Source organism: Ceratotherium simum, chromosome 40 (assembly GCF_057802395.1).
Source record: "Ceratotherium simum simum isolate JZ-2026a chromosome 40, ASM5780239v1, whole genome shotgun sequence".
NCBI classification, from domain to species: Eukaryota; Metazoa; Chordata; class Mammalia; order Perissodactyla; family Rhinocerotidae; genus Ceratotherium; species Ceratotherium simum.
Window position 1 is genome coordinate 14,668,336 of NC_141939.1, and position 72,089 is coordinate 14,740,424.

The following is a 72,089-nucleotide window of genomic DNA, read 5'->3' on the forward strand; positions in this document are numbered from 1 at the left end:
CCTATGACAAAGAGGAAAAGGAAGTAAGGGGACCCAGGCCCAAGCAACAGCCCTAGGAAGTCATCAGAAGATTGAGTATTAGCCTGAAGCAAACAAAATATTACTCTATTTACTGAACAAAGAAGAAAAATTGATTAAAGTTGTGAAAACCAGAAAGAAGAGCATTAAAATAGTTCCTGGAGTGATGTCAGCATCATGGTAGAGTGAGATGTTCCCTTTGTCTCTCCCATCTAAGTTACAACTAAATGGACATTCATTAACCAACCAAGGATTCACTACCCAGCACAACAGGAAACCTGAGAGATCCAAGCAGCCATATATCTGAAGGTGGGTGGATTGGATTCCCAGGAAGCAGTAGAACTAGGTGAGTGGACCCCACCCCCTCCCCAGCAGCAGCAATCCAGGTCACAGATCCTCACACAGCAACCAGTGCAACGGTGAGAGGTGATGGAAGTGGCCTGGTCCACCTGCGATCTCTTTCAGAGTGGTAGCTCAGCCTGCGGGAGCACCCACTGTGTCGAGGCAGCCCTACCTTTGGGAATGCTCCTCACTGAGTAGCAGCAGCTCAGCCCCTGCAAAGGCACCCCACCCACTAAGTGCAGTAACTCAGCCAAACCACCTGCAAGCACAGCACCAAACCACACAAAAGAAAGCACCCCTCCTGCCTAGCACAGCAGCTCAGCACAGAGCTCAGCACAGAGCACAGAGACCCCACCCACACATGTGTGACCTGCCTGCCAAGCACAGAGGCCTGGCCTGTGTGTGCACAACCCGCCTGCTGAGTGTAGAGGCCCCACCCCCATGAGTGCAGCCTGCTGAGTGCTTACAGCCAGCCCATGCAAATGCAGAGCAACCATATTAGCACAACTACCAGCAGAAAGGGCAGGATCAGAAAACACAGCTCCTGCTCTCCCCACCAGCTGTGGCAGGTGGAACTTGATACTATTCATCACATACCATGAAGAACTTCAGTAACACTTCAGAGCAGAAGGAAAATGATAAATCTCTAGAAACCAATCCTGAAGTCACAGAAGTTTACAATCTAAATGACAGAGAATTCAAAATAGTTGTCATAAAGAAATTCAAAGAGTTAGGAGAAAAATCAGAAATACAGTCCAATGACCTCAGGAATAAAGTTAATGAGCAGAAGGAATACTTCACCAAAGAGATTGAAGCCCTTAAAAAAAACCATACAGAAATTCTGGATATAAAGAACAAAATTAATGAGATAAAAAAATAGTCTAGAAATGAAAAAAAAATACAGCTGATCTTAGGGAGGACAGAATTAGTGACTTAGAGGAGAGAAATATAGAAATGCTTCAGGTGGAGGAGGAAAGAGAACTAAGATTTTTAAAAAATGAAAAAATTCTTTGAGAAATATCCAACTCAATTACGAAAAGCAACATAAAGATTATAGGTATTCCAGAAGAAGAAGAGAGGGAGAAAGGAGCAGAGAGCTTGTTCAAAGAAATAATAGCTTGGGAAGGAACCCCCACCCAGGGAAGGAACTGGAATTACAAGTACAGGAAGCCAATAGAACTCCTAATTACATCAATGCAAAAAGACCTTCTCCAAGGAATATAATATTAAAACTGGCAAAAGTCAATGACAAAGAAAAGATATTAAGAGCAGCAAGGCAGAGGAAAATAACCAACAAAGGAACCTTTATCAGGCTTTTAGCAGATATCTTAGCAGAAACTTTACAGGCTAGGAGAGAGTAGAATGATATATTCAAAATTCTGAAAGACAAAAACTTTCAGCCAAGAATAGTCTATCCAGCAAAAATATCCTTCAGATATGATGGAGAAATAAAAACATTCCCAGATAAACAAAAGCTGAGGGAGTTCATTGCCACTAGACCTGCTTTACAAGAAATGATGAAGGAAGCCCTCATACCTGAAACAAAAAAGGCAAAGGTTTACAAAGATTTACAAAATTTCAAGCTAGGAGATAAATAGACAGAATCAGAAAATTGCAGCTCTCTATCAGAACAGGTTAGCAAACACTTAATTATACCATAAAAGATAAAGGGAAGGAAAACATCAAAAATAACTATAAACACTTCAATTTAGTCACAAACTCACAACATAAAAAATAATAATTTGTGACAATAACTCAGAAGGGGAAGAGGAAAGGGATGGAATATGTTTAGGCTAATGGAGATAAGAGGCTATCAGAAAATAAACTATCTCATCTATGAGATCTTTTATACAAACCTCATGGTAACTGCTAAACAAAAAATCAGAGCAGAGCCACAAATCATAAATAATGAGAAAACCATCACAGTAAACCACCAAATTGAAATGGCAGTCAGAAATAAAAGGGAAAAGAAACAATGAGAATATAGAACAACCAGAAAACAAGAGATAAAATGGCAGTATTAAGCGCTCAATATCAATAATCACTCTAAATGTAAATGGATTGAATTCACCAATCAAAAGACACAGAGTGGATGGATGGATTAAAAAACAAGACCCAACCATACGCTGCCTCCAGGAAACACATCTCAGCTCTAAAGACAAAGATAGGCTCAGAGTGAAGGGATGGAAGATGATATTCCAAGCAAATGGCAAGCAAAGAAAGCAGGTGTTGCTATACTTATATCAGACAAAGCAGACATCAAGATAAAAAACACAGTGAGAGACAAAGAGGGGCAGTATATAATGATAAAAGAGACATTCCACCAAGAGAACATAACACTTATTAATATATAGGCACCTAACACAGGAACACCAAAGTGTATAAAGCAACTACTGACAGACCTAAAGGGAGAAACTGACAGCAACACAATAATAGCAGGGGACCTCAACATCCCACTTACATCAATGGATAGATCATCCAGACAGAATCAACAAGGAGACAGTGGCCTTAAATAAAACACTAGGCCAGATGGACTTGATAAATATATAGAGAACATTCCATCCAAAAACAGCAGATTATACATTCTTCTCAAGTGCACATGGAATATTCTCAAAGATAGACCATACCTCGGGAAACAATGCAAGCCTCGATAAATTTAAGAAGATTGAAATTATATGAAGCACCTTTTCTGACCACAATGCTATGAAACTAGTAATCAACTACAAGAAAAAAGCTTGGAAAGGCACAAATATGTGAAAACTAAGCAACATGCTACTGAACAACGATAAGATCAATGAAGAAATCAAAAGAGAAATCAAAAAATACCTGAAGACAAATGAAAATGAAAACAAAACATACCGACTCTTAGGAAATGCAGCAAAAGCAGTATTAAGAGGGAAATTTATAGCAATACAGGCCTACCTCAACAAACAAGAAAAATCTCAAATGAGTAATCTTAAACTAGACCAGACAGAACTAGAAAAAGAAGAACAAACAAAGGAGAAAGTCATCAGAAGGAGGGAAATAATAAAAATTACAGCAGAAATAAATGAAATAGAGACTAAAAAAACAATAGAAAGGATCAATGAAACTAAGAGCTAGTTCTTTGAGAAACAAACAAAATTGACAAATCTTAAGCCAGACTCACTAAGAAAAAAAGAAAGAAGGCACAAATAAATAAAATTAAAAATGAAAGAGGAGAAATTATAACAGATACCACAGAAATGCAAAATATTAAAGAGAATGCTATGAAAAACTATATGCCAACAAATTGGACAAGCTAGAAGAAATGGATAAATTCTTAGATTCACACAACCTCCCAAAACTGAATCAAGAAGAAATAGAGAATCTGAATAAACCAATCACAAGTAAAGAAATTGAAAGAGTAATCAAAAACATCCCAAAAAACAAAAGTCCAGGACCAGATGGCTTCTCTGTTTGAGATATCAAACATTCAAAGAAGAGTTAATATCTATCCTCAAACTATCCCAAAAAATCAAAGAAGATGGAAGGCTTTCTAACTGATTCTATAAGGTCAACATTACCCTGATACCAAAACCAGACATGGACAACACAGAGAAGGAAAATTACGGGCCAATATTGTTGATGAACATAGATGTAAAAATCCTCAACAAAATATTGGCCAATTGAATACAGCAATACATTAAAAGGATCATATACCATGATCAAGTGGGATTTATTCCAGAGATGCAGGGATGGTTCAACATGTGCAAATAAATCAACGTGATACACCACGTTAACAAAATGAAGAATAAAAATCACATGATCACCTAAATAGATGCAGAGAAAGCATCTGACAAGATCCAACATCCGTTGATGATAAAAACTCTGAATAAAATGGATATAGAAGGAAAGTGCCTCAACATAATAAAGGCCATATATGACAAACACACAGACAAAATCATACTTAATGGTGAAAAACTGAAAGTCACCCCTCTGAGAACAGGAACAAGACAATGGTGCCCACTGTCACCACTCTTATTCAACAGAGTACTGGAGGTTTTGGCCAGAGCAATTAGGCAAGACAAAGAAATAAAAGGAATCCAAATTGGAAAGGAAGAAATAAAACTCACTCTTTGTGGATGACATGATTCTAAATATAGGAAGCCCTAATCCACCAGAAAACTATTAGAAATAATCAACAACTACAGCAAAGTTACAGGATACGAAATCAACCCACAAATATCAGTTGCATCTCTATACACTCAAAACAAACTAGCAGAAAAAGTCAAGAATACACTCCCATTTACAATCATAACAAAAGGAATAAATATCTAGGAATAAATTTAATCAAGGAGGTAAAATACCTATACAATGAAAACTATAAGACATTGTTGAAAGAAGTGGGAGAAGACATAAAGAAATGGAAAGATAGTCCATACACATGGATTGGAAGAATAAACATAGGTAAAATATCCATATTACCTAAAGCAATCTACAGATTCAATACAATTCCTATCAAAGCACCAATGACACTAGAAATAGAACAAAGAATCCTAAAATTTATATGGAACAAAAAAAGACCCCAAAGAGCAAAAACAATCCTGAGAAAAAAGAACATAGCTGGAGGCCACATAATCCCTGACTCCAAAACATACTACAAAGCTATAGTAATAAAAACAGCATGGTACTGGGACAAAAGCAGACACACAGATAACGGAACAGAATTGAAAGCCCAGAAATAAGCCACACATCTATGGACAGCTAATTTTTGACAAAGGAACCAAGAACATACAATGGAGAAGGGAAAGTCTCTTCAATAATTGGTGTTGGGGAAACTGGACAGCCACATGCAAAAGAATGATAGTAGACCATTATTTTACTCCATACACAAAAATTAACTCAAAATGGATTAAAGACTTGAATGTAAGACCTGAAACCATAAAACTTCTAGAAGAAAATACAGGCAGTCTGCTCTTTGACATCAGTCTTAGCAGCATCTTCTCAAATACCATGTCTACTCAAGCAAGAGAAACAAAAGAAAAAATAAACAAAATGGGACTACATCAGACTAAAAAACTTCTGCAAGGCAAAGGAAACCATGAACAAAATGAAAAGACAACCCACTAACTGAGAGAAAACATTTGCAAATCATATATCCTACATTGGGTTAATTTCCAAAATATATAAAGAACTCAACAACAAAAATACAAACAACTTGATTAAAAAATGGGCAGAGGATATGAAGAGACATTTTTCCAAAGAAGATATACAGATGGCCAATAGACACACAAAAAGATGTTCAACATCACTAATTACTACGGAAATGCAAATCAAAACTACAATGAGGTATTACCTCACACACATCAGAATGGCTATAATTAACAAGACAAGAAATAACAGGTGTTGGAGAGGATGTGGGGAAAAGGGAGCCCTCATACACTGCTGGTGTGAATGCAAACTGATGCAGCCACTATGGAAAACAATATGAAGATTTCTCAAAAAATTAAAAATAGAAATACCATATGATCCAGCTATCCCACTACTGGGTATTTATCCAAAGAACATGACATAAACAATACAAAGATATTTATGCACCCCCGTGTTCACTGTGTCGGGGGAAGTGGGAGAATCTTCCTCTGCCCTTTTCCTTAAGGTTCTTATGGCTGGCCAAGTAATTAACAAGACAGGTTAGCAGGAGAAAATAATACCAAGTTTAATAACATGTGTACATGGGAGAAAGCAGGGACACTGCGTTTCTCAACACAATAGCAGAAATTTTCATCTTAAATACCATGTTCAACCACCGACAAAGGAGGATGTTGGGGGTAGGAGGAGTCAGTTACAGGAGATTACCACTAAAGCACAGTAAACAAGAGTAAGGTTATTATGCAGATTTAAGGCCTCACCTTCCACATTGATAAGTCTCTAGAAATGAGGCCATCCCCCCTCTTCCCAAAACAGAGAGGGAGATACCTTTACAAGTGGAGATTTCCCTTATAAATGTAAATGTTTGTCTGGCATGTCCTTGCAGGGCCATCCAGAGAGTGTGGCCAGAGAGACAGAACTTGGATAAGATGGGCTTGTTGGTGCCTTTCCTACTGTAACATTTATCCTACATTATCTTTACAGCCATCATGATAGAAGATCTGTTCCAGGAAGGAGCCACCATGTCAAATTCTTTAGGCAGTTAGTGGGGGAGGTCAAATGTCCATCAGAGAAAACAATCAAGGTAAGGAGAGATTTCAGGGTGGCCAAATCTTGATCTCCCACAACTGCATCTTTATTCACCATAGCCAAGATGTGGAAGCAACCCAAGTGTCCATCAACTGATGAATGGGTAAAGAAGATGTGGTATACATACACAATGGAATACTACCCCCCCCAATAAAAAAAGACAATATCGTCCCATTTGCAATAACATAGATGGATCTTGAAGGTATGATGTTAAGCGAAATAAGCCAGACAGAGAAAGACAAACATCATACAGTTTCACTCATATATGGAAGATAAACACATGGATAAGGAGAAGAGATTAGTGGTTACCTGAGGGGAAGGGAGTGGGGTCTGGGCAAACAGGGTAAAGGGGCACATATATATGGTGACAGATAAAAACTAAACTATTGGTGGCGAGCATGATGCAGTCTATAAAGAAACTGATATATAATAATGTACACCTGAAATTATACAATGTTATAAACCAATATGACCTTAATCAAATAATTTTTAAAAAATAAAAGATAAAACAAAATATTTCCTGAACCGAGTTGCTCCTTGAATTCTGCTAGAGGCCTTATGCATTCAGAGCTCCCTGTGGGCACATTCTTTCATTTGCAGACTACTGATGACAATACAAATAATATTTTCTTTCTCTCACCCCAGTTTCACCCACTATTTTAGACAATCTCTGTGGCAAAGACACCACGGTGTCCTACTGTTACTTCCACAGGTTAACCATGTCCCTGTGACCATGCCGCCTCCAGATCATGGAATCAGTACTCTGAAGCATCTGTGAAGGGGAGGGTGAGTGGATCCCAAGGGGTCCTATGAAGCCTTAATAATGTCTACTCTACAGTGAGAGGAAAGGAGACAAGAACAACCTAGCTCCAAAGCCAACTTCACCAAACACCTCCCTTTGAAACCTCAGCCGCAGCTTAGGGAGCCTTCATATACCAGCTCTTAGGCAAGTCAGCCCACTCCCCCATTCTCTTTCTTTCAATGTGCATGGGTTCCTGGTATAACCATGTAAAAGGATGATGGAAGAAGAAAAACAAGCTTGCATCAAATTCTCTACTTCTTCTACAAGGAAATGAAGGAAAGTAGACAATGCACCTCCTCATCCACTACATACTTATTAGCAAAGCAAGGAAACTTTCAGGATAAAATATCCACATGCACTGCCTTGTGTCACGGGGCAGGAACCAGAGAAGGACTCCTGGACCCTTAGGGCTGGGAGAGCTGATTGAACCATGATGGCCCGTGGAAGTCCAAGATGAACACTTTTCTCTCCCTATCTGAGAGGTTCTTGGAGGCAAGAATTATGCAACCAGCCTCTATATCCTCTTTGGCTCTCAGATTGCCTTTACTTTCACTTTGTTCACAGAGACGATTTGCTTCTTGCTTTTTCAGATCCATGTAAGGTTATGACCTCAAAGTACCTGCCAATCACATAAAACAGTTTTTTCTCCAACTGGTGTTCTACTTGGCCCAAAAGCCACTAGTTGATTTGTTCAGTTTCCTGGGGAAACATTCCGTCAATCTTTGGTACAAATAAATATTGCCTAAGAATTGGATTATCCATACTTGGATTATAAAAAATACCTACCTAGATGATCTCACTGCTTTATTTCCTCCAATTTCAAAAATTCAGAAACAGATGTCATCTTCCTCTACGGTTTATATTATTCATAGCATTCACCCTTCTTAGAAGCTAAAATAAATATGCAAGGACATACCCATAAGCTAAGAGAATATTCCAGGTGGGGTTAGTTGAATATCTTTCTGATGAATGGGCATCTAGTACAGATTCGAGGATGAAAAAAATTCTGCAGCTAAGAGAAAAATGTAGGGTTGGGGAAGGTCAGAGCAGGAGCTGGCCAGTGAAACTACAAGGAAAAGAATTAGGGTCTGTGTCTGGGGCAGGGACTAGGGATGGGGTAATAGAGCAGAGACAGGGGCCTGTCAGAGTAGACGAGAGAGGGATTGGGTGAAAACTGCAGATACTGGAAGTCATCATATGTTTCTGAAAGGAAAGTTACAATGAAGACGGTTGACTGGTGAGAAAGGCAGAAGAAACAGAGAGAGAGAAATCAAGAGAATGTAATACCCTGAAGTTAAAGATACAGAACACCTGTCTTCTTCAAGTGAGCAAGACCAACAATATCACAAATACTGAGATGGAATAAATTGAAAGAATTTCACCCAGATTTTGTTTCCTTGCTTTTCTTGATTCTCTCACCAAAATCCCCTAAGGATTACTTGTAGTCCTAGCCCCCCACCCCCACCCCCCCGACAGAACCCAGAACAAGAAATTCAAAAGGTAATAGAAGTTTTGGGTAAGAAGCTAGATGAAGAGACTGTCAAAGATCGTTCAGCACACTTCATTTGAAAGAAATCCAATGACAAGCTACACAATGCTGTCTTCTGATGTCATGGACCACTCCATCCACCCATTTATGAGAAAAGGTACTTTCCAGCCATCGCAAACTTCAGTAAGAACAATACTCCCTCATAGCCAGTATTTTTAAAAAGAATATTAATATGGTCATTTAATTTTTAACTATCACTATACTACCAATAATTCTAAAGTTTTCTCAAAATATTACTCTTTGAAAGAAAATAGATGGTGATATGTATTTGTAATAAAAATTAGCACTTTTTATTTATTTCTAAAATTTCACTTCAAGGAGAAAGCTTTTAGAATAGACTTCCCACCCAATCTCTCAAGTATGACTTCGTTGTCTTTCAGGGACTGTGGGAGACTGAAAGAATTACCTCAAAGTGCACAGAATAAGAGATTCAATGAAGACTATAGTAGGAAAATGGCTGACACTTCTCTGACCTTCCACACAGAACCCTACAGAGAGGGAATTAAAAATCTAGGCCACATAGGGACAATTTTATTACCTTATCTTATAGTTTTTATTTTATTTATCACTGCTTTTCCATTAGAAATGACTTTCTGAACTTGCTCAAATTGTTCAGGCAAGAAATAGAAATTATGTACATTTTTCCTTTCTACATGCACCTGGAAAATAAAATCATTTTGTTAACTAGTCTTGCAGGTCTTCAAGTATAGACTGCATGGTTGTAACAGGAACTGTGGAACTTAGGAGACTGGTGGTCAGGGCTCTAAATCAAGGTACAAAGGTCCTGAGGTCAGCTGGCCAACTTCTTCTGCCCCTTCACCTGGCCCTGGACTTCCCAATAGGAGTATTTTCTCTAACGGGTGACTTTGGCTCAAGAATTCCTCAGAACTGGACCACAGTCTAAGACTTTTCCTACCCAGCCTTCCTTCTCCCCTACTCTCCTGCATAGGGGTTGGTCCTGCACCATGCTCTGACAGCCGCCTCCTCATTTTTCCTTCATAAGCATTGTTTCCAATAAATCTCTTATGTGCCAAGTGTCTGCTTCTCACTAAAAAAGAGAACATTATTCTCCTTTTGTTAGAGTGACCATTATATTTATGATGTACTATTAAATTCAGATAAGCAAGTAAGTATTAGGTTGAATCATCTGTAATTGGCAAAAAAAGAAAAAAAAGAAAGAAAAAACATTCAAGTATCACAAAGGCAACAACTTCAGAATGACTGAAATTACTTAAAAGCTGGGAGGAGAGGTGCCTGGAGCAGAAACTCCAGGCTCTGGGGAGGGAGCACTGCTGGGCCGGGCTGGTGTCTCTGAGGTCATGAGGAGGCTGTTTCTGCAAGTGTGAGAAAACTGTAAACTGTGTTCAGCTGTTGCTGCAGAAAGGAACGGCCACTGTGGAGGGAAGAAACATCTCTGGGGTCCCGCTCACAGAAGGGAACAAATCCGTGTTCTCACTCTCGTCTCTTACTCTCCCTATGGGCAGAGACACAGAGGGGCCAGCTGGCCAAGCAGAAACACGGACTGCAGAGTTCCAGCCCCCACATCTGAAAGGAAACCACAGAGCAGTGGACTTGGACCTGAAAGTCAGTAACTTAACAAGTGGGCCAGCCAGTATCTGACATTTTTAAATCCCAAAAATGGCAATTTCAGATGGTTCAAACTAATATATATATCGCATGTAAAAAAAAAAAAACTGGGAAAAGATCTAGACTTATCGAAAAAAAGAAGCAATCAACTATAATATAGTTAGCAAACTCTCCCTCTCTGCCTTCTACCCCAGGATCCCAAGTGGCAAGTCTTCTCCGAAGATCCTGCAACACATGTGAGGGCTGTCAGGGAAACAGCGGTAGTAACAGACGCTGAGGTAGAGAAACAACTGTTTCCCAGATGACGTTTATAATGGTTTGTTTGAAATTTGTGATTAATGCCAACACTCAACATGCCAGAGGACACAGGACACATACTAGAACATAGATGAACAGTACGGACTCTAAAATCCCTTTAAGGTGACAGAGAGAAGAATCTTCTCACTTGGGTTGGTCAATCTTGAGACAGAGAAATTCTGGTAGAAGTGACTCCTGGAGAAGCCTGACTCTCTGAGTGACACAGAGTGACACAGGGACAATGCTGGATTCACTTCAAAGTGAGTGAAACGTACAGTCCTACAGGGCAGATACCCACCTGAGCCAGCAACTAAGGGAGATGAATAAAAGGTTGCCATTCTTGCCACAGTACTGGAAAGAAAGAATCTCAGAAGTAGAAGAAGATTTTGGAAGTCATTCAGACAGATGGTAAGGTGGCTCTTTTGACATCATTAAGCTGTGTCCTTATCTATGTATTGGGAAACTGTTTGGCAGTTTCTACTCAAGTTAAACATATCTATGACTCAGCAGTTCAGATCCTAGGCTTACACCCAAGATAAATGAGTACATATGTCCACAAAAAAAGAAAAAGTACAAAAATCTCATAGAAGCTTTATTCATAATCACCAGAAACTGGAATCAGCCCATATGTCTACCAAAAGAAGAGTAGACACACAAATTGTATATTCATTTAGTGATCTAGTACACAGCAATAGAAATAAAGGAACTACTCACACTTGCAACCATATCGATGAATTTCGAAAACACCATGTTGAAAGAAGGAAGCCAGACATGAAGAATACATAATGCATGATGCCGTTACTATGAAGTTCAAGAAGAAGAAATACTTTTCCATGATGATAAAAGTCAGAACAGTGCTTGTCTTGGGCATGGGTTGGTAGTGAGACATTGACTGGGAAGCGGCAGGAGGGAACTTGAAGAGGTGATGGAAGTGTTCTATATCTTGATGTAGGTCGTAGTTACACGGGTGTAGGTACAAGTAAAAACACATCAAGATGTAAACTTAAGGTTTGTGCATTTTACTGTATGTTAATTATGCTTGATTTTAAAAGCTCTGTCTGGTAATAGTCCTCAAATAGTACAGTCTAACCTCACATGTACAGAAAAGAACAGAGCCTTGAGAATTAAGCAACTTTCTAATTCAGCCTTGGAAATTGGGATGGAATTCCAAGCTGAATTGTCCCCACTGGCAACATCAACACGTGCCTCTAACACATGACACATTAACAGAAGCTCAGTTCTGCTCAGTCTGGGGGAGATGCTTCTCTAAATCTCCTTGGATGACCAAGGCCAGAACACAGAATCACTAACTGTAGGAGAAGAAAGGGAGGAAGGAAGGTGGTTTCCTGGAGACTTGCTCCAGACATCCCTTCAGTGACCCCTCACAAGTCCCCATCTTAGTGGGCATCCACAGGACCAGGAAATGACCTTCTGGACTTGGACAGTCCCCTTAGCTGAGCTGCCTTCCCACTATACTTCCTTTTGGCAGCATCAAGGTGGGGCCCCACCAGAGTCTTGCCTTAAGGAAGGCATATTCTGGCACAATGTTAAGGATTTTGTTCCAGTTACTCAGGATGTACAAAGCCATGGAAATTACCTCTCTTTGTTTGTCTGAACACACATACCTGTAACAGATGACTAGAGCTCTGTGCCCAAAGCACTGAGTATATAAACCTGTGTGAATCCTAACTTTCATTTACTTTTCACTTTCCCCCACTGGTGCCCAAGACCAAGATGGAGAGAATGGCTAAGGATAAGGTGGAAGAGACAGGGGAGTTAGAATGGGCCTTGCTACCCCGAGGAGAAATTTCCCAAGTAGAAGGGATTTTTCTAGAAAAGAATACATGCAACATCTGGGATAAAATCTGGAACTTCCAAGCCAAGCCGGATGACCTGGTCATTGCTTCCTATCCCAAAGCAGGTATGTAAATAGACATGAGAAGGGGGAACGGAAGTCAGAGCATGTGTCAGCTCTTTTTAGGACAATATGGTAAAGTTTAAGAGTGGAGGAAAGCAATGTCCTTGCCTATAAATTAGATAGAATGGCAAAGAATCTGAAATTTTTCTATAAAACTATAAAGTTTTTTTTAGAGATAGAGTAGTTTATTTATTAAAAATACATAACTAGCCAAAGCAGATTCCTCAGGTCAAAACATTTATGCTAACCATTTTTTTCTTTCATTCAACAATTTACCAAGAATCTTCTAAATACCAGAGACTAGCACTAGGCATAGTGATAGACAAAATGTTCATTATCTTCACCCTGCTGGCATTTACAATCCAGTCTGGAGAAGAACATTAAGCCATTAAACAAACAATTACACAGATCTTTATTACAACTTGTGTTAAGGGCTAAGAAGGAAACATAGAGGGTATAATGAGAGAATATTGGTGGGTCCTAATTTAGATCAAGGAAAGTATATTAGTCCCCCCGTATCCATGGGGGATACACTCCAAGACCCCCAGTGGATGCCTGAAACTGTGAATAGTACCAAACTCTATATATACAATGTTTTTTCCTATACATCCATACCTATAATAATGTTTAATTTATAAATGAGGCAAGTAAGAGATTAACAAAAATAACAATAAAATAGAACAATTATAACAATATACTGTAGTAAAAGTTACCATAGATCTTAGCAACCTCAGCATATGATTTTTTTCTTTCCTTATTAAGTGGAAAACTTGCACCTTTTCACTTAAAGGCGGCACTTTGCAGCTTCTCTTTGGCATATCCCAATTGCCAGCATCACTATTCTTGTGCTTTGGAGCCATTATTAAGTAAAATAAGGGTAACTTGAGCACAAGCACTGCGATGCCCCAACAGTCGATCTGATAACTGAGATGGCTACTAAGTGACTAATGGGCAGGTGGTGTATACAGAGTAGACACGATGGACAAAGGGATAATTAACATCCCAGGCAAGACAGAGCAGGATGGCGTGAAATTCCATCATTGTTACTCAAAGCATCATGCAATTTAAAACTTATGAATTGTTTATTTCTGGAATTTCCCATTTAAGATTTTCAGACCAGGATTGAGCGTGGGTAACTAAAACCGCAAAAAGTCAAACCACAGATGAGGGGGAACTACTGTACAGTGAAGAAACTCGGAACCACTGTGATTATTATGAAGGCAGTGTATGAGTTTGCTAGGGTTACTGTAACAAAGTTCCACAAACTGGGTAGCTTAAACAACAGAAATTTATTGTATCCCAGTTTTGGAGGCTGGAATTCAGAAATCAAGGGTCAGCAGGGCTGGTTGCCTTCTGAGGGCTTGTGAGGAAGGATCTGCTCCAGGCCTCTCTATGTGGTTTGCAGATGGCCGTCTTCATGTTCACATGGTGTTCTCCCTGTAGGCATGCCTATCTCCAAATTTCCCCTTTTAATAAGGACACCAGTCATATCGGATTACAGCCCACCCTAATGACATCATTTTAACTTTATTACTTCTGTAAATATCTCAACTCCAAACAAGGTCACATAAGGCTCCCATCTGCTACTTACTAGCTTACCTAAGTCAGCCTGTCATAATCCTAAATCACTCCCAAATCAGCCTCTTTTCTGTCCATGTCATAGGTCAGGTGCCCTGGGAGGCAGACTCTGAATCAGAAATAAGTGTGTGGAATGTTTAATAGGGAGTGCTCTTGGGATCACTGGGGAATGGAAGAGAAGGAAGAGGGATTTGGCAGAGGGAGGAGTTGAGATTCAACTCAGTCCCCAAAAAAGCCTCATCCAACCCCATGGGATGCTCTGAAGCTGAGGTGGCCCTTCAGAGTTGGTGTTATCCCAGTTGGGGTGAGAGGAACGCTGTCAGCCAGTCACTGGATGCAAGCTGCCCCAGGAAAGGGGCATGACCTTGATCCTGGAAAGGGATGAATACCTGGAGGCTATCTGCCAGCAGCACCCCCAGCAACTGGGAGAATAAACCCTTCTGTTCAGAAGGGGAATGTGGGTAGCACATCCTGTACACTTCACAATCCTCCATATATGGCTGTAGGGCATAACTCCAGCTGCACCTTGCCTGAGCCATGTCATGGGTTGCTGGGATTCTATTCAGGTCAACATCCATGTCTGGGAAGATGCCAGCTAGTAGGTAGAGTCCATAGGAGGGCAGATATCAGATTGCACTGGGTTTCAGGCAGTAGTGATGACTCTAGGAGCATGGGCTAGTGGGATTCAGCTTTCCTGAGGCTAGACGGGGTAGTTCCTGGTGAGTGCAAGTCATGGTGTGAGGGCCTCTGTCAACAGGCTGGGTTGCAGGACAAGTCTGGAGTGTGAGGCAAAGAAGTCCAGCAGAAGCCCTTGTATGGCCTGAACCAACCACCAAGGCAGCCTATGTTTCCTGAGATGCTTACAGCATTTACAACAGCAAATCCAAGTCTGGAAGTGGAATCTGCAGGTAGAGGGCACACATGACTTCCTTTGAGAGGCTCAGCCAGCCTCAGAATCCAGGAAAGGAAGCAGAGTCAGCCTACGTGGAGAAAGGCTCTCCGCTGTTCCCAAAGCAGCCTGGATTGGGCAGAACCAAATGCTACAGAGTTAGGATAATAAATTGACAGGGAGGCAACAAAAGGCTCAAAGATGAAGCTAATTCTGATTCCAGGAGAGCAGAAGGAGAAATCGGTTTTAGTGAAGAGTGGGAACCAATTAAGAGCTGAGTAGATGTGGTACCAGAGAACAGTCTAGAAGGGGAGCCATGGAACAGCAACCAGAGACCACCATCAAGATACTAGGGAAGGACGAGCCAGGATCAAGGGAAATGGGCATGAGGGCACCATGACAAGAATGGCACCTTCCTCCCCAGGGGTTACCTGAGCAAGATAGTCTCCTATGTACTGGCTCTGGCCCTCCAGGTATAGTAGCACCAACATAGTCAAAAAACTAAGACACTTAACATTTATTTAGTGCCTACTGTAAGCTGGGTTCTGCCTATTTTCTCTTCTAATTCTCAAAACCACATGAGAATAATTGATGCTGGGTGGTTTTACATAATTTATCCAAAACCACCCAATTCATATGTCCCAGAAATAGGACTGGAGTCCAGATGATTCCGCACCCCTACACACATCCAAACCAGGCTCCCCTCCAGAGACACAAGACCAGATCAGCCAAGTGTCCCAGAAGCCAAACAGGGAGAGACTTTCTGGAAGGCTAAACACTGCAGAGGCCAAAGGTGCTCAGGGCTGAGAGAACCCCCAGAATCAGGAAGGAGACCATAGATGAGGCCTCAGAGAGAAACAAATATTATCCCCAAACGCAGCAAAGGTTATTTTTCCATTTAAAACCAATTCAACTTTCTTGTAGAAGTCACCGTTTGGTATTACATTGAATCTCTGCTTTTTAAAAAGGAATTCATTCAGTCTAGATTTTTCAGGTTTGTGGATTACTTGGGATTCTTATTTTTCCTTCCTTTTCACATTATTCGCATTGGATCAATTTCATGGTTCTAAAAACGTAACCAGAGAGGAGAAACAAGATTACTTATTAGCAGCCAGGGTTTCATAATAAAAGTGAGTGTTTGGGAATTTCTATGATTTTCCTCAAATGGAGATATTTTTTAAATTAACCCCTATTGTTACATATAATATTTATTTGTATTATCATTTTCTAGAAATACCAATGCGTATTCAGATTTTGAAAAGTACATCATTGGAGTATAAAAATGAATGTCACATGTTGATGCAAAATAACCAATGACCATTCTATAGATAAGAGAAATAAAGTGAGTTTACTTGAGCCAGAGTGAGGATTATAATCCAGGAAGGCCTTAGAAGGTGTTCCAGAGAAGCATGGTTTTCAGCACAGTCTTATATCTTTTTAGAACAAAGAACATACATTAAACACACCCAGGATACATTTCCATCAAAATTTCAAAGAGCTATTCAGTTGCAAATTAGCAGGTCACCATGACCGTGAAGTCAGGAAAGGGACTGATCCGGGCGTTACCACTAGGGCGTTACCCATAGGGTGTAGGAGGGGAAGTGTGCATTCTTATCTTAAGAGAGTGCATTCTTATTTTAATGGTTAAGCAGATGTACAGTGTATGTTTGACAGGCCATAAGTCAGGCTTTTCAGTTCAAGCCGAATCAGTTTTGATTACCCCATATACCTCAATATGTGAAAATCTCTTGTCACACAGTTCTTCCTTTAAACTTTCTGGTGAGGAAAAGATAATCTTAATAGTTGATTTTAATTCAACGTAGTAAGTAACATAAGTGAGTCATTGATAGACAAATTAATTCTTTGTGTAGCATCACATGTTTCTAAACTGTAAGTTGCAGAAAATCAATAGTCAGTTCCTCGGTTCTTTATCTTACTTTCTTTCAGGAACCACTTGGACACAGGAAATTGTCGATCTGATTCAGAACAATGGAGACATTGAGAAGAGCAGGCAGGCTCCCATTCCACTTCGACAGCCTTTCTTGGAGCTGGTAATAACAACATACTCCGGTAAGTCTACAATTTAAAAAATCATAATCTTCAGATAAAGATGGACAATTTGGGAGTTGAGAGTCTGAAAGTCAACCACACACTGAAGAAAAAAAAAAAAACTCCTTTCAGTCCCCAATTCTAAATGCTGGATGAAAGTTATCTTTTCTTCTGCAAATCCAGGTAGGTTCCTTCACTTAAAAACTTAATTAGCCCTAATACTTAACAATAGAGAGGTATTATCTCTCTATTAAATGAAGTGTCAGTGAGTTACAAGTAACAAAGAATATCTACCTACCCCTCCCCCAACGGAGGCCATGTTTTCCCACGTGAGACTTCACTGCCAAATAGGGGTCCTCTACTAGCTGCAAAGACAAGCCAACAGTCCAGAGGCAAGGTGGTAGGTGAGAAAGTGTCTTTTATTGCAGCTTGCTAGCAAGGGGGAAGACGGCAGACTAGTGTCCTTAAACAACCATCTTAAAACTACAAACATTTGAAGCAGTTATATAGGGCAAATGGGCTGAAAGAAGGAGGGGTCTCGGAATGCAACCATCTGGTGGTGTAGTCCTTGAGACACCGGATCATCCCTTTTCCTTGTCACCAGCGATGGATATCAGCATAGGGCTCCTTTCTGGAGGTCATTACATTCCTGAGAAAACTTAAAGAACGAAGTTACTGCCTTATCGCAATAGGGAGGTCTATGTATATACCAAGGCCGAGAAAGTAGCAAAGCATGCGTATTGCACACAAGCAGGTGTGGACTCATCCAGGCTATGTGCAAACTAAAGAACTGTTGACTCAGAAAAGGGGGGGTGTCTTGTGGATCAGGCTCCTTTATCGTTCCAACATGGTTCCCCTCTACAAGATGGCTTCCCTTATGCTAACTTATGCTAACCTTTGACTACATATCTATCATAGCTATTTAAGCAGTGCTAACAAGACCTCAAAGCCAGTGTCAAGGAAGCCTGGCACCAAGTACCCCAGCATCCAGAGCTAGATTTCACAATGCACTTTCCACAGAAAACTAACAAATGATATAGTCATAGCTAAGATTTTCATAGCACTTACCATGTGCCTGGCATTATTCTAAACTCTTTGCATGTATTATTGCATTTAGTCTTCTCAACACACTTGTGAGGCAGCTGCTTTTTATACCCATGTTACAGATGAAGAAACTGAGACACAGAGAGGTTATGATTTGCTCAAAGTCCATAACTAATAGGTAACTGAGCCAATATTTGAACTCAGGAATTCTGTTTGTAAAGTCTATTCTCTTAACCACTAAGCTATATATATATATACAATATATATGTAGTGACTACTCCAGGTATATATATCTGAGGTATAGGATGGAGTTAAATAGACTGTGGTGCACCCACATGGAAATCTGTTCATCTTTAAAAAACATCTGACTTATAAACACATCTTTGGAAAATGAATTAACAAACTAATGCTCGTTGTCTTTTATTTATTTATTTTTTGAACTAGCCTAACGTGTCATGTTTTTAAAACCGCTCAGTCAGTGTCACACCAGGGTGCTTGGGAAAAAGTGGCAAAAATTAGAGTTAAAAATAACTAGGGACAGATTTTGAAGAGTGTTCTAAACTACACTAAGTAATTTGGATTTGATATTAGAGGCCATCTGTGGACACATCTTTGCAAGTCCTCAAGACCTCTACAACAATTTCTTAATTATTATTTTATTTGAATGGTAATTTAAAAATATAATATAGGCTTGTTCTGGATCATCTAGATGATCAGTGTGTAACCTAAATCCTCCCGTGTGGTCTCAGTGTCCTCATTTGCATCTATGTCAACAACCCCCTTGATCCTGAGTGGTCCTGCTGTAATTATTTTTGAAGGTTAATGGGATGAGAAATGGAGATGAGGACCCAGTAGTAAATTAGACACCAAGTGAAGGCCAACATATCAAAGATTTTATCACACAAAATTAAACATAAAGCACTAAAAGAAAACAAGGAAGAATGGTTTTTATCATCTAGGAGTGAAGAAGGGCTAACCATGACATAAAACCCAGCATAAGTGGAAAAAACTGACAAAATCAATTGCATAAAAAATTAAAACTTTTAAAAAATTAAAGAATAAGCCAGAACAATTTTTCAGGACTTAACCAGGCAAATGCAATGCCTTCCCCAAGGACCCTGAAAACTCATCTTCCAGTGCAACTACTGCCTCCATCCTTCTGGGAGAAAAACTGTAAGGTAAGTATGAAGCAAAAATATTCAGAGACGGATTTTCCTATAAGAATGTTGGAAGTGCTTTTTGTGTCAGAAACACAGTCCAGTCATCCCATGTGTGTCTGCCAGGAGCACCAAGGGACAGATTATGGGACCTGTGATCATCTTCTCATTGATAAGAATGAGCTCAGTACACACCTATACTGAGAAGAGGGAGAGGACCAATATCTATGAGGCTTGGTTCCGAGCATCCTCAGCCCCTCAGTCCCTCAGTAATGCTATGAGGGACAGGTACAGATGAGCACACTGTAGCTCAGAGATGTTACACAATTTGTCCAGTGATAAACACCTGGAAGGTGGAATAGATGGGCCAAAAATCCAGGTCTTCTTCACCTGACAGCCCATGATCTTTCCACTACCCTATGTTGCCTACTCTATGCCTTCTACAACCACAAAATTCTTCCTAAGCGTATACACAGCTGGCTTGCTCCTAGCCTTGAGGTAATGAGTATTTAAGTGATCAGAAGATGGCATTGAAGGAATCTTAGAAACCATGTGCTCCACTATCCTCTCATTTTATTTCACTTATAGCTAAACTGTCTCTTTCAAGCATCTAAGGGTGCCTATAAGTTCTAGTCATTCTGAGACCTAATAAAAATCAGATTATTGTGTCAAAATTTTATAAACATCAAAATTATTTTTTGTATTGAAGCTTAATGGGGTGCAGATGCATTTTCACATACATCATGAGTTGGTCACTAAGGAATTTGTTTCAACTCTTTCAGGACCCCAAGAGATGGTTTATTGCCTCATAATCTAAAGAAGTGCTTACCTACAGGGAGAGTCTGCAGATGCGCCCTTGGCAGTAGGCCAAAGCAGTCCCCACCCCTCCTTTTCCATGGGACAGTTCTGTGCCCTTTGACAGTCTTGTCAAGATCCACACCTTATACCATCCCTGGTTCTCTAGACTGTATCCAGGCCCTTAATCAATCCACCTTGCTGACCCTAGTATATATTCCTGTGTAGATCTAGAGTCCAGGGAAAGAAAAAAATGACTGAAGACAAATGTCAATATATCGTTAGTGCAGACAGAGCCAGGCCTGTGTTGAGGGTAACAGTAGAATGAGAATAATTATAACAGTAGGCTGGACAGGACCATAATGAAGAACTGGGTAAGGTGTTTTGGGAGCATAAAGGTCGGAGTATATAACTCCTTGACAAGGAGGGTTGACAAGCGTGACAGAAGAGTTGGGTCATGAGGAATAAACAAGACTTTGCAGATTGGTAAAAGAGGGAGAGCTTTCCTGTTTACCAGAAGAGCAGAAGACAAGACTCTTACACTTAAGCAAACACATGCAAGGCCTGAAAGGTAGGCAGGAGCCAGAGGTTAAAGGCCTTGTTGACATGATAAAATGTTTGGACTTTATCCCATAGGCTACTTAGGTCCCATTGAAGAATTTAAACAAGAAAGTGAAATGATCCCATTTATGTGTTAGAAAGCTCCCCTGGGGACACAGTCGTGTGGAGGAGTGAACGGAACTGGGGCAAGACTGAAAGCAGGATATTAATGAGGTGTAGATGGCAACAGTCCAGGGAAAGAACCGGGAAAATTCAAATTAAGGCAGAGGCAGTGAGGACATGAATTCCAAATGTACAGAACAGACAGAATCTACAGGACTTGGTCAAGGATTGGCTATGGAAGAGATGGAAAAAGAAGCATCTAGTACGATTCTGTGACTTTAATTGTGTTGATGGTTGTACCACTAATGGAAAAAGAGAACAAAGGAGGAAGTGAAAGTTTGTGTGAGGACAAATTGAATTTTGAACCCATAGAATCTGAAATGCCTGCAGGGCATTCAGGTGGAGATGTATGAGGCTGTAGAGAGGTATGTATCAAGAACATATTCATGAGTCATAAATAAGTGAAATTTACAGCAATGGAAGAAAATGGCAAAAAAACCAAGAAAATTGGACAAAATGAGAATAAATGTAGGCCCTAGGCAGAGCTCTAAAGAAAACCAACATGTAAATTAAAGGTTTTAAACTTTCAGCGATCACAAAACCCATTGAGAATCTGAAGGAAGTCATGTCTCCGCTTCTGACAAAGTGCACATCTACACAAAATTTTGCATATTATTTTATAGAGGAGCACAGTCCTCTTGATGTTCATCAGTCTAAGACCTCCTGATTTAAGAGAGGAATGGCAGAACAGGAGGAACTGAAAAAAGGATGGCCAGAAAGATTAGAAAAGATCCACAAAAAAAGTGCTACTGAAGAAAGAGGGAGGTTAAATGTGACCTGTGGGCAATGAGCAAGGGGAAATTGGAGAGCCACCCCAGGGCCAGATCATGCAGGCCCTTGTATCCCAGGTTGAGAATTTTTAACTTAATCCTAAGAGCAACGTACAGATATTGAAAAGTTTTATACAGGGGAGCAACCCAATAATATTTGCATATTTATAAGATTATACTGGCTGCCGGATGATGAATGGAAGAGAACAAAGATTATTCATGGCCTTTAGGACTTGGTTAGTATGAACACAGATGCATACTGAATGCCTAATTTCTAACTCCTTTTATCATTTACATTCTGTCTCTTCCATTTCTTCTCACTACTTTAGATAATCTACGTGGCAAGGAATGCCAAGGACACCATGGTGTCCTACTACCATTTTCAAAGGATGAACAAAACACTTCCTGACCCAGGAAGCTGGGATGAGTACTTTGAGACATTCTTGGCAGGCAAAGGTAAAACAAATGGAAGGAACCAGTCTCCATCTATGTCTGCATAGGATAAGGTTTCCCCGTAAAATTCTTCTTCTGTGGGAAATAAAATTCACCCATAGAAGGAGCTCTGATTGTTCTGTGGGGGAAGGACTAGAGGCAACATCCTTGAGAGATGTGGCATGGCCCTGGCTATGTGTCATCAGTGGTTGGTGATCTGCTTCCAATGACAATATCCACTGAAGGAATTCAGCGAGTATTGCAGAGAAACCAGCTATAATAAGAGAGGGTTCCAACTCTAAGCCTATGCTAAATATTTTACATGCATTAACTTGTTTAATCTTTAAAGCATGGTAATAATATCCATAACTTGCAGGAGTTTGAGTAACTTATGATTACCCTGCTGATAAGAGTAGGGACTAGAATTTGAACATAGGCAGGTCTAGTCAATCTCAAACCCTGTATGCTTAGCTGCCATGTTGAAGTCTTCCCAACTGCCTACATGTTCAACTGGAGAGAAAGATTGTGTACATATGCAAGTTTTCCAACTAGGACCACCATGATGTGGTGGCGATGTGGTGGCCCATGACACTTTGGGATCACAAATTATCATGTGTAGAAATGCATGGCCTTACAATCATGCTTCCAACATCAAAACCGAGTTACCACAAGTTCCTCAAAGTTTTTCTCAATCGCAAATGCTGCTAGAGCTTTTAACGCAGCAACTCTTCTCCTAAAGAAGCCTAAAGAGTATTAAAAAGTGATTAAACCATTGAAGCTGGGTAATGGGTTCACAGAAGTTCACTATACTATTCCCTTTACTCATGTGTATATCTGAATACTTTCATAATAAAAAGATGTTTGAAAAGTTAAAAAAGACAATTTAAGCAAACCTTTTCAAGGTTACACCTTTTGGGAGGTACAATACAAATATAATATTAAATTGGTTTGCACTATGAAATTGAATTGGCAGCTTTGCATGATTAAAACCTAAACATTTGCATTAAATTACTAGATTATGCAAATTCAAAATTTATAACTGAAACTCTTTTTGCTATTATTTATATTGTCCTATGGAGAAACAACTGTCCTCTACAGTTCCCCTATATTTAAGTCCTGTTCCTCTAAAATAATTATGAATAAATTTGATAAAGTATTCCTTTCCATTAGTAATAGTCCACCAGTAAAGCATGGAACTATGATGCCTTTAATTGCCATTTGATTTTCATAATCCTAAATGACAAAAATTATTATTGCAATTTGTTCCTTATGAGATGCATTTTGAGAATGATCTATTTGTACCTTGAGATATTTTTACTTGTTTAATGTCTTCAATAAATTTTGTTGTGGATGTTTTAACAATGATGTCAGAATGCCTTTCGACAAAGAGTGAGCCACAAGGAAGTGACCCGGTTGAACAAGTTGAGAGCATGGGGTTTGTGAGAAGTTGGGTCAGGGCTGATGTATAGATGGCTGTTTCTAAATCAGAGCTGAGAGTGTAGTTCCAACCCCTTGTCCTGCATGAGATAAGTTGTACTTCCACAGAGAGAAGCTTGGGAGTCAACACCGTGAAGGGTATTCCTCTAGATAGACACACATGCACACACAGACACGTGAACTCCTGATGAAGCAGATTCAGGGCTACCAGAATGGGACACGGGGTAAGTAAAACTAAGAAGTACAGTAGCAGCATCTCCTTCTATTTATTAAGGTCTTACTCAGTGCCAGGCACCATGCTGAACATTTTAACCAACTGAAGTAGCTTGAGTACTTTCTGCCAAAGTGAGGATTGGTCCCATGTCTGGAGTGCCCAACCAGACCAGCTTGTCCCAGACTGAGAGAATTCCCGAGACACTGGGTTTTAGGTGATAAAACTGGCACAATCCCAGACAAAACAGGATGGTTCATCACCTTATAACTACATCATATGCCAGAAGAGAGAAAAAAGCTAAATGAATATTCCCTAACGATTGGAAACTATCGCTGGGGGTGGGAGGGGTGAAGTGTTTTTAGTCAGACAGCCTAGCATTAGAGAGACTTTCAGATGCTTTCTAGCAAATGGAGCACAGGAAAGGCAAACTTGTCAGAAGGGATAATGTGATAGAAGCAGGGGGAAAATCATTGATGAATTTTTAGATAAACTTTATTGAGCAGCTACTATGTGCCAGACACTTACTAATCCTAGGCACTACCAGATCAATGCTTTAATATGCCTTAGGTCATTTGATCATGCTGTTATTTCTCTCATCTTAAAAAATAAAATAAAAAACCACTCTGTTTACCCTACCTTCCCCACCCCCAGCTACTGCCCCCTTTCATTCCATTTACTGCCAATGCCTTGAAAGACTGACTCACACTTATTATCCTCAATTTCTCTCCTCCACTGTCTCCCCACCACACCACCAAAACATGCCCAGCTCACCAGCAACCTCTATATTACTACACCCAAAGGCCAATCCTCAGTCCTTGTCTCATTTAACCCATAGCATCATCTAACGCAATCGGTTACTCTCTCTCTCTTCCATGAAATGGTCTCCTCATTGGCTCCCAGAACACCACCCTTTCCTCATGTTCCTCATACCTCTCTGACTGCTCCTTCTTAGTCTCCTTTGCTGGTTTCTCTTTAGCTCCCAGACCCTTGCACTTGGCTTGTTTCTCTTTGCTCCCTACAGTCATTCCTTGGGCAATCTCAATCATCTCATGGCTTCGTTGTCATCTATCTGCTGACGAGTCCCAGATTGGCACCTCTATTCCTGTCTTGGCCCTGCGCTGCAGGTGCATAGACCCAGCTGCCTCGCTGACATTTCCACTTGGATGTCTACAAGGCATCTCAGAGTTCACATGTCCAAATCTGAACTCCTGTCTTTCCTCCAAAACCTGGTCCTCCTGCAGGCTTCCGCATCATAGTTAATTGTGGTTCTGTCCTTTAAGTTGCTCAGGCCTAAAATCTTGAACTTACCTTGAGCTTCTTTCTTTCTTGCACACCCCATCCAATCCATCAACAAATCTGTCAACCCTACCTTCAAAATATATTTAGAATCCTACCAATCCTCAATACTTCTCCTACCTCCCTGATCCAAGCCACCATCACATCTTCCCTGGATAAGAGAACAGCCTCTGCCCTGTCTCTCAACTTCTGCCCTTGCCAAGCTACAGTCTCTTCTCAACACAGAAATCACAGGGATTCTGTTAAAAGGGAAGTCAGATCACCTCACTCCTCTGCTCACAGCCCACCAATGGCATCCCATCTCACTCAGAGTAAAAGCCAGAGCCCTTACTGTAACCCACAAGGCCCACAGGGTTGGGCCGCCTTACCTCTCACGTCTTTCTCCTGCTCCTCTGCCCCTCTCTCACCCTGTCCTAGTCCCATTGGCCTCCTCGCTGTACCTCAGACACCAGGCACTTCCTGCCCCAGCGCTTCGCCTTGCTGTTCCCTCTGCCCAGGAATGCACTTTCCTTCTCTTTCTTCAGGGTTTTACTCAATATCGCCTTCTCAAAGAGCTCTTCTCTGGCCAGCCTGTGAACATTTCAACCTCCTACATAAACCCAACACTTTCCCTCTCCTTCTCTGATTTATTTTTTCTCCTAAGCATGCATTATGATCTAGTACACTACATATTTCACGTGTATCTCATTTGTCTCCCACACAAGATGTACTTCCAGAGGCGGGTTTTCCACCTGTCTTGTCCACTGCTCTAGCCCCAGTACCTCGAACAGTGCTGAGCACACAGTAGGCTCTGTGGAATAAATTAGTAAGTCCTAATATTACCTTATGGGGTAGGTACTATTATTGACCCTTTTTCAGAAATTAGGATTAAAAAAAAAAACCTGAGGCTCAGAGAGATTAAGTAACTGATCCAGGGTCACACAGCTGTGTCACAGCTGGGATTTGAATGCAGCAGGCTCTAGATCCCGAGAGAGTAATCTTGCCAGCTTCCAAAAGGAAGAAAAGTCATGCAGAAAATGGATATAGGAGGTGTGAAAAGTAAATTCTCCCACTTTAGAGTAGCATCGACCACAATTTCCATTTGTATTCTGAAGAAACAAGTTATTTTCTTCTCTGCCTTTTCCTACTCACACCTTCTCATGGCCCAAATACATTATGTGTCTTCCTTTCAGTGGCATGGGGGTCCTGGTATGACCACGTGAAGGGCTGGTGGAGGAAGAAAGACAGTCACCCCATTCTTTATCTTTTCTACGAAGAAATGATCACAGTAAGAAATATACTTGAATCTTGACTTTATAGTATCTTTTCTTAGAATTACAGGTCCACGATAGAAATGAAGGAAAGTAACATATAAAAGTTTATCTATGCAAAATATTTTGCATGCCAACTTCAACTTCTCCAACCATCTTGTCATGTAGCATACATAACTCCAAACTTGGTACCGGTACCATAGTAACCATACTGCACCGGAGGCAGCCTGTTCCTTCCTACAGGCCTCACTGTGCTCTGAGGTCAATTCTCACTTCATCCAGAAGCTTGGAAGAGATCTCCTGTTTGAGCTCCAAGTTTTCTCCCTCTCTAGCTCTCCAGGTTCCTCCTTCCAGGACCTCTACCTTCCCCCCATTATTTGCTCTGATTCCAGAATTAGGATTTTCAACAGGAAAGAATTAGTAAGGAAGAATAGAGCTATTTTGATTTGTTATTTTAAATAAAAGTTTCCAATTAGCAACATCTTTGCATATGTAATCCCTGGCTCCAAGGCTGTGTCGTAAGTTTACATGTAGAATAAATTTATGGAACAATGTAGCCCTGGCTGGCTCGTGGTCCTTCAAGCCTCTGTTTATGACATGGACATCACTGTGATGGTCCATGTCACATGGTCATCACTACGACATCACTAACCCACTCGTGCCCTTCATTATCCACAGCCTCTCTTTCCTCTTCCCCTCTGGATAGACAGAATGCATTTCCTTCCATCTGTTTGGCTTGGGTCAAAATCCCTCTTTCGGTCCATCCTTGCTTTCTGCAGCTTTCCTAAGTGTCAGTGTAGCCCCTGCTTCCCCTAGCTTTGTGCCTGTTTGAGAGAGCCACAGGGACTATTCGCCCAGGCCAGGAAGGACATTCAACCTCGAGTCAGAGCTGCCAGTGAGAAGAGGGGAGATCTGCGAGGGGCGGCCTGGTGACCTCCAAACAGGGCGACTCCCACACCAAACTGGACCCCTTTTCTTAAATTCTAGGAGAGGCAGGAACCCATTTCAGAGTGTGAGGGGCTCTCATGAGGTCCATCTGTAAACAGGTATCCCCAACAGGCCCAGAGTCAGGAATAAGCCCAAATTCAGAGTCACCACACATCAGAACAGAAGCCAAGAGAGCGAGGCCCTGCAGCTCCTCGGTACCAGGCCGGAGCAACGAGCGCTCCGTGCATTTGTGTCTCTCCAATCACAAGAAGGAACCATGACCTGTTTATTTTGAAAGACAGCCAGCTCTTCTCCCGAATACCTTATCTGCTCCCTGTAAAAGTAAAGTAGAATACTAAGTTTCCCAGAGGAAACCCTGCTCAGCACATCCCCTTAGCATCAGCTACAGCACGTGACGAAACACAATTGTTTTAATATATTGCACTTTAAATTGCCATGTTTATTGACATTCATCAATCTACATATAATAAGCATAACTTGTTAGAATTATTTTTAAATATAAATTAACAAGCTCTTAAAACATTGGTTTTAAATGTTTTAACCATTATTCCCAGGCTTAGTTCTCTAAGGTTTGACTATTGTTACATTTTTAGCTTAGAAAAAAATCTACTATGTTTCTTCTACTCTCCTTGACAGGATCCAAAACGTGAAATTAGAAAAGTGATGGAATTCCTGGGGAAGGACCTAACAGAAGAGGTTTTAGACAAAATCGTCTATAATACTTCATTTGATGTAATGAAAAACAACCCCATGACCAACTACACAAATGTTAGAATGAATCATAATATTTCTCCATTCATGAGAAAAGGTGATGTGTACACACTCTTTGTCTTTCCTCTGATAAGAGAAAAAACATTATCAATTCATAAGTGCTTTTCTAACCTTCAAGTTCGGTGAATTGCTGTTTACAGTGTTCCCTGGAGTGAGTTCTTTAAAGCCTTCTTCTGAGACAGAGCCCATGCAGCAAGTGTTTCACAATCAGAGAGCTGTGGGAAACTCTGCCCACCGTATCGGCCTCCTTTGAAGCACTCGAGCATATCCAAGTTTCTAAGAAGAAACTTGTGTAATTCTGCTTAACTGAGAGCTTCAAAAATGTACTTGACCAAAAAGCTTTCTGAAGTAAAGCCTTGGATCTCCAGAAAGCTGGTGTCCCTCCCAACGCATCCTGGAGGATAGTAGCGAAGGTCCTTGGCCTTAAGAGCTCGAAGGGTGGGACCTTCAAGGTTACTTAGTCAAATCACTTCACAGAGGATAACCAAGGTAGCACAGTGAGTCGTTGGAGCCCGGCCAGAGCAGGACCTTCAGCCACGAGCCCAGAGCATATCCTCTGCTACCACACTGCTGACTCCTTATGGAGACAAAAATTGTGCAGTTATGATTATTTTAGGAAAATGAAAAAAAAATATTCTAGTAACTTTTGTTTGATAAAATAAGCAAAAATCTAAGGCTCAAAGGAGAAATTTTCTCTCTAATTTGATCAATGATTAACCTAATTTTTTTTTTATTGGAAAAATTTTACTGTCTATTTGTCCAGATACATATTTATTTATATGCGTAGCAACATACTATACATGCTGGAGTTTTTTCAGGTTTGTTTTTCCAGCTTTATTTAGATAAGATTGACGAATAAAAATTGTATAGGTTTAAATGTGATGTTTTGATATGTGTATACATTATGAAATGATTACCACAATCAAACTAATTAACATATCCACCACCCATATAGTTACCCATTTTGGTGGGGGAGTTGGAACACTAAAGATCTACTATCTTAGCAAATTTCAAGTATATAATAATTAATTATAATCATCATGCTATACATTAGGTCTCCAGAATTTATTTATCTTATAAATGAAAGTTTGTACCCTTTGGCCAACATATCCTCCTTTGCCCCACCCCCTAACCCCTGGTAACCTCCATTCTACTCTATTTCTATGAGTTTGACTTTTTTTAGATTCCACATATAAACGATCACGCAGTATTTATCTTTCTGTGTCTGGCTTATTTCACTTAGCATAATGTTCTCCAGTTTCATCCATGTTGTCACAAATGTCAGGATTTCCTTCTTTGTTAAGGCTGAATAATATTCCACAATACAAACCACATTTTCTTTATCCATTCATATGTCAAGAGACACTTAGATTGTTGCCATATCTTGGCTATTGTGAGTAATGCTGCAATGAACATGGCAGTGCAAATATCTCTTCGAAATAGTAATTTTATTCCCTTGGGATATAACCCAGAAGTGGAATTGCTGGATCAAATGGTAGTTCTATTTTTAATTTTTTGAGGAACCTCCATAATGTTTTCCATAATGACTGTAACAATTTATATTCCCACCAAGAGCACACAAGGGTTCCTTTTTCTCCATATCCTCATCAACGCTTGTTATCTTTTGTTATTTTATTTTTTAATTTTTTGTTTACTGCAGTAACATTGGTTTATAACATTGTATAAATGTCAGGTGTACATCATTATACTTCTATTTATGCATAGATTACATCATGTTCACTACCCAAATACTAATTACAACCCATCATCACACACATGAGCCGAATTATCCCTTTCGCCCTCTTCCCTCCCTCCTTCCCCACTGGTAACCACCAATCCAATCTCTGTCTCTAAGTGTTTGTTTATTGTTGTTGTTATCTACTTCTTAATGAAGGAAATCATACGGTATTTGACCTTCTCCCTCTGACTTATTTCACTTTGCATAATACCCTCAATGTCCATCCATGTTGTCACAAATGGCTGGATTTCATCGTTTCTTATGGCTGAGTAGTATTCCATTGTGTATATATACCACATCTTCTTTATCCATTCGTCCCTTGATGGGCACTTAGGTTGCTTCCAAGTCTTGGCTATTGTGAATAATGCTGCAATGAACACAGGGGTGCATGTATCTTTATGCATTGGTGTTTTCAAGTTCTTTGGATAAATACCCAGCAGTGGAATAGCTGGTTCATATGGTAGTTCTATCTTTGATTTTTTGAGGAATGTCCATACTGTTTTCCATAGTGGCTGCACCAGTTTGTACTCCCACCAGCAGTGTATGAGAGTTCCATTCTCTCCACATCCTCTCCAACACATGTTGTTTCCTGTCTTGTTAATTATAGCCATTCTGACCGGCCTGAGGTGATACCTCACTGTAGCTTGGATTTGCATTTCCCTGATAGTTAATGATTTTGAAAATCTTTTCATGTGCCTGTTGGCCATCTGTATATCTTCTTTGGAGAAATGTCTGTTCAGGTCTTTTGCCCATTTTTTAATTGGGTTGTTAGTTTTTTTGTTGTTGAGATGCATCAGTTCTTTGTATATTTTGGAGATTAAGCCCTTATCAGATGTATGGTTTGCAAATATCTTCTCCCAATTGTTAGGTTGTCTTTTCGTTTTGTTGATGGTTTCCTTTGCTGTGCAGAAGCTTTTTAGTTTGATGTAGTCCCATTTGTTTATTTTTTCTATTGTTTCTCTTGCCTGGTCAGACATGATGCTTGAAAATATGTTGCTAAGACCGATGTAGAAGAGCATACTGCCTATGTTTTCTTCTAGAAGTTTCACAGTTTCAGGTCTTACATTCAAGTCTTTAATCCATTTTGAGTTAATTTTTGTGTATGGTGTAACGTAAGGGTCTACTATCATTTTTTTGCATGTGGCTGTCCAGTTTTCCCAACACCATTTGTTGAAGAGACTTTCTTTTCTCCATTGTATGTCCTTGGCTCCTTTGTCAAAGATTAGCTGTCCATAGATATGTGGGTTTATTTCTGGGCTTTCGATTCTATTCCATTGATCCGTGTGTCTGTTTTTGTGCCAGTACCATGCTGTTTTGGTTACTATAGCTTTGTAGTATATTTTGAAATCAGGGAGTGTGATACCTGCAGCTTTGTTCTTTTTTCTCAGGATTCCTTTACTTATTCGGGGTCTTTTGTTGTTCCAAATAAATTTTAGGATTCTTTGTTCTATTTCTGTGAAAAATGTTGTTGGAACTTTGATAGGGATTGCATTGAATCTATAGATGACTTTAGGAAGTATGGACATCTTAACTATGTTAATTCTTCCAATCCAAGAACACGGAATATCTTTCCATTTCTTTGTGTCTTCTTCAATTTCTTTCAGCAATGTTTTATAGTTTTCTGTGTACAGATCTTTCACCTCTTTGGTTAAGTTTATTCCTAGGTATTTTATTCTTTTTGTTGCAATTGTAAATGGGATGGTATTCTTAATTTCTCTTTCTGCTACTTCGTTGTTAGTGTATAGAAATGCAACTGATTTTTGTATGTTGATTTTGTATCCTGCAAATTTACCATATTCGTTTATTACTTCTAAAAGTTTTCTGGTGGATTCTTAAGGGTTTTCTATATATAAAATCATGTCATCTGCAAATAGTGACAGTTTCACTTCTTCCTTTCCGATTTGGATCCCTTTTATTTCTTTCTCTTGCCTGATTGCTCTGGCTAGGACTTCCAGTACTATGTTAAATAGGAGTGGTGAGAGTGGGCATCCTTGTCTGGTTCCTGTTCTTAGAGGGATAGCTTTCAGTTTTTCACCATTGAGGATGATATTAGCTGTGGGTTTCTCATATACGGTCTTTATTATGTTGAGGTACTTTCCTTCTATACCCATTTTATTCAGAGTTTTTATCATAAATGGATGCTGTATCTTGTCAAATACTTTCTCTGCATCTATTGAGATGATCATGTGATTTTTATTCTTCATTTTATTAATGTGGTGTATTACGTTGATTGATTTGCGAATGTTAAACCATCCCTGCATACCTGGAATAAATCCCACTTGATCATGGTGTATAATCTTTTTAACGTATTGTTGTACGCGATTTGCTAGTATTTTGTTGAGGATTTTTGCATGGATGTTCATCAGTGATATTGGCCTGTAATTTTCTTTTTTTGTGTTGCCCTTGTCTGGTTTTGGTATCAGGGTAATGTCGGCATCATAGAATGAGTTAGGGAGCTTCCCCCCCTCCTCACTTTTTTGGAAGAGTTGGAGAAGGATCGGTATTAAGTCTTCTTTGAATGTTTGGTAGAATTCACCAGGGAAGCCGTCTGGTCCTGGACTTTTATTTTTGGGGAGGGTTTTGATTACTGTTTCGATCTCCTTACTGGTGATTGGTCTATTCAAATTCTCTACTTCTTCTTGATCCAGTTTTGGAAGGTTGTATGATTCCAAGAATTTATCCATTTCTTCCAGATTGTCGAATTGGTTGGCATATAGCTTTTCATAGTATTCTCTTACAATCTTTTGTATTTCTGAGGTGTCTGTTGTAATTTCTCCTCTTTGATTTCTGATTTTACTTATTTATGCCTTCTCTCTTTTTTTCTTGGTGAGTCTAGCTAAAGGTTTGTCAATTTTGTTTATCTTTTCAAAGAACCAGCTCTTGGTTTTATTAATTTTTTCTATTGTTTTTTTGGTCTCTATTTCATTTATTTCTGCCATGATTTTTATCATTTCCCTTCTTCTACTGATTTTGGGCTTTGTTTGTTCTTCTTTTTCCAGTTTCTTCAGGTGCATTGTTAGATTGTTTATTTCAGATTTTTCTTGTTTGTTGAGATAGGCCTGTATTGCTATAAACTTCCCTCTTAGAACCGCTTTTGCTGTATCCCATAAATTCTGGCATGTCGTATTTTCATTTCATTTGTCTCTAAGTAGTTTTTGATTTATTCTTTGATTTCTTCGTTGATCCAGTCGTTGTTCAGTAGCATTTTGTTTAATCGCCACGTATTTGTGGCTTTTCTGATTTTCTTCCTAGAGTTGATTTCTAGTTTCATACCGTTGTGGTCGGAAAAGATGCTTGGTATTATTTCAATCTTCTTAAATTTATGGAGACTAATTTTGTGGCCTAATATGTGATCAATCCCGGAGAATGTTCCATGTGCATTTGAAAAGAACATGTATTCTTTGGTTTTTGGATGGAATGCTCTGTATATATCTACTAGGTCCATCTGTTCTAGTGTGTCATTTAAGGCCAATGTTTCCTTATTGATCTTCTGTTTGGATGATCTATCCGTTGGTGTAAGTGGAGTGTTAAAGTCCCCTACTATTATTGTGTTACTGTCTATTTCTGTTTTTATGTCTGTTAATAATTGCTTTATATATTTATGGTGCACCTACATTGGGTGCGTAGATATTTACAAGTGTTATATCCTCTTGTTGGATTGTTCCCTTGATCATTATGTAATGACCTTGTCTCTTTTTACAGTTTTGTTTTAAAGTCTATTTTGTCTGATATGAGTACTACTACCCCGGCTTTCTTTTCATTGCCATTTGCATGGAGTATCTTTTTCCATCCCTTCACTTTCAGTTTGTGACTGTCTTTAGGTCTGAAGTGTGTCTCTTCTATGCAGCATATATATGGGTCTTGTTTTTTATCCAATCTGCCACCCTGTGCCTTTTAATTGGAGCATTTAGTCCATTGACTAATAGTTTAAAGTAGCTATTGATAAGTACATATTTACTGCCATTTTTTAACTTTTTTTTTCTCAGTATTTTAGTAGTCCTTCTCTGTTCCTTCCTTCTTCTATACAGGATTGATGGTCTCTTTAGTTTGACCTCTGTCTGAAAGCTCTACTCTTTAACTCTCCTACTCCCTCCTTTTATGTTTTTGATTTCATATCTAACCTCTTTTTTGTGCATTTGTATCCATTACCCTCTTATCATGGAAATAGATAATTTTTCCTATTTGTGGTCTTCTCTTTTCCCCTTAAATCAGTCCCTTTAACATTTCTTGTAGCACTGGTTTCTTGGTGACAAACTCCTTTAATTTTTGCTTGTCTGGGAAATTTTTGATCTCTCCTTCCATTTTGAATGATAACCTTGCTGGGTAGAGTATTCTTGGCTGTAAGTTTTTTTCCTTTTAGCACTTTAAATATATCATGCCACTCTCTTCTAGCCTGTAAGGTTTCTGCTGAGAAGTCAGCTGATAGCCTTATGGGGTTTCCTTTGTATGTAACTTGACTTTCTCTTGCGGCTTTTAGGATTCTCTCTTTATCTTTAATTCTGGACATTTTGATTATGATGTGTCTTGGTGTGGGCCTCTTTGGGTTTATCTTGTTTGGAGCTCTCTGTGCTTCCTGTACCTGATTGTCTGTTTCCTTCCTTAGGTTAGGGAAGTTTTCATCTATTATTTCTTGAAATAGATTCTCTGCCCCTTTGTCTTGCTCTTCTCCTTCCAGGACACCTATAGCATGGATGATAGTGCGCTTGATGTTGTCCCAGAGGTCCCTTCTAGTGTCCTTACTCTTTTTAATTCTTTTCTCTTTTACCTGTTCAGCTTGGGTAATTTCTTCCAGTCTTTCATCCAGCTCACAGATCTGTTCTTCTATATCCTCTACTCTGCTTTTGAGTCCCCCTAGTGAATTTTTCATTTCCAGTATTGTATTCTTCATTTCTGATTGGTTCTTTTTTATATCTTCCATTTCTTTGTTGACATTCTCACTGAGTTCATCTATTCTTCTCCCCAGATCAGTGAGCATCCTTAACACTCTTTGTTTGAACTCTCTGTCAGGTAGGTTGCTCATTTCTGTTTCACTTAGTTCCTTTTCTGGGGTTTTGTCCTGTTCCCTTACTTGGAATGTATTCCTTTGCCTCCTCATTTTGTCTCTTTCCCTGTGCTTGTGTCTATGTATTAGGTAGGTCAGCTACATCTCCTGCTCTTGGATAGGTGACCTTATGTAAGTGATGGCTTAGGAGGCCTGCAGTGTGCTTCCCTCAGTTCTCAATGTTCCAGGGGTGACCCCTCTGTGGGCTACGTGTGTCCTTCTGTTGTGGCCTGTTTGCTCTCCCTGTAGGCGCCCAGGGAGGCCAAGTTATGCTCCTGGCCAGCTGTTGTAATGCTCAGCTGCTTGTAGTTGTTGTGGGCCCTTCAGTCTCTTATCAGGTGTGGGGAGCCCCAGCACAGTTGGCTGCAAGTTCTAATACCACATTTGTGTTGCAGTATTTCTTTTAAGTGAGTAGGTCTCCAGCGTGGCAGGTTGTTAGGCTCAGGACCTTACAATTGCTATAAGCCTCCAGCCTTTAGGTCTCTTGTCAGTTCTCTGAGGATTGCAGCTGTGTGGGGCTGGCCTCAGGCACGGGAGCCCCCAATTGTTTCGGGCTTTGGAAGGTGGGGCAAACCCCCTGTGTGGGTCTTTGTGAAGCACAAGTCTTCTGCAGCTGACAAGCCCTGCCCGCCCACAGGTCCACACACACAGTCAACATAGTCCTGCCCCGTGTGCGCGCCCAGACCTTCCAAAGCAGACCCTGTCTCTCCACTGTGGGAGCCCACACACTCCACCACCACCCCACACTCTCCACCCACTCCTTGTGCACACCCTGCCCCACTGAAGTCGGCTCAGCTGCCAGGCTGCAGAGAATCCAGTCACCAATCTATGCAGGCCCAAAGGTGCCTGAGCGCTTGTTGTTGGGTGGGGCCAGTCTCTAGGGTGGGCTGCCTGCCCTGGCTGAGCTGGATAAATCGGTGCTCTAGCGGGTGGGGCAGACCCTGGGCTAGCAGGCCTCAGGGAGAACTCCAATGGCGTCTGTGTCAGCACGCCCACACCAGGCCACAACAATGGCCGCCGCCAATGTCCCGGTCCCTGGAGAGGTCTCACCTCTCACCAAGATGCACACAGGGCCTATTAGGTGAGTCTCTTTTCACCAAAGCACTGTGCACCTTTCTTTCTGGTGATTTTAGGTTGCTTTCTGAAACGGGTGAGTTTGCACGTGGGCCCTTTAAGAGCCGGTTTTAATGTCTTTGTGAACCAGCTTTTCTGGGGGTACTCCCCAATTTTTTAGTAGCAGGCAAAGTCAGATATTATGCCACTCGTCTCGATTGTGCTGGGTCCACAAAATTCCCCCAGCGGGGGCGCACCCGGCTCAAGGCCCTGCGCCTCCAGGGAGGGCTGTGTACCTGTGGGCTGCCCCAGGGCGGCCGCGACGCTGGCGGCTTGTGATGGCGGCATTTTCCTCTCCAGAGGGGGGTTTCTGCCTCTTCTACCTCAGTTAGGATTGTCCACTGTTGCAGAAGTTCCTCTTATCCAGTTTTCAGTTCTGTTTCAGGGGTAATTTTCCACGAGTAGTTGTAAATTGGCTGTGTCCACGGGAGGAGGTGAGTTCAGAGTCTGCCTACGCCGCCATCTTGACTTCTCTGACACACTTGTTATCTTTTAACTTTTTTGTGTGTGTGTGAGGAAGATCAGCCCTGAGCTAATGTCCATGCCAATTCTCCTCTTTTTGCTGAGGAAGACCGGCCCTGAACTAACATCTATTGCCAATCCTCCTCCTTTTTTTTCCCTCTTTCTCCCCAAAGCCCCAGTAGATAGTTGTATGTCATAGTTGCACATCCTTCTAGTTGCTGTATGTGGGACGCCGCCTCTTCATGGCCGGACAAGTGGTGCGTCAGTGCGCGCCTGGGATGCGAAGCCGGGCCGCCAGCAGTGGAGCGTGAGCACTTAACCGCTAAGCCACGGGGCCAGCCCCTCTTTTAACTTTTTAATAATTGCCACTGTAACAGGTGTGAGATGTTATCTCATTGTGTATTATGATTTGAAATCAGAAAGTATGATGCCTCCACCTTTCTTCTCGATCAAGACTGCCTTAGATATTTGGGGTCTTTTGTAGTTCAAAACAATTTTATGGAAAAATGCCATTGGAATTTTTATAGGGGTTGCATTGAATCTGTAGATTGCTTTGGGTGATATGGACATTTTAACAATATTAATTCTTCCAATTCATTAACACAGGATATGTTTCCATTTATTTGTGTCTTCTTCAATTTCTTTAATGAATACCTTATAGTTTTAAGTGTACAGATCTTTCACCTCCTGGTTAAATTTATTCCTAAATATTTTATTCTTTTTGATGCTACTGTAAATGGGATTTTTTCTTAGTTTCTTTTTCAGGTAGTTCATTGTAAGTATATAGAAATGCAACTGATTTTTGTATGTTTATTTTGTATCCTGCAACATTACTGAATTTGTTTAACAGCTTTTTGTGGAGTTTGTATGGGTTTTCTACATATATGATCACATCAGCCATAATCAGAGATAATATTACTTCTTCCTTTCCATTTTGGATGGCTTTATTTCTTTTTCTTGACTAATCGCTCTGTCTAGGACTTTCAGTACTATGTTGAATAGAAGTGGCAGATGTGAGCAACCTTGTCTTGTTTTTGATCTTAGAGGAAAAGCTTTCAGCTTTTCACCATTGAATGTGATGTTAGCTGTGGGTTTGTGTTATACGGCCTATTTTATGTTGAGATAAATTCCTTCTGTATCTAATTTGTTGAGAGTTTTTATCATGAATCCATGTTGAATTTTGTCAAATGCTTTTTCTGCATCTATTGAGATGATTATATGATTTTTATCCTTTATTTTGTTAATGTGGTCTATCACACGGATTGATTTGCGCATGTTGAACCATCCTTATATCCCAGAGATAAATCCCACTTGATCACGGTTTATGATTCTTTTAATGTTCTGCTGAATTTGATTTGCTAATATTTTGTTGAAGATGATTGCATCTACATTCATCAGGAATACTGGCTTGTAGTTTTCTTTTTTTTTGTAGTGTCCTTTTCTGGCTTTGGTATCTGGGCAATGCTGGCCTCATAAAATGAGTTTGGGAGTGTTCTCTTCTCTTTAACTTTTTTTTGGAAGAGTTTGAGAAGGATTGGTATTAGTTCTTTAAATGTTTGGTAAAATTCACTAGTGATGCCAGCTGGTCCTAATCTTTTCTTTGTTGGGAGAATTTTGATTACTGATTCAATTTACTTACTTGTTATTGGTCTGCTTAGGTTTTCTATTTCTCCATGATTCAGTCTTGGTAGGTTGTATGCTTCCAAAAATTTATCCATTTCTTCTACATTATCCAACCTGTTGGTGTATAATTGTTCACAGTAGTCTCTTATGATCCTTTGTATTTCTGTGGTGTCAGTTGTGATGTCTCCTCTTTCATTTGTGATTTTACTTATTTGAGTCTTCTCCCTTCTTAGTCTAACTAAAGGTTTGTCAGTTTTGTTTATCTTTTCAAAAAACCAACTCAGTTCATTGACCTTTTCTTTTGTTGTTGTTCTTTCTATTTCATTTATTTCTGCTCTGCTCTATGTTATTTATTTTTCTGCTGCTAATTTTGGCCTTAATTTTTCCTTCTTTTTCCAGCTCCTTGCAGTGTAAAGTTAGGTTGCTTATTTGAGATCTTTGTTTTCTTAATATAGGCATTTATCACTAATAAACTTCCTTCTTAGAAGTGCTTTTGCAGCATCCCATAAGTCTAGGTATATTGTTTCCACTTTCATTTGTTTCAAAATATTTTTTATTTCTCTTTAGATTTCTTCTTTGACCCACTTGTTATTTCAGATTATGTAAATTCCACATATTTGTGAATTTTCCAGTTTTCTTCCTGTTATCATTTTATAGTTTCACACCTTTGTGGTTGGAAAAGATACTTGATATGATTTCTATCTTAAATTTGTTAAGACTTATTTTGTAACCTAACATATGATCTATCCTGGAGAATGTTCCATATACACTTGAGAAGAATGTGTATTCTGCTTTTGTTGGATGGAATATTCTGCATATGTCTCTTAAGTACATTTGGTCTAAATTGTCATTCAAGTTCCATGTTTTCTTATTGATTTTCTGCCTGGATGATCTATCCATTGTTAAAAGTAGGGTACTAAAGTCCCCTACTATTATTGCATTGCTGTCTATTTCTCTCTTCAGATCTGTTAGCATGTACTTTATATATTTAGGTGCTCTGATGTTGGGTGCATATATATTTACGATTGTTATATCCTCTTGATGAATTGACCCCTTTCTCATTATATAATGACCTGCCTTGTCTCTCGTGACAGTTTTGACTTAAAGTCTGTTTTGTCTAAGTATAGCTACCTCTGTTCTCTTTTAGTTTTTGCTTGCATGGAATATCTTTTTCTATCCCTTCACTTTCAGCCTATTCCTTAAAGCTGAAGTGAGTCTCTTGTAGGCAGCATATAGTTGGGTCTTGTTTTTTAATCCACTAAGCCACTGTATGTCTTTTGATTGGAGAATTTAAACCATTTACATTTAAAGAAATTTTTGATACTTAAGACTTATTATTGCCATTTTGTTGTTTTCTGGCTCTTTTGTAGTTCCTTTGTTACTTTCTTCCTCTCTTGCTGTCTTCCTTTGTGATTTGATGATTTTTTGTAGCGCTATGCTTTGATTCCTTTCTCTTTATCTTTTAAGTATCTACTACAGGTTTTTACTCTGTGGTTACCATGAGGTTTACATAAGACACATTATAGGTATAACAGTCTATTTTAAGCTGATAACAAATTAACTTTGATTTCATACAAAACTCTACCCTTTTACTCTCTCCCCCTATATTTTATGTTTTTTAATGCCAAAATTTACATCTTTTTACATTGTATCCACTAACAAATTATTGTAGCTATAGTTACTTTTAATACTTTGTCTTTTAACCCTTATACTAGATTTAAAAGTGATTTACACACTACCATTACTACTTGAGTATTTTGAATTTGACTATATACTAAGCTTTACCAGTGAGTTTTTTACTTCCATATGTTTTCATGTTACTAATTAGTGTCTTTTTGTTTCATCTTAAAGAAGTCCCTTCATCATTCCTTGTACAGCAGGTCTAGCGGTGATTGACTCCCTCAACTTTTGTTTGTCTGGGAAAGTCTTTTCTCTCCTTCATTTCTGAAGGACACCTTTGCTGAACAAAAATTCTTGTTTGACAGGATTTTTTCCTTTCAGCACTTTGAATTTATCATTTCACTCTCTCCTGGCCAGCAAGGTTTGTGCTGAGAAATCTGTTGGCAGCCTTATGGGGGTTCCCTTGTTGTCATGTGCCTCCTCTTGTTGCTTTCAAATTTTCCCTGTTGATTTTGGACAGTGTGATTACAGTGTCTCAGTGGGGACCTCTTTGGGTTGAACCTGTTTGGGGACCTTTGAGTTTCATGTCCCTGGATGTCCATATCTCTCCCCAGATTTGGGAAGTTTCAACCACTATATCTTTAACATCTTATTTAGAGATATATAAGGCATTATCTCTCTTCTCCCTCTGGTATTCCTATAATTTTTATATTGATCTTCTTGATGGTATCCCATAAATCTCAGAGGGTTTATTTCCTCTTTTTAATTCTTTTTGTTTCTCTAACTGGATAATTTCAAATGATTTTTCTTTTAGTTTTCAGTTTCTTTCTTCTGCTTGATCAAATCTATTGTGACATTCTCTATTGCATTTTTTTCACTTCATTCATTGTATTCTTCAGCTCCAGAAATTTCTATTTGTTTCTATTTTATGATTTCTATCTCTTTTTTGAAATTCTCCTTTTGTTCATGTATTTTTTTTCTGATCTCCTTGAGTTGTCTGTGTTCTCTTGTAGCTCACTAAGCTTCCTTAAAATAATTACTTTTAATTCTTTATCCAGCAATTCATAGATCTCCATTTCTTTGGGATCAGTTAGAAAAATTATTGTGTTCCTTTGGCGGTACCATATTTCCTTGATTTTTCATGTTTCTTGTAGCCTTGTGTTAATGTCTGCACGTTTGCTGAGTAGACACCTCTTCCAGACTTTGTGATTTGGTTTTAGAAGGGAAAGGTCTTCACCTACAGGTGTGTGTGAGGTCACTGGCTTGGTGGGCTGCAGCAATTGCAGCTCCAGGTAGGGCACAGCATCATGGTCTCTGTGCAGCTCCATCAACTAAGGTCAGTGTCAGTGAAGATTGCGGAGGCCCTCGGCAGTTCTGACTGCTGGTGTCCACAGCAGCAGCATGGGCTCTTGGGGTCTTCAGTGGTGAAGGCTGCTAGGGTACTCCTGATCTCTTTTTTCCCACAGGGGAAGTTGTAACCAAAGAGATCCTTCTTGGCACTAGATCTGGCTTGCAGGTGCAATTGTGGTGGTGGTAGTGGTGGCACCAGTGTCTGATGGGCAGGCCCATATGGAGCAGCCATGGAGCCAGGGTCCAAAGCATGGGAGCTTACAGGGCTATTATGGCTCCAGGGTCCAGGGTCACTGTGGCAGTGGCTCTGGTGTCCTAAGTGTGGGCACTCTAGGAGCAGCTGCAGAGCCAGAGCCCAGAGTGCAGGCATGTGTAGAGCAACTGCAACTCTGAGGCCTGGGGTGCAGATACACTTACTGCAGTGGTGGTTCTGGTTTTGTGGTGTGGGCACTTGCAGAGGGGCCATGGAGCCAGAGTCCAGAGTGTAGGTATATGTGAAGTGGTCATGGGGCCTGGATGTGGAGAGTGGGCATACACAGACTGGTTAGGGTTCTGGGGTCCAAAGGCATGCATGGAGTTGAGATGAGTGGAGGCCAGGGTCCCAGGACAGCACAACAGTGGTTCCTTCTTGGAGAAGAGGGAACACAGTAGTATCTCCCTCTCTAGGAGATCTGCAGTGGTGATGGCTATTGGTTACCTTGGTGGGGAAATGTGCCAGAGTCCTCAGCAGAGCAAGCCACTGGAGTCCATGTTAACAAACACTATAGAGTCCTCCACTGTGCAAGGTACAGGCAGTCTACAGCTGTTGCAGGATTGTCGAGGTCTGCTGGGGTTCTCTGCAGAGCAGGCCACTGGGGACCACAATGATACCCACTATGTGTCTGATACTGACAGCCCCCACCCTTCTTTGTTCCTAGCCACATTCAGACATCTCAGCTATGCCGATCTCCCCAGCAATCCTTTCTGTATGGTTATTCTCTGTTTTTGATCCACTGTGTTGCTTCAGGCTCTTAATTAGAGTCTTGAAGCTTTCCCAGGGCTATTTTTGTTCATAGATAGCTGTCTAATTGTTGCTTTTTGTGGGGGGATGCAGCCTGGTATCTCCTACTGCACCATTTCACTGATGTCACTTGCTCATCTAATTTTGTTGTAAGCCAATTGATAAACTATATAATCATATAACATTACCCCTAGACAACTAAGCAAATTTACACTTCACACATGAAAATAACATTACACATCTCAAAGAGACAAAATGAATCAGACAGCCTGGAGCAATCAGAAGGGAGATAGCTTTCTATGGGCTTTCTGACCATTTTTAGTTATTGAAGCTTAAAAATAATTGAATATTCTATTGCATAAGCATGAAACAATGTTAATCAACTCTGCCATTCCTTCATGTTCTATTGCTTTAATTTAATTATATGTTAACAGCAATGATAATTTAGATTGGAAAGGAGAATTCTCAGTTTTGTTCAAGTAGGAGTTTTTCCTGAACGAGAGATGCAGATAAGAGGAGCAGAGAACGCTGTGAGGATGCAGCCACGCACATCAGCCCTCAGGGGCCTCTGAAAAGAGGATAAGGAAAGTAGGTCCAGTTCACTTGAACAGAATGTTAGAGGTAATGAGGGTTCAGAAAGTACTGGTGGATCAGAGAGCCCGAGTGTAATGCGGAGAATTGGAGAACCCAGATCTAGATTTCAGCCCCTCCCTATGTGTTTCAGAATAAAGCTTTCTGTTTACAAATACCTCCTTTGTAAAATGGAGCAATCTTACCTGTAGCTTCATTTCTCACTTGATGTCAGGAGAACAATGAGCTAATGTCTATGTAAGGAATTTAAGTATTGAGAGGAAAGGGATGTCTAAATGAAAAATGGTCAAAGTTCATGAATATATCACTGATTGTGCTATGCATTACTCTTTTTAGGAGTCATAGGAGATTGGAAAAATCAGTTCAGTGAAACTCAGAATAAGCAATTTAATGAAGACTATGAGAAAAATATGGCTGATACCTCTCTGTCGTTCCGCATGGAACTCTAAAAAGCAGAGCAAAGGAACAAGACCTGTTCTCTTGCCAGCCTCTGTGAAGTAGAAGAGAAATCTGTTTCCACATACCATTAATGGTTTGACTTGATGTGAGGGTTTTCAAACAATAATGTGGACATTCTTTAGTCTTGAATTTGTGATCTGCCTTTTGGATTAACCCCAATGTGACTTCAGTACTCTAGTATCAATATTTGACATTTTTCTTCTCTCTTTGCATATTTTTTTGTGTTTAGGTGAATTTCAATATACCAACCTGTGATGTATAATATAATACACATTTAATCATTTCTGTTCCTTCTATATATCCTCTTTCCATCTTCTGTTATAAATTTCTTTGAATTAAAACATTTCTTTCAAAAGTTCTACTGTACATTCAAAGAAGATTTAATACCTACCCTTCTTAACTCTTCCAAAAAACTGAAGAGGACGGGATGCTTCCTAACTCCTAACTCATTTTACCAGGCCAAATTATCCTGATACCAAAACTAGACAAGGACAAACAAAAAAGGAAAATTACAGGCCAACATCACTGATGAACATAGATGCAAAACTTCTCAACAAAATATCAGCAAATCAAATGCAATAATACATTAAAAGGATCACACACCACAATCAAGTGGAATTTATTCCAGGGACACAGGGATGGTTCAACATCCACAAATCAATCAATCTGACACACTACATTAACAAAATGAAGAAGAAAAATCACATGGTCATCTCAATAGACACAGAGAAAACATTTGACGAGTCAACATCCAGGTATGATAAAAACTCTCAATAAAATGAATATAGACGGAAAGCACCATAATATAATAAAGGCCATATATGAGAAACTCACAGTCAACCTCATACTCAATAGTGAAAAACTGAAAGCCATTCCTCTAAGAACAGGAACAAGACAAAGATGCCCACTCTCACCATTCTTATTCAACATAGTATTGGAAGTCTGAGCCAGAGCAATTAGGCAAGAAAAAAGAAGTGAAAGGAATCCAAATTGGAAAGGAAGAAATAAAACTGTCATTATTTGCAGATGGCATGACTCTATATATAGAAAACCCTAAAGAATCCACCAAAAAAACTATTAGAAATAATTAAATACAGTAAAGTTCCAGGGCACAAAATCAGTATACACACATCAGCTGCATTTCTATACATTAACAATGAACTAGCAGAAAGGAAATCAAGAATACAATCTCATTTGTAATTGCAACAAAAAGAATAAAATACATAGGAAGAAATTTAACCAAGGAGGTAATACCTATACACTGAAAACTATACTATTGAAAGAAATTGAAGAAGACATAAGAAATGGAAAGATATACCATGCTCATGGATTGAAAGAACAAACATAGTTTAAAATGTCCATATTACCTAAAGCAATCTACAGATTCAATGCAATCTCAATGAGAATCCCAATGACATTCTTCATGGAAATAGAACAAAGAATCCTAAAATTCATATGGAACAACAAAAGACCCCAAATATCCAGAGGAACCCTGAGAAAAAAGAACAAAGCTGGAAGTATCACACTCCTTGAATTCAAAATATGCAACAAACCTATAGTAATCAAAACAGCATGGTACTGGCAGTAAAACAGACACATAGATCAATGGAACAGAATTAATGGCCCAGAAATAAATCCACACATCTATGGACAGCTAATTTTTGACAAAGGAGCCAGAATATACAATGGAGAAATAAAAGTCTCTTCAACAAATGGTGTTGGGAAAACTGGACAGCCATGTGCAAAAGAATGAAAGTAGACTATTATCTTACACCCTACATAAAAATTAACTCAAAATGGATTAAAGACTTGTATGTAAGACCTGAAACTATAAAACTTCTAGAAGAAAACATAGGCAGTAGGCTCTTTGACATCAGTCTTAGCAGTATCTTTTTGAATATCATGTCTCAGGCAATGGAAACAAAAGAAAAGGTAAATAAATGGGACTACATCAGACTAAAAAGCTTCTGCAAGGCAAAGGAAACCATGAACAAAATGAAAAGACAACCCACCAACTGAGAGAAAATATTTGCAAGTTGTATATCTGGTAAGGGGTTAATTTCCAAAATATATAAAGAACTAAAACAAACAACCCAATCAAAAAGTGGGCAGAAGATATGAACAGACATTTTTCCAATGAAGATATACAGATGGCCAACAGGCACATGAAGAGACGTTCAACATCGCTAATTATTAGGGAAATGTAAATCAAAACTACAACAAGATATCACCTCACACCCATCGGAATGTCTATTATTAAAAAGACATTTTTAATAATAGGCGTTGGAGAGGATGTGCAGAAAAGGGAACTCTTATACAGTACTGGTGGGAATGCAAACTGGTGTAGCCACTAAGGAAAACAGTATGGAGATCTCTCAAAACTTTAAAAATAGAAATACCATCCAATCCAGCTATTCCAGTTCTGGGTATTTATCCAAAGAACACAAAAACACTAACTCAAAAAGATACATGCACCCCTATGTTCATTGTAGCATTATTCACAACAGCCAAGACTTGGAAGCAACCTAAGAGCCCATCAACAGATGAAAGGATAAAGAAGACGTGGTATATATATACAATGAAATACTACTCATCCATAAAAAAGATAGAATCATGCCATCTGGGACAACATGGATGGACCATGATGGTATTATGCTAAGGAAATAAGTCAGATAGAGAAAGCCAAATACCATATGATTTCACTCATATACAGAAGATCAAAGAAACAAATAAACATGGGAAAATATCTGGAAAAGACGTGTGAGAGTGTATAAGTTTGGTGGCTCAAGTGGTAACAGTCCTAGATCCAAAGGCAGACCATTCCATAGTCATTAGCACCTTTCAACTATGGGCCTGTTGAAATCTTAGCTGACGTTAATAACCGTGGATTGCAGGAGGAATGTTCTCTAGTGTCCCCCAGAAACTTTCTGTTACCATTGTTATATTTTCACAAATCTCCCAGTAAAACCTTCGCTTTGCTTGGCAAGATTCACTGCCAATTTCCTGCAGGCATATTTCCTCAATAGCCCTATAACCTGCATTCATTCTCCCATAATGCTATTCCTATATGATATCCAAATTCCACATGAGTAGCTCTTTGTACAATATTTTAAATGTGTTTCAGTAAAAGTTCAAAAGTCATATTGTGCAGCAAGAGATACAATTACAACCAAGACAAAGGCTAATAAAAGTTTCTGTGGTTGGTTACAATCTAGTTCTGGGCTTATCTAAAGTCAAGGGAAAAAGAGAAAGTTTTCACTGTCTTTTGAACAAATAGGAATTCTAGTCCACTGAGAGAAATAAGTCTTTTTGGTTCATTTTGTCTTGTTCTACTTGTTGTTGTTGTTCTAGAACAGAACACAAAGAGGTCACACATAAAATACTAAGAGTATCTTTTGCTTCCTTCTACCTTCTGCCTTCTCATTACTTACCTTTATGGGCCATTATCACCACAAATTGACAAGTTCTTTCTATATTTTTGCTCCAATGCCTCCAATGCAGAGGGAGAATCTGAGTAGCCCAGTCCCAGATGACTGCCCACCCCATCCTATCAGGTGTGTGGCACAGGGGTGGAGGAGGCACAGACCAAACTCAGCACCCACAAATTCAACTACAAAAGGAATAGGTAAGGAGAAAGCACTAGGAGGATGTAGCTGACATATCCAGAGTATAAAGAGGCTTTGGACAAAGTTGGACATGCAAACGGGCTCAACTCTGCCTTCAAATGGAAGAGGCCACCACGTTAACATAGGGCCTGGCAGAGCCTTACCCATGTTTGATATGTAATTAATCAATCAATTAATTAATCCTCATAAGCTCCTACCTTGAGGGAGTACAGTAGCACTCTACAATGAGTAAAATGAGTTACTACTATGTTAGAGAAATTAGTTCCTCCTCTCAGTGCCAAATTATTATCTGTTTGATGAATTTATTTCAAGAAAAATTAGGAAAGGCCACCTTGACCACCTACAAACACCTGCATTGCAAGTAAATAGTACTGCTTTACAAAAGATTGCTGGGACATGAAAAGTTAGGTCTGAGACGTCATCACACCATCCACCTACCTCATATTTCTTTCTTTTTCAATACTGATCTTGAAGCCTGATCCCTATCTGATTTTGTAGATCTGGGGGTGTTATATTGTATGGGTTGGCCTGATGCTGTAGGTTGCCTCCAGAGAAAGGAGTCTATCAATGAGACACTGACCCCCGAGACCTAGTCAAAGACTGCTCTCATTTCACAGTGAGTGAATAAAATTACAGTTTTCCTCTTTCACTTGAGGAATGCCCAAGTTCTTTGCAAAATCTAATCACGAATCAGAATATGTAGTAAAATTTGTTCTTGCTCCTATTTATAGATTTGCAAACTTTACCCCAAAAAATGGATATTATAGGCTGTTCTCAGAGTATCCAAGCTATCAGCTTGGATTAGCTTTTAGTTAGTACTAAAAGATCCTGAGTGAGTCAGATTCCACTCATGTCTCCCCTGTAGGTCACAAAAACCAGGAAGTAGGACCAGAGCAGTTCCAGGAAACAATGAGCAGGCAGGTCAACAAAATGTAAAACCTGTCTTAACCTGGCAGGTGGTGCTATTGAAGGTCTTATTCACATTCTGCTCCTTGTCTCTGAGCTAAACTAGGGAAAGTACTATGGTCTCCCTCGTACCAGAACTCCTCTGGTCGTCGTGGCTGGAGCTGATATAATAATCAGAGGCTTTTACAGCTATGGATGCTGTGAGACAAGTCAAAAAGAGCTTGAGAACACTAGCCTAAGATAATACTTTTAATGACAAGGCAGAGCTGACATTGTACATGCAGTGCTAAAGAGGCAAGGAGGAATTAGACACAGTCCCTGCCCTGAGGGTGTTTTCATGGGGAGACATATAATAAATAAATTGTAAGTCTTGTCCTTATTTTTTGCTTTCTCCCTGAACACTGGGCTTTAAAATGATTATGCAGCATAAAGAATTCTAATTTTACATGACCCAACATAAGTACTAAGGTTTGTTGGCACCAAGTCCTGTGTTACTAAAGACTATTTCAATCCAGAGACTTTGGAATATCAACGTACACTCTCACACATAATCTTTTGTTTTTAAAACATTAGGAGGGGGATGTATAATGCAATGTCCTGATCTCTCCCCAGAGGGAAATGAATATAAGTCTTCTCAGTGCTTTTTGGGTCATTTCCTAATACACATTCTCATGATTTCTATGAATAAGTGTCTACCATAGCAAACTGAGGAGGATATACAGGTAAGAAATTTCTTTTTTTTTTTTTGTCTTTTCACTTTTTTTATTAGGATTTTTTTTATTTCAATCATTTTATTGAGATCATAATGGTTTATAACATAGTGTAATTTCGGGTGTACATTATTGTTTATCAATTTCTGTATAGACTTCATCATGCTTATTACCAGTAGTTTAATTTTTATCCATCACTGTACATATATGCCCCTTTACCCCTTTTGCCCACCACCTAGCCCTCTTCTCTTCTGGTAACCACTGATCTGTTCTCTTTATCAATATGTTTGTTTATCCTCCACATGTGAGTGAAATCATGCAGTATTTGTCTTTCTCTGTCTGGCTTACTTTGCTTAACATCATACCCTCAAGGTCCATCTATATTGTTGCAAATGGGACGATATTGTCCTTTTTATGGCTGAGTAGTATTCCATTGTATATGTATACCACATCTTCTTTATCCATGCATCATTTGATTGGCACTTGGGTTGCTTCCACACCTTGGCTATTGTGAGTAATGCTGCAACAAACATAGGGGTGCATAAATCTCTTTGTATTGTTGATGTCCTGTTTTTTGGATACATACCCAGTAGCAGGACAGCTGGATTATATGGTATTTCTGTTTTTAATTTTTTGAGAAATCTCCATACTGTTTTCCATAGTGGCTGCACCAGTTTGCATTCCCACCAGCAGTGTATGAGAGTTCTCTTTTCCCCACATCCTCTTCAACACTTGTTATTTTTTGTCTTGGTGATTATAGCCATTCTGACAAGTGTAAGGTGATATCTCATTGTAGTTTTGATTTGCGTTTCCCTAATAATTAGTGATGTCGAACATCTTTTCATGTGTCTTTTGGCCATCTGTATATCTACTTTGGAAAAATGTCTGTTCATATCTTCTGCCCATTTTTTGATTGAGTTGTTTTTGTTGTTGTTGTTGAGTTGTATGAGTTCTTTATATATTTTGAATAGTAACACATGTTGGATATATGATTTGCAAATATTTTCTCTCAGTTGGTGGGTTGTCTTTTCATTTCGTTCATGGTTTCCCTTGCTTTGCAGAAGCTTTTTAGTCTGATATAGTCCCATTTGTTAATTTTTTCTTTTGTTTCCCTTGCCTGAGTAGACACGATAGTTGAGAAGATGCTGCTAAGACTGATGTCAAAGAATGTACTGCCTGTATTTTCCTTTAGGAGTTTCATAGTTTCAGGTCTTATATTCAAGTCTTTAATCCATTTTGAGTTAATTTTTGTGTGTGGCATAAGATAATGCTCTACTTTCATTCTTTTGCATGTGGCTGTCCATTTATTGAAGAGACTTTCCTTTCTCCATTGTATGTTCTTGGCTCCTTTGTCAAAGATTAACTGCCCACAGATGTGTGGTTTTATTTCTGGGCTTTCAATTCTGTTCCATTGAACTGTGTGTCTGTTTTTGTGCCAGTAGCATGCTGTTTTGTTTACTATAGCTTTGTAGTGTATTTTGAAGTCTGGAATTGTGATTCCTTCAGCTTTGTTATTTTTTCTCAGGATTGTTTGGGTATTTGGGGTCTTTTGTTGCTCCATACACATTTCAGGATTCTTTGTTCTATTTCCATGAAGAATGTCATTGGGATTCTGATTGGGTTGCATTGAATCTGTAGATTGCTTTAGATAATATGGATATTTTAACTATGTTTATATGGATATTTTAACTATGTTTATATGGATATTTTAACTATGTTTATTCTTCCAATCCATGAGCATGGACTATCTTTCCATTTCTTTATATCTTCTTCAATTTCTTTCAATAATGTCTTATAGTTTTCAGTGTATAGGTCTCTCACCTCTTTGCTTAAATTTATTTCTAGATACGTTATCCCTTTTGTTGAGATTGTAAATGGCATTGTATTCTCAACTTCCCTTTCTGCTAGTTTGTTAGTGTATAGAAATGCAACTGATTTTTGTAAGTTGATTTTGTACCCAGAAACTTTGCTGTAGTTCTTGATTATTTCTAATAGTTTTCTGATAGATTCTTTAGGGTTTTCTATATATAGAATCATGTCATCTGCAAACAGCGAGAGTTTCATTTCTTCCTTTCCAATTTGGATTCCTTTTATTGCTTTTTCTTGCCTAATTGCTCTGGCCAAAACCTCCAATACTATGTTGAGTAAGAGTGGTGAAAGTGGGCACCCTTGTCTTGTTCCTGTTCTCAGAGCTATGGCTTTCATTTTTTCACCAAGTATGATACTGGCTGTGGGTTTGTCATTTAGGGCCTTTATTATGTTGATCATTTATAGGTAAGAAATTTATACACTCTGCCCTTAAGGAGCAAAAACTCTAATGTGGAGCTAGACCCAGAAAAAGCAAACTAATACTTTTTTCTAAGTTAAGTAACATCATAGGTATGAGAACCAGGCTAAACTTTGCTTTGGGAAGAAGTCCATAAAGACTCCTCATTAGGCCTCTGTCTTGAACACATAATTCCACCCAGCTGTCCACTTAGAGCACAAGTTTCCAACTAGTGGCCTTTAGGTTGAATATGGCTTGCAGATGTGCTGTGTTTTTATTAAATTTTGAATTAGTTGTCAAAATTTAAAAATCAGGAGATGTTCCATAAACTCCTGATTTCCAGCAGCACAGGGCTAGTATTCCAACATGGCAACAGTCCCCAGAGCTCCGTGGCCTTCCACTGTAAATTGGGCTGACACTCACCAAATGCCAACTGGTCCACTTCACCCACTTACTGCCCTGCCCCTGCTACCACTGAAATTGTGACCTCTAACAGAATATATGACTTCTACCTCAGAGTTTGTAATTGGAATGCATAAATCCTATCTAAAAGGATACAAACTCTAATAGGACTAGTTCAAGAAAGGGGATCCAAAGCCTTGGGCTCAGTGAGGGCCACCAGCCAATGGAGGCTAACTCCTTCAAATTCATAAATTCAACCATTTCAGAATTATTTTATTTCAGATTTTTGTTTCCCTTTAGTGAGTTTAGTTTTGAAAAGCTTCAAACTTTCTCAGCTTAGGTTAGGAAAAGGTGAATTTGGTATGCTGATAGCATTTAAGGAGAAAATCCAGAGGCTAAGGGAGTGGTAAAAATTCTCAGGACAAAGTGCTGAAGGACAGCTCCTCTGTCGACCTGTCCAGACGAAAGGGACTCATACACAAAAGCTCTTCTGCCATTGTCCCTTGGAGGTCTTTCACAAGGCTTTGATTTTCTTATATACACATTGAGGGGATTTTCCAACTACTATAATGGGTTTGAAATTACCAATCTTAAGAGCACAATTTTATAAACTGTTGGCTAGGGTTAGGATCTGTGGTCACGGAAGAGTGAAGAATTAGCAGATCCAAATCAAATAAAATCCATCTGAGTCTATTTCAAAAAGACGAAACAATTTTGCAGCACTGGCATTAAGTGTGAATTAACTGGGTATCTGGAAAATACAGATATTTTATTCATTTATTTTACTTAACAGAAATACCTAACTTTATTATGCTTTTTATATCACTAAATATCTAAACCCTGACATTAACAATTGCCATCTTTTCAAACTTATTCTATTTTTTTGCAATGTTTTAATTGAGATATAATTCACACAAAAGTTCACCATTTTAACCATTTTAAAGTGTACAATTGAGTGGTTTTTAGTATATATGCAATGTTGTGCAACCATCACCACTATTGTTTTCCAGAACATGTACATAACCCCCAAAAGAAATCCCACACACTTTAGCAGTCATTCACAAAACCCCTGTCTCCCCATTCCCTGGCAAAAACTGTATCTATACCATCTGTGTATATGAATTTGCGTATTCTGGAAATTACACATAAATGAAATAATACAATATAAGGAATTTTTTGTCTGGCTTCTTTGGCTTGATATAATATTTCAACGTTCATCCATATTGTAGTATGTGTCAGTATTCCATTCTTCTTATGGCTGAATAATACTCCATTGTATGGATATACCACATTTTGTTTATCTAGTCATCAGTTGATGGATATTAGTGTTGTTTCCACTTTGGAAACACTGGATTCATTTATTAGCTCTAATACTTTTTTTGTGGATTCTTTAGTGTTTTCTATATATAAGATCATGTCATCTGCAAAAAGAGATAGTTTTACTTCCTCCTTTCCAATCTAGATATCTTTTATATCTTTTCCTGCCTAATTTCCAAGGCTTGGGCCTCAAGAACAGTGCTGAATAGAAATGATGAAAGCAGACATCCTTGCCTTGTTCCTGAGTTTAAAGGCAAACATTTCAGTCTTTTACAAATAAGTATAATGTTAGCTGTGGGATTTTCATAAATGCGCTTTATCGGGTTGAGCAAGTTCCTTTCTATTCCTAGATTGTTGAGTAAATTTTCATTATGAAAGGGTGCTAGATTTTGTAACATGCCTGATACATCGGCTTTAGTTTCCTACAGCTGCTCTAACAAATTACCACAAACTTGGTGGCTTAAAACAACACACATTTATTCTCTTATAATTCTGGAGGCCAAAAGTCTGAAATCAGTTTCACTGGGCTGAGATGAAGGCTTCAATAAGGCTGCACTCCCTCCAGAGGCTGTAGGGGTGAATCTGTACCTTGCCCCTTCCAGCCACTGGTGGCTGCTGGCATTCCTTAGCTTGTAGCCACATCACTCCAATCTCTGCCTCATGGTCACAGTGCCTTCTTCTCTTCTGTGGACAAGTCTCCCTCTTCCTTCCTCTTATAGAAGTACATATGACAGCATTTAGAGCCAACTCAGAATCCAGGATAATCTCCCCATCTCAAGATTCTTAATTGAATCACATCTTCAAACTCCTTTTTGTAACACAGGGTAACATTTATAGGTTCCACAGATTAGAACATTGATATCTTTTAGGGGATCATTATTTAGCCTACCATACCTTCTATTCCTAGTTTGTTGTATATTTTTTATCATGAAGGGTGTTGGATTTTGTCAAATGCTTTTTCTGCATCTATGGAGATGATCATGTGGGTTTTTTTCCTCCTTTTTTCTCTTAATATTGTGTATCACATTGATTGATTTTCATGTGATGAACCAATCTTGCATTCCTAGGATAAATCCTACTTGGTCATGGTGTATAATCATTTTGATGTGCTATCGGATTCAGATTACTAATATTTTCTTGAGGACTTTTGCATGTATATTAATAAGGGTGATTGGTCTGTAGTTTTCTTTCCTTGTGATGTCTTTCTCTGGCTTTGGTAGTAGGAATACTGCTGGTCTCATAGAATGAGGTGGGCAAGTCTTCCTTCCTCTTCAAATCTTTGGAAGAGTTTCAGAAGGATTAGCGTTCACTTTTCCTTAAACATTTGATAGAATTCGCTAGTGAAGCCACCTGATCCCGAGTTTTTTTTTGTTGGAAGTTTTTTGATTACTGACTTAATCTCTTTACTTGTTGCAGGCTTATTAATATTTTCTATTTCTTTGTGAGTTACTTTCAGTAGTATGTGTTTTTCTAGGAATTTACTCATTTCGTCTAGGCTGTCTAACTTGCTGGCATACAACTGTTCCTAGTATTCCCTTATAATCCTGTTTTTTCTGTGAGGTCAGTAGTAATGAAAGAGGTGGGACCTCTTTCATCTCTGGTTTTAGTAATTTGAGTCTTCTTTTTTTTCTCAGTCAGTCTAGCGAAAGACTTGTCAATTTTGTTGATATTTTCAAAGAATCAATTTTTGGTTTCATTGATTCTATTGTTTTTCTATGTTCCGTTCATTTATCTCCACTCTAATCTTTATTTCCTTCCTTCCTTCCTTCTTGATTTAGGTTTAGTTTGCTCTTATTTTTCTAGCTTTTTAAGGTGGAAAGATAGGTTACTGATTGGAAATCTTTCTTCTTTTTAAACATAGGACTTTACATCTATAAGTTTCCCTCTGATCACTACTTTCACTGCACCTCATAGGTTTTGGTATATAGTCATGCACTGCATAACGACGTTTTGGTCAATGACAGACCACACATACGCCGGTGGTACCATAAAGACTGTACCATATAACCTAGGTGCAGAGTAGGCTACACCATCTAGGTTTGTGAAGTACACTCTGTGATGTTCACACGTCAACAAAATCACCTAATAATGCATTTCTCAGAATGTATCTCTCTTGTTAAGCAACATGTGACTGAATTATGTTTTCATTTTCATTTACTTCAAAGAATTTTCCCATTTCCCTTGTGATTTTTTTCACTGACACATTGGATATTTATGAGCGTGTTGTTTAGTTTCCACATATTTTTGAGTTTTATTGATTTCTAATATCATTTTATTGTGGTTGGAGAACACACTTCATATGATTTCTTTTTTTTTTTTTTAATTTTTATTTATTTATTTTTCCCCCTAAGCCCCAGTAGATAGTTGTATGTCATAGCTGCACATCATATGATTTCAATCCTTTTAAATTTACTGATTTTTTTTTGTAGTCTACTATATGGTCTATCATGGAGAATGTCTCATGTGCGCCTGAGAATAATGCGCATTATGCCATTATTGGCTAGCGTGTCTGTAGATATGTTAGCTCTAGTTGGTTTGCAGTGTTGTTCAAGTCTTCCATTTCTTTGCTGATCTTCTGTCTGGTTTTCCTAGCCATTATTGAAAGTGGGATACTGAAGCCTCCAACTATTATTATTATTCTGTCTATTTCTCTCCTTAATTCTGTCAATTTTGTTTCAATGCTGGCAGATTTGGGGGCTCTGTTATTTGGTGCTAGTATGTTTATAATTATATACTTGATCTTTTATCATTATGTAATGTCCTCCTTTGTCTCCCAAAACAAATTCTGTCTTAAAGTTTATTTGTCTGATATCAGTATAACCACTCCAGCTCTCTTTAGGCTATTGTTAGCATGGAATATCTTTTTTATTCCTCAATTCCTCCCGTACTGCCTTCTTTTGTGTTAGTGTACCATTTTAATTGCTTTGTTATTTCTTTTACTACATGTTTTATAGTTATTTTCTTAGTGGTTGCTCTGAGGATTACAATTAACACCTTAATTTATAAAAATGTATCTTCAAGTTTGTCGATTTTTTCTTCTGCTTGCTCGAATCTGCTGCCAAGCCCCTCTATTGAATTTTTTTATTTCAGTTATTGCACTTTTCAACTCCAGAGCATCTATTTGATTCCTTTTTATAATTTCCATCTCTTTACTGATATTCTCCATTTGGTGAGGCATTATTCTGTTACCTTTATTTATTTAGACATGGTTTCCTTTAGCTCTTTGAACATATTTAAAATAGCTTATTTCAAATCTTTTCTAGTAAGGGCTTACATCTGGGCTTACAGTAACAGCTTCTATTGACTGCTTTTCTCAAGAGTATGGGCAATGCTTTATTGTTTCTCTGCATACCTTGCATTTTTTTTGTTGTTCAAAATTGGACATTTTAAATATAACATGGCAATTCTGGAAATCAGATTCCCCCTCTCTCTAGGGTTTGGTGTTGCTGCTGATTGTTGTAGTTGTTGTTTGTTTAGTGACTTTTCTGAACTAATTCTGTAAAGTCTATATTCTTTGTCATGTGTACCCATTGAAGTTTCTGTTCCATTAGCTTAGTGGTCAGTTAATGACTGAACATAGATTTCACTAAATACCTGGAACCAAAAATATCCCAATCTTTGCAGAAGGGCTGTGTATGGGTTGGAGCACACCTTCAACACTCAGGCAGTTTACAACTCTCTTATCCTTCACGTCCTACTTGCACAGAGCCTCAAAGTCAGCCACAGGCAAAAGCTTAGAGCCTTCTCAGGTCTTTCCTGAGCATGTGCACAGCTCTGGGCATGTGTGTGCCCTTCTAGATTCCCAGGAAAATATGTCTTGTGTACATCTCATTCTCTAACCTTTCCTCCCAATTTTTTTGGTTAGTCTAATGTTTGCCCCGTTACTCATTGCCTCACACAGTAAAAACCAAAAACATCTGCCTGTACATTTTTGCCTAGTGCTCCCTGGGTTGCAGCTTTAGCACTGGGAAAATTCTTAGTCAAGTTAGATAAAGACAAGCCTTTTGAGTAGGTCTTCTAGGGTGTCACCAGGCAGATCAAATAAAGACAAACCTTTCCAAATGAGGTCTATTATGCTCCTTCCAGTACTGGAAATGTGGACTGCTATTTTCAAGGTTACCATTGAGCTGGGGAGTGGGGGATGGGACTAGGATAAGTTAAAACACCACAAAGTTTGCTGTTCTTACCAAGCTTCAGCCATTTTTTTCTTGAATAAGCATTTTCCCTGGTTGCTGCAAGCCTTTGATTAATTTCCAAAGTTCCAAAAAAGTTTATTCTGGCTATTTTTGCCAGTTTTTTCATTGCTTTTACGGAAAGTTGGAATTTTGGAGTTCCCTACCCTGCCATTTTTATGTCTGCTTTTTAAACTTTCTTTTTTTTTTTTTTTTTTTAAAGATTTTATTTATTTTATTTTTTCCCCACAAAGCCCCAGTAGATAGTTGTATGTCATAGCTGCACATCCTTCTAGTTGCTGCATGTGGGACTCGGCCTCAGGATGGACGGAGAAGTGGTGCCTCGATGCACACCCGGGATCTGAACCCGGGCCACCAGCATCGCAGCGCGCGCACTTAACCACCAAGCCACAGGGCCGGCCCTTAAACTTTCTTAACAATAGTAATTCTGGCATTTCCTTTGGTGTCTTCAAACGTTGCTACTTTTAATCATTTGACATGAATATTAATATCATTAACCCAATGATTAATATATTTGGGCCATTAAAAAATGAGACCCGAAAAGCAATGTCTTAGGAGAATTTTAAGACTGAAGTCGTACTTATCAGAAAGCTGCGCCACATAGTTTCTTGTAATCTAGGATAGGTAGACATTCCAGTTGAGTTTCTTGATTGATGTTGAGTGATATTGATATTATGTTACAGGTGTGGAACAACCCAATACAATAACTTCCTCATAAATCATTAAAACTCATTTTCCATTCCAATTGATGCTGTCATATATTGGGGATCAAAATTGCAAGGTAGGAGAGGAGAGGACATGAAAAAATATCAATCATCACAAAAATAAGCGTGACATTGAAAGACCTAATAGTATCTAATTAGGCACAATTTGATCTGTGCTGAGCTAATCTGCTTTGTACTTAAGGGGAAAAAGTGGAGTAAGCCAAATAACACTTTTTTAAAAAAGAATTATCCAACTTAAATATGCTAAATTATTACTGTTTAATTACTATCCCAGAATGCCAGATTATCTCTCTAATTTATGTATGTAGATGATGTTATCACTCAGGTAAATGCAAAAAAAAACCATCCAGCTTCAAAGTAGAATATAAGTGGCTTATAAAATTTAAATAATAAATCTCAAGTGGCCACATAAATTGAGTTTAGAAATCTGAACTGCAGTCATTATAGAGTTAGTTTAATAATTACTCTCATTAGTTTTCTTGCTACTAAGAAATAAATTACTGTTCAGTGTCTGAAAAATATGGGAATAGTGTTCCTCATGAGACTGTGGAAAATAAGGACTCACTTGGCACTTTAGAATAAGATAGATTTTGATGTGCTGGGGTAAGTCCAGAGGAGGTTAATCAGTGGCAGAGAATCCTGAAATCCCATAGCATGAGAAACATTTAAGGAACCTTGAAAAACAAGTAGACTTGGAGAAATACATTGGCTGTCTTTAGCTCTCTAGAGGTTCCATGGAAAGCAGATTAAGCTTAGTCAGTGTGGTTCCAATAGACAAGACTGAGACAATGGATGACTGCTGTAATGAGAAGGATTTCAGGGCCGGCCCTGTGGCTTAGCGGTTAAGTCACGCACTCCGCCGCTGGCGGCCCGGGTTCGGAACCCCGGGCGCGCACCCACGTACCACTTCTTCGGCCATGCTGAGGCCACGTCCCACATACACCAACTAGAAGGATGTGCAGCTATGACATACAACTATCTACTGGGGCTTTGGGGGGAAAAAATAAATAAATAAAATTATTTAAAAAAAAAAGAAGAAGGATTTCAGCTCAGGATAAGGAAGAACATTCCAGCTGATCAAAATAGAACAGTCAGCCTTGTTAGGTGATCTACTAGGCCTAGAAAAGTATAACAGAAGCTGTAAGGGTGTGACAGAGGAAATTCTTACGCCCTATGGGAAGTGGGATTAGGACTAGAACATCTTCAACGTCCTTTCCAAGCCTAAGTTTCCAGACTCTCAGAGATTCAAGATCACTCCAAACTTAAACATTATCATTAACAGTAACACAGACTTTTCATCTATTATGTGTAGGGCATGATGTGTAGCATAGAACTGGTGATTCTACCTCTTAATAGTTCTTCATACCACCCACTTTGTGACTGTTACCATCTTCTTTCACCTGAGTCACTGCAAAAGTTTTCTGACTGGAACCTGCCTTCCATCTTCCCTCATTCCAATTTACTTTTCTCACTATAGTCAGGATGATCTTTCTAAATCACAAATCTGATTTCCTCACTTTCCCACTTAAAGCCCATTAGTAGCTTCCCATTTTCCTCAGGATAAAGTCAAAATACCTCAGGATCATCCTAGTTACCTCTCCAGCCTATTCCTCTGCCCTCCCCACCCACCACCACTACTGGCAGATCACTTCTGTGTCATTAGGTCCCTTGCCTCCTCCAGGCCTCTACCCCTGTTCCTACCTCTGTCCTGCAACCTATTATCCCTTTCTCCACACACACCCTCCCCCTTACTCTGGCTAACTTCTACTCCATCAAGACTCAGCTTCCTTCTGAAAAGCCATCCATATCCTTTCAGAGCTGGGCTAGAGAGCCCTCCTAGTGTTCCCACTTCCTCTAAGTTACCAGTCATCACACACACATACACACACAGAGTTATTTGACAGAAGTGACCTTATCTTATTCATGAAGGTATTCTCATCTCCTAAAATTATGTCCATTACACAAGAAGAACTCAATAACTATTTGCTGAATTAAAGAAGGAAAGAATGTACTAAATGCTAAGTCATCTAGCTACCGTAGGCTTGGGCAATTGGGCAAAAGTTCAATGGACACAGGGGACTTTGAGTCATAAAGAAAGGGAAGAGAACTCCAGGCAGGTAAACGGCATGTTGAAAAATAGAGTCTGTGTAAGGAAAGTGGTTAAGGAAAATACTGTCAAAGTAAGTAGGGCTATAGTACAGCTGCTCTGGAAAAGTTTGGCAGTTGCTCAAAAAGTTACACATAGAGCTCCTTCTAGTCTTCCAAGGTGGTGGGAAATATACGCCTTAGGTAGCAAGAATAAAACTCTCACCTGGGGCCTCCTTGGCTGAAGGAAGAAGGGCAATGGAACACTTTTTCTCTTGGTGCTGGATAGGGAGCTGTGGAATGAATGAACTCCAGCACCCAAGGGCCCTGGAGACAAGAGACAAGAAGAGACAAGAAGAGACAAGAAGTCTGGGCAAGATTCCCAAGGGATTGTAGGCTTTGAGTAAACTATCTGAGGTCCTTGACCTCACCAGCAACACGTGGTGCTGCTGGACAGTGCCACAAGCCAGGTCCCACTCCTCTGGGCCTCAGTTTCCCCCTGTGAAGAGAACAGGTTGAACTAATGCTTGCTCTTTAGTTCAGATCTGCTTATGAACCTTCAAAACTTTCTCGGGAGAGTTTAGAAGATGGTGGCACAGGAGGACCCTGAACTCACCTCCTCTCACAGACACAATAAAGCTACAGCCACCTGTGGAACAATTTCCTCTGCGAGAGATCTGGAAACTGTATAAAAAGAACCCCTACAACAAGGGACAACAATGATGGGGTGGATGAGGCAGAAATATAGCTTCACTGAGGGAAAAAACCACATCCTAGCTGTGGTGCTTCACAGCCAAGAGGAATCTCAAAGGTACCGAGCTTTTCCTGGAGAAGTGGGGGATTTGAGCTCCACACTAGGCATTCCAGCCCTTAGATTCAGCACAACCAAGACAAGATCCCATAATACCTGGCTTTGCTGGCTTTGAAAACCAACAGGGAATACACCATAAAAACTATAGAACTTCAGAGAAAGAAAAACCTGCTCTTAAAGGGCCCACACACAGATTCACCTGATTCGGAAACCAATGCAAAAACAACAGATAGAAAAGTGTATAGTCCATTGGTAATAGAGACTCACTTACTAAGCTCAGAGCACATCTCAGAGAGGCAGGAGGCAGCTGAGCCCACCCCCTCCCACTCCCAGAACGGAGACACTGGTGGTGGCCATTATTGCTGACACAGACACTGGCAGCTACCATTGGATTCCTTCTTCTAGCCTTTTAGTGCAGGGGTCTTCCCTGCCCAATAGAGCACCCAAGGCAACTGAGCACAGCCAGGCAGCAGGCAGCCTGCCCCAGGGACTAGCTCTGCCCACCACCAAGCCCGCTGCATAGGCAGGGTGTGGGGGACCACTGTAGTAGCGCAAGTGGACGCACATTGGCGGGGTGTGCATGTGGACCTGCATTGGCAGGGCATCTGAGCCCATGGGCAGCAGGGCATGCATGCCCGTAACAGACTTATGCCAGTGGCCATCACAAACGGCCACACAGGGGATCTGCCCTGCCTTCCAACACCTGAAACGATTGTGCACTGCTGCACCTGGGGATGGGTCCACCCATCTGCACTCCTGAGACAGCTGCGTAACACAAAGCAGCATAGCCAGATCTGCCCAGAGGCCTGCCCCACCCAAAAGAGAGCTGACAACAGCCACCTGCCATAGGAAGCCGCACCAGAGGCCTGCAGCAATTGTGAGCCCCTGAGGCTAGCAATCAGCCACACTGGCCGCCTGCTCACTTAAAAGCAAAACAGCAGTAGTTGTGTGCTATTAGACCTCATAACCAGCCATGCTGGGGCTTGCTCTACCCAATAAAGTGACCCTAGTAGCTGTACACAGCTGAGCCCTACAACCAGCCGGCCCAGGGGCCTGCCTCACCTACTAGTATGCCCACAGCAATAGCAACCCTACTACAATAGGAGGGTACATGTGGCCCACACAGGGGACATTCCTGGCGCATTTGGCATGAGTGACAAGAGGGGAGCGTGTTGCTGGGCCCCATATGGTATCTCTTACATAAGGCCACATTTCCAAGATTGGGAGACATAGCTGATCTACCTAATACATAGATATAAACACAGAGGAGTACACAAAATAAGGAGACAAAGGAATATGTTCCAAATAAGGGAACAGGACAAATCCTCACAAAAAGAACCAAATGAAAGAGAGGTAAACAATCTACCTGATAAAGAGTACAAACTAATAGTCATAAGGATGCTCACTGATCTTGGGAGAAGAATAGATGTAAACAGTGAGAACTTTAACAAATAATTGGAAAATATAAAAAAGAACCAATCAGAACTGAAGAATACAATAATGGAAATGAAAAATTCACTAGAGGGAATCAACAGCAGAGTAGATGACACAGAAGAACAGATCAGCAAGCTGGATGAAAGAGTAGAGAAAATCCCCCAAGCTGAACAGACAAAAAGAAAAAAGAATTTTAAAAAATGAGGACAGTCAGGGCCAGCCCAGTGGCATAGTGGTTAAGTTTCACTGGGTCAGATCCCAGGTGAGGACTTACACCCCACTTGTCAAGCCATGCTGTGGCAGCATCCCATATACAAAATGGAGGAAGATGGGCACAGATATTAGCTCAGGGATAATCTTCCTTAGCAAAAAGAGGAAGATTGGTAACATGTTAGCTCAGAACCAATCTTCCTCACAAAAGAAAACAAAATGAAGACAGTCCAAGAAACCTCAGGGATAACATCAAGTGTACTAACACCCATATTATAAGTGTCCCAGAAGGAGAAGAGAGAGACAAAGGGGCAGAGAACCTATTTAAAGAAATAATACCTGAAAACTTCCCTAACCGGAGGAAGGAAACAGACATCCAGGTACAGGAGGCACAGAGAGCACCAAACAAGATGAACCCAGGAGGCCCACACCAAGACACATCATAATTAAAATGTCCAGAATTAAAGATAGAGAATTCTAAAAACTGCAAGAGAAAGGGAACAAGTTACACATAAAGGAAACTCCATAAAGCTATCAGCTGACTTCTCAGCAGAAACCTTACAGGCTGGAAGGGAGTGGCACGATATACTCAAAGTGCTGAAAGGAAAAAACCTGTAGCCAGGAATACTCTACTCACAAGGTTATCATTCAGAGTGCAAGGAGAGATAAAGAGTTTCCCAGACAAGTGAAAACAAAAGGAGTTCATCACCACTAAAGAGGCCTTAAAAGAAATGTTAAAGGGACTTCCTTAAGTGGAAAAGAAAAGAACACAAATAGGAATAAAAAATTATCAAAGAAAAAATATCACTGGTAAAGCCTGTGTATTTATACAGTAAATCAACCACCTATAAAGGATCAACCACCTATAAAGCTAGTATGAATGTCAAAAGACAAAAGTACTGGGGCCAGCCTGGTGGCATAGTGGTTAAGTTCACACACTCCACTTTGGTGGCCCAGGGTTTGCAGGTTCGGATCCTGGGCACAGACCTATGCACTGCTCATCAAGCCATGCTGCGGCAGGCGTCCCACATATAAAGTAGAGGAAGATGGGCGTGAATGTTAGCCCAGGCTGGTCTTCCTCAGCAAAAAGAGGAGGATTTGCAATGGATGTTAGCTCAGAGCTAATCTTCCTCACAAAAAAAAAAAAAGGCAAAAGTACTAAAATTATCTATTTCCATAATAAGAAGTTAAGGGATACACAAAAATAAAGGAGGTAAAATATGATGTCAAAAACATAAAATGTGAAGGAAGGAGTAAAACTCTAGGGCTTTTAGTAAGAGGTCAAAATTAAGAGACCATCAACTTAATATACATGCTATTTACATAGGTTATTATGTGACCCTCATAGTAATCACAAACCAAAAACCTATAGTAAATACACAGAAAATAAAGAGAAAGGAACTCAAACATAACACTAAAGAAAGGCATCAAACCACAGTGGAAGAGAACAAGAGAAGAAAGGAACGTAGAACTACAAAAACATCCAGAAAAAAGTAACAAAATGGCAATAAGTACATACTTATCAGTAGCTACTTTAAATGTAAATGGACTAAGTGCTCCAATCAAAAGACATACAGTGGCGGACACATAGGGACAGAGATTGGATTGGTGGTTGCTGGGGGGGGGAGGGAGGTGTGGTGAAGGGGATGGTTTGGTACATGTGTGTGTTGATGGGTTGTAGTTGGTGTTTTGGTGGTGAACATGATGTAATCTGTTCAGAAGTGGAGGTGTAGCGATGTACACCTGAAATTTTTACAATGTTGTAAACCAATGTTACTGCAATAAACAAAAAATTTTTTTAAATTAAAAAAAATAAGAAAAAATAAGACCCATATATATGCTGCATACAAGAGACACACTTCAGACATAATGACATTCACAAACTGAAAATGAAGGGATGGAAAAAGATACTCCATGCAAACGGCAATGAAAAGAAAGCTGGGGTAGCAATACTTATCTCAGACAAAATAGACTTTAAAACAAAAACTGTAACAAGTGACAAAGAAGGGCACTACATAATGAGCAAGGGAACAATCTAACAAGAGGATATAACACTTGTAAATATCTATGCACCCAACATAGGAGCACCTAAATACATAAAGCTATTATTAACAGACATAAAAGGAGAAATAGACAGTCACACAATAACAGTAGGGGACTTTAATGCTCCACTGACATCAATGGATGGATCATCCAAACGGAAGATCAATAAGGAAACATTGGCCTTAAAGTGACACATTAGACAATGGACTCAGTAGACATATACAGAACAATCCAATCAAAAACTGCAGAATACACATTTTTTTTGAATGCACATGGAACATTCTCCAGGATAGATCATGTGTTAGGCCACAAAACAAGTATCAATATTTAAGAAGATTGAAATAATACCAAGCATCTTTTCTGACCGCAACAGTATGAAACTAGAAATCAACTATAAGAAGAAAACTGGGAAAGCCACAAATACTTGGAGATTAAACAAAATACTACTCAATAACTATTGGGTCAATGAAGAAATCAAAGGAGAAACAAAAATATACCTGGAGACAAATGAAAATGAAAATACGACATACCAAAATTTATGGGATACAGCAAAAGCGATACTAAGAGGAAATTTATAGCAATACAGGCCTATCTTAAAAGACAAGAAAAATTTCAAATGAACAACCTAACAATACACTTAAAGAAACGAGAAAAAGAAAACAAGCAAAGCCCAAAATCAGTAGAAGGAAGGAAATAATAAAAATCAAGGTGGAAATAAACGAAATAGAGACTAAAAAAGCAACAGAAAAAAAGCAATGAAACTAAGAGCTGGTTCTTTGGAAAGACAAACAAAATTGATAATCTTTAGCTAGACTCACCAAGAAAAAAAGAGAGAAGGCTCAAATAAATAAAAGCAGAAGAAAGAGGAGAAATGACAACAGACACCACAGAAATACAAAGGATTATAAAAGAACACTACGAAAAGCTATACACCAACTAATTGGATAATTTAGAAGAAATGGATAAATTCTTAGAACTATACAACCTTCCAAAACTAAATCAAGAAGAAATAGAGAATCTGCATAGACCATCACTAGTAAGGAGATCAAAACAATAATTAAAAACCTCCCAAAAAACAAAAGTCCAGGACCAGACAGCTTCCCAGGCAAATTCTACCACACATTCAAATATTTAATACCTATCCTTCTCAAACTCTTCCAAAAAATTGAAGATGAAGGGACACTTCTTAACTCATTCTATGAGGCCAACATTACCCTGATACCAAAACCAGACACGGACAACATACAAAAAAGAAAATTAGAGGCCAATATCACTGATGAACACAGACGGAAAAATCCTCAACAAAATTCTAGCAAATCAAATACAACAATACATTAAAAAGATCATACACCATGATCAAGTGGGATTTATTCCAAGGATGCAAGGATGCTTCAACATCCGCAAATCAACCAACATGATACACCACATTAACAAAATGAAGAATAAAAATCACGTGAGCATCTCAATAGATACAGAGAAAGCATTCGACAAGATACAGCGTACACTTATGACAAAAACTCTGAATAAAACAGGTACAGAAGGAAAATACTTCAACATAATAAAGGCCATATATGATAAACCCAAGCTAACATCATACTAATGGTGAAAAACTGAAAGCTATCCCTCTAAGAACAGGAACCAGACAAGGATGCCCACTGTCACCACTCCTGTTTAACATAGTATTGGAAGTCCTAGCCAGAGAAATCAGGAAAGAAAAAGAAATAAAAGGGATCCAAATTGGAAAGGAAGAAGTGAAACTGTCACTATTTGCAGATGACATGATTTTATATATAGAAAACCCTAAGTAATCCACCAAAAAACTATTAGAAATAATAAACTAATACAGCAAAGTTGCAGGGTACAATATCAACAAATAAGAATCAGTTGCATTTCTATACACTAACAGTGAAATAGCAGAAAGAGAACTTAAGAATATCATGCCATTTACAATCGCAGGAAAAAGAATAAAATACCTAGGAATAAATTTAACCAAAGAGGTGAAAGATCTGTACACTGAAAACTATAAAACATTGTTGAAAGAAGTCAAAGAAGATACAAAGAAATGGAAAGATATTCCATGTCCATGGATTGGAAGAATCCATAGTTAAGATGTCCATACTTCCTAAAGCCATCTACAGATTCCATGCAATCCCTATCAAAGTCCCAACAACATTTTTCACAGAAATAAAGACTCCTAAAATGTATATGGAACAAAAAAAGACCCCAAATTGCCAAAGTAATTCTGAGAAAAAAGAACAAAGCTTGAGGTATCACCCTCCTGATTTCAAAATATCCTACAAAGCTATAGTAATCAAAACAACATGGTACTTACAGACACACAGAACGATGGAACAGAATCAAGAGCCCAGAAATAAACCCACACATCTATGGACAGCTAATTTTCGATAAGAGAGCCAACAAATACACAATGGAGAAAAGAAAGTCTCTTCAATATATGGTGTTGGGAAAACTGGACAGTCACATGCAAAAGAATGAAAGTAGACCATTATCTGACACCACACACAAAAATTAACTCAAAATGGATTGAAGACTTGAATGTAAGACCTGAAACTATAAAACTCCCAGAAGAAAAATATGCAGTATGCTCTTCGACATGTGCAGTATGGTCTTAGCAGCATCTTTTTGAATATCCTGTCTCCCCAGGCAAGGGAAACAAAAGCAAAAATAATGAGACTACATCAAACTTAAAAGCTTCTGCACAGCAAAGAAAACCATCAACAAAACAAAAATACAACCTAATAATGGGGAAAAGATAATTGCAAACCACATATCTGATAAGAGGTTAATTTCCAAAATATATAAAGAACTCATACAACTCAACATCAAAGAAACAAACAACCCAATTAAAAAATGGGCAAAGGATCTGAACAGACATTTCTCCAAAGAAGATATACAGATAGCCAACAGGCACATGAAAAGATGTTTAACATCACTATTATTAGGGAAATTCTAATCAAAACCACAATGAGATATCACCTCATGCACATCCGAACGGCTATGATTAACAAGAAATAACAAGTGTTGGAGAGAATGTGGTGAAAAGGGAACTCTCATACACTGCTGGTGGGAGTGCAAACTGGTGCAGCCACTTTGGAAAACAGTATGGAGATTCCTCAGAAAATTAAAAATAGAAGTACCATATGATCCAGCTATTCCACTTCTGCATATTTATCCAAAGAACATGAAAACACTAATTAAAAAAACTATTTGCACCCCTATGTTCACTGCAGCATTATTTACAATAGCGAAGACTTGGAAACAACCTAGGTGCCCAACAGGGGATGAATGGAAAAAGAAAATGTGGTATATATACACAATGGAATACTACTCAGCATAAAAAAATAAAATCTTGCCATTTGCGACAATATAGATGGTCCTTGAGGGTATTATGCTAAGCGAAGTAAGTCAGATGGAGAAAGCCAAATACCATACAGTTTCATTCATAAGCGGAAGATAAAAAAACAACAACAACAAACACATACACATAGAGATTAGACTGGTGGTCACCAGAGAGAAAGGGGGGAGGAAGGAGGGCAAAAGAAGTAAAAGGGCACGTTGTATGGTGACGGATGATAGTCTTTGGGTGGTGAACGTGATGTAGTCTACACAGAAATTGAAAGATAATGAGGTACACCTCAAATTTATATGTTATAAACCAACGTTACCTCAATAAAAATAAATAAACAAACAAACAAAAACTTAGAAAAGTTAAACATACAGTTACCATGAGGGCTTGGACTCAGCTTTTAACAATAGAATCGAAAAGAAGGAGAGGTTCAAAAGGCATGAGACAGGAAAAATTGGCAGGGTTTTATGACCGACCGAACGTTTGGAAAGAAAAGCAGAAGCTGCTAACAAAGCTGATTTAGAGCCGCCTGCGCTGTCTGTTTTCTCCAGACAGAGAAAGAGAAGCTAGCGCCAGCTGTGAAAACCATGACGGGGAAATGTCATGGAGATCAAAGCAGAGGCAGTTTTTAAGAAACTGTGGAAAACCATACCAAAAGCTGAAGGGAAGCGGAGAAGAAGAAGGGAAGATTCTTGGATTTTTTTTTCACATTCATAGATCTTGGGTGATCCCGGTAAAAGAAGCTATAGAGAGAAAAAGTAAACTTCCCTGAATAACCACAAGTTATCTTCACTTAGAAGCTACCTCAACATTCTGATTCTGTATCCTTCATCATCTAATTTTAAAAAAATTTTTTTCCTTTTAATAAGAAATATTCAGGGCCGGCCCCGTGGCTTAGCGGTTGGGTGCGCGGGCTCCGCTACTGGCGGCCCGGGTTGGGATCCCGGGCGCACAGCGACACACCGCTTCTCCGGCCATGCTGAGGCCACGTCCCACATACAGCAACTAGAAGGATGTGCAACTATGACATACAACTATCTACTGGGGCTTTGGGGGGGAGGGAAATAAGGAGGAGGATTGGCAATAGATGTTAGCTCAGAGCCGGTCTTCCTCAGCAAAAAAAGAGGAGGATTAGCATGAATGTTAGCTCAGGGCTGATCTTCCTCAAAAAAAAAAAAAAAGAAATATTCATTTGCAAATTCTTATCCCCCAAAAAAGTTTTTAATGTTTTTTCTAATACATGGAATTTTTCTGACATTTATTGCTCCTTTTCCCTTCATTTGACCATATCAGTACTCTAAAGGGTGGCCGGAGAAGAGAGACAAGGAGAATCTCAGATCTGTCTTACTATTTGCTAATATAGTTGCTAAAATGAGACTTACAGAGTTTCTGCAAATTTCCCCAGCGTTATCTTTACTAGCCCTACCCATTATTCCGATTTATAACCCCAGTTACTCAGTTCATCTTGTGCTAAAATTTCCCTTATAGATTTCACTTTGCACTACAGGAAGTTTTTTCTAAATAGTATTAATACAGACAATTAACTATCATACTTTGATTTTTTCCTTCTTTCCTGTCAGGAACCACTTGGACACAAGAGATTATAAGATATGGTACAGAATCATGGAAATGCTAGAAAAGGCAACAAGCTCCCGTTCAATCTCAGCATTCAGTGCTGGAGTAGGTAAGATGATTCCACTGTGGTATCTGATGCAAGTAGTTTCCCGTACAGAATAATCTGACTAACACACAATTCAGCCACAGAACCAGCAAGGAAGGTGTTCAAGTCCTGAGTCCATGCCCCAGTTCAGAACAACTGGCAATGAGTGACATTCATCACATCACATTACCCCTCTTCAGCAAATGCAACAAGTAATTCATATAAATGCACAGAAGTGGCTTCTCTGCTATAAATGCTGAGTATAACAATCAAGATACTGGTATTTGTTTTTTTTAATAAATTTTCTGCCCCATCCCCTCTACAGAGGAAAAGAAGATACTTACCTCTGGTATCCCAAGTTGGAAGATAGAATGCATTTGCCAAAGAGACAGTGCCATGAATTGTGGCCCTCGAAATGTTAATACTTGTTAGTGTTTGAGAGTCAGTCATCGTTTAAATGAACAAGATCAGGGAGATAATGATGGGGAATCAGTGTCCTAGCTCTATCACGCAAGCTGTGTGACCTTGGACCAGTAACTTTTTCTTAGCAATCTTTATCTTTAGGAAAAAAATAATAAATAATGCTCCTTAGGTATCAAATTTCAAAATGTGTGATGTGTGGGTGAGGTAGGGTGGGAAGCTTCTGCCACTCCATTAGTAGAACTAGGGCTTGTGCCTGAGGAAAGGGTTGAGACAGAGTCCAAGGCTGCTCCATTCAGTGGAGTCAAGGGGACAGCACTTGGTACCCTGGGAAGCCATGGTACCATCAACCCACAGACTCACTGAGCCCAAGCCACAAGAGCAGGCTATAGGCCAGGAACACAAGGAAGGCACAGCTGGTGATGACAGTCAAGAGTAACCCATTATTGCCCTGGCAGCTGCCATCCTCTTCTCTAAGGAAAGCTGGATGAGGACACCAGAGACCATCCACAGCAATATGGCTACTTGTCTTTAAAAGAAAACTGAAAGACTGCAGGTGGCATTTGCCTCACTGCATCAAGGTGATGTCTTAATAAAGGCCAGTAGAGTCACCACTATTTGAGCAGCAGTTTGTATGCTGGTAACAAAATGGTTTAACTTAGCAAAGTAGTGAGAAATGAAATACATGATTAATATGAACTCTGACTGAGGCTATTACACATCAGCATAGAGTTATGATTCAATTTTGTATACAAAAGGTGTCTTAAATGGCTTCTAAATAAGTTGGTAACTCACTTGTATGTGGAACTTTTCCAAAAAATGTGGTAAATCTCATGAAGCAATTCCTCTATCTTCTAATCCACTTGTAATGCAAGGAAATTGATGTATAATTCCTCACTAGAGGTACAGTTCTTTCTTCTAGTATCTTCTTGAAATTAATCATTAATGCTGCCTCTAAGTGAAGCAAATACTCGGTTTCCTAGGTGCCTAAAAGTTTTTGAGAACATCGTCTTCCTTAAAACCAAAGAAAGAAAAGTATTTCATTGGTGAGGCAAATAAGTTTAGAGTACATTATCGATGATCTGTCCTCCTTGGAACCTTGAACGTGGGCGTCCTCCATGTACAAACAGCAATAGCGTGCCGTGCTCAAAGATCACAAGACCACGCTGTTGAAAATCAGGAAATCAATAAGGAACTACTTGAGGAAAATAGCATGAGTTGTGGTAAAAAGCATGCCAAGGCTCGGGAGTACAGCTGGCAGGGAACAGAGTTCAACCTGAGCCTTGACTTCTTGTCACTCAGCAAGGATAATGCTATTTTCAAGCACAACATGCAGAGTCATCCATGTAGCAGATTGTGTCTGGCACCCTTCAATAGCAATGGTAAACTTATCTGGGCTGGAGTAATTAAACATCATATCCTCACTCAAAAATATTCAGGAATAAAAGGTGATAAAAAGGGATGGGAAAATTCTCATTTCCTTAGTACACATCTGCCGTAATTTCCTATGAATAATGCCAAAAAACAGAAAATAAAATGAACGTCAGTGAGAAATGTGTAAACTCTCTAATGGATTACATCTTTTGGCCAAAAATGAGTAATTTACTAATATTTATTTATGTTGTATTTCTGGTCTAATGCTGTTTTTAAAAAAGAGCTTAAAGAATTCATTCTTTGATAACCTAGAGTTTGCTTTAAAATGTTACTAGCTATGTCAGCCACAGCAAAATGAAGAGTGTAACTTGTAACGTTCACAGATAATGTAATGCTCTAGGGCTGGAGTTCCAAACTCAAACACGTACTAGGTGTAAGAGCCAGGAAAGCAATAGGAGTGAATGAAGCTGACTGCATGAATGACCACAGGGGATAATGAGGGCTGTGCCAAACTGGGGAGCATATTTCAGATAACCATTGGCATGCGGGCTCATGGACCCAGACCTTCTGGTTTTTCAGGAGGAGCTGAAAATCCAGGGATTTATGTGAAAATGTCCAAATTTTTAATGTTAGTAATTTTAAATAAATGCCAAAGATATATCTGATGACCTGATTTGGCCAAAAGCTGCCAATTTGTGAACTTTGCTCAAACAAAAAGGAGATATCGATAGATAGATAAAACCTTTGTCTTCTCCAGGATATCTATAAATATATTTTATGTGGCTAGGACGGAAATAACTAAAAGCCAGTAGGCTTTTTAGATTTCTAAGTGAACCTATTAAACATTTTACTATGCAAATCTTAAGGTTTTCTTTATATAATATTACTCTTATCTTAAGGCCTTACAAATTAAGTACTTCACAATACATAGGAGGAGAATGAACCAAGGGATGACAAAATGGCTGGGAACCATTCAATTAAACTCTAAATTGTCCACATTCAGCCAGTAGATTTGGAAACATATTACGGGGCAACAAACCCAAAACCATTTGTGCAGGTTTCAAATTAATGCAATGCCTTCCCCAGGACTCTGAAAACTCATTCCCCTATGTGACTATTGTCTCCATCACCGTGGGAGAACAACTGTTAAATACATTTGGAGAAAAAAATACCTAATACTCAGATTTTCCCAGGAAAGAATTTCAGATTCTCAAAAGGGTCAGACCTATTGTCTATCCAGCACCACGTTCAGGCTGTGAAGGAACTAAGCTTCCACATCAACAGCATCTGTAGCTTTTCTCACCAACCTGCCACATAGCCAGCAACCTCAGATTAATAATATCTAACTGTTTCCTAAGACAGTCATCACTCCATTCCATCTTTTAGCTAATATGTTCCAGAACTTCCCCACCTAACTCAAATCACATAAGAACAAAATTTTAAAGCTGAAGGGACCCTGGAGATCAGTTGCTTCAATCT

At 39.3% G+C, this 72,089-nt stretch overlaps 1 protein-coding gene across 2 annotated transcripts; it reads left to right on the plus strand.

The window, feature by feature from the left end:
- Positions 1-12,527: 12,527 nt before the first annotated feature.
- On the plus strand, positions 12,528-43,051 carry LOC101393475 (sulfotransferase 1C4). Of its 2 annotated transcripts, XM_087426333.1 has the most exons (8): positions 12,537-12,714; positions 17,126-17,225; positions 17,289-17,303; positions 19,329-19,449; positions 22,046-22,172; positions 26,268-26,362; positions 27,930-28,101; positions 42,939-43,051. In XM_087426333.1, exons 1-8 carry the CDS (start codon positions 12,537-12,539, stop codon positions 43,049-43,051), a joined length of 921 nt encoding a protein of 306 aa, XP_087282459.1. The 2 variants fall into 2 exon arrangements, with proteins under 2 accessions (XP_087282458.1, XP_087282459.1); XM_087426332.1 differs by lacking the exon at positions 17,289-17,303 and having other exon boundaries at positions 12,528-12,714; positions 17,126-17,248; positions 19,352-19,449.
- Positions 43,052-72,089: the final 29,038 nt, after the last annotated feature.

What these genes read in the sequence shown, in the direction of transcription:
- LOC101393475 (XM_087426333.1), top strand. Translation starts at nt 12,537, where the DNA reads ATGGCTAAGGATAAGGTGGAAGAGACAGGGGAGTTAGAATGGGCCTTG. An exon ending in TGCTTCCTATCCCAAAGCAG is followed by an intron (nt 12,715 to 17,125) that starts GTATGTAAATAG and finishes ACTTTCTTTCAG; the next exon opens with GAACCACTTGGACACAGGAA. An exon ending in GACATTCTTGGCAGGCAAAG is followed by an intron (nt 22,173 to 26,267) that starts GTAAAACAAATG and finishes TCTTCCTTTCAG; the next exon opens with TGGCATGGGGGTCCTGGTAT.